Source organism: Hemitrygon akajei, chromosome 25 (assembly GCF_048418815.1).
Source record: "Hemitrygon akajei chromosome 25, sHemAka1.3, whole genome shotgun sequence".
Classification (NCBI taxonomy): Eukaryota; Metazoa; Chordata; class Chondrichthyes; order Myliobatiformes; family Dasyatidae; genus Hemitrygon; species Hemitrygon akajei.
The window spans coordinates 14,699,712-14,771,800 of NC_133148.1; the positions used below are offsets into that span (position 1 = coordinate 14,699,712).

The 72,089-nt window shown below is 42.5% G+C and overlaps 1 long non-coding RNA gene and 1 gene segment (V, D, J or C); both read left to right on the forward strand.

The window, feature by feature from the left end:
* Nucleotides 1–27,277: 27,277 nt before the first annotated feature.
* LOC140716189 (uncharacterized) lies at nt 27,278–37,305 on the forward strand. The gene is made up of 3 exons (XR_012096261.1): nt 27,278–27,359; nt 35,873–36,193; nt 37,220–37,305. It is a non-coding gene; the product is annotated as an uncharacterized lncRNA (long non-coding RNA).
* A 1,969-nt stretch (nt 37,306–39,274) lies between these two features.
* On the forward strand, nt 39,275–45,183 carry LOC140716190 (Ig heavy chain C region, secreted form-like). The segment is given in 3 exon segments: nt 39,275–39,530; nt 44,173–44,493; nt 44,668–45,183. Coding segments are annotated over 3 exon segments (939 nt in total).
* The last annotated feature ends 26,906 nt before the right edge of the window (nt 45,184–72,089 follow it).

The window sequence follows — 72,089 nt, forward strand, 5'->3', positions numbered from 1 at the left end:
GAAGAATGGCCAAAAATGGCAGATGGAATATAATGTAGGGAAGGGTATGGTAATGCACTTTGGTCAGAGGAATGAAGGCGGGGACTATTTTCCACTCGGAGAGAATTATCCCTCTCAACCCAATTCTCCTTCCTTCTCCGGGTAATCATTGACTCTATTACTAAATCAAGAACTTATCAACCTCCACTGGAGTATTTTGAGCAATTTTGCACCGTTATCTACGAAAAAATATGCTGACATTTGAGAGGATCCGGAAGTGGATCACGAGAATGATCCCGAAATTAAGTGGTTTCGTAGGATATGCATTTGATGGCTCTGTGTCTGAACTCGCTGGAGTTCACAATAATCAGGGGGGATCTCATTTAAGCATATTGAATATTGAATGACTGTAGATAGAGCGGAGGTGGGGAAAGTGTTTCCTATAGTGGATAAGTTCGAACAGAGGACAAAGCCTCAGAATACAAAGAACCCACGGAACTCATATCTGCATACCTCGTCTCTATTTTGCCCACTTGGTTCATTCATATCCCTAACAATAACTCTACCTTCCTACATCGGTAACACTTCACATGCTCTCCATCACTTCAGCAACTTTCGGTTTCGTAATCGCCTTATTTTCACTACGGACATCCAGTTCCTATCCATATCTATCCCTCATTGTGAAGACCTTATGAAGCTACAAGTGATTGCCTGCTACCCTGGCATTCTTGATACTAATTTGAATTCATTGCTCCCTCAATGATTGCAAGCTACCCAGGTCCCGAGAAAAGAAAACAGCCCCAAATCGTGGTTCACAGTTGGGGTGATGTTTTGGTATTGGCGTGCAGTGCCCTTTGCCCTCCAAACATAGCAAAGTGCATTTCTGCCAAAAAGATCAACTTTTGGCTCATCTGTCCAAAGGACATTGTCCCAGAAGCGATGTAGAACATCCAGGTGGTCATTTGCAAACTTCAGACATGCAGCAATGTGTTTTTTTTTTTGGATAGCAGCTGTTTCCGTCGTGATGTCCTTCCGTGGTTCAGTGTTTTCTTATAGTGGACACATGTACAAATACTTTAGCAAGTTCGAGAGATTTCTACAGGTCTTGAACTGTTATCATTGGGTTCCTTTTCACCTCCCTCAGCATTGCACGATGTGCTGTTGTTGTGAACTTTGCAGGATGCGCACTCCTAGCGAGAGTAGCAACAGTACTTCCTTCAGTATCTCTTTCTGTAGAATGATGAACACTCATGTCTTTAGAAATGCTTTAGTAGCCTTTTCCAGCTTCATACGTCTCCACAATTCTTCTTCTAAGGTCCTCTGAAAGTTGTTCTGATCGAGGCATCGTGCCTCTTTCTTGAGCGAGCAGGCTCTGTCAGTAACCCGACCCTATGTGTCATTTTTTATAGGGTAGGTCTTCTCTATAACCCACACCTCAAATCTCATCTCATTGATGGGAACACCTGACTCCAAATAACTTTTTATGTGAACCGCAGACAACCTCGTATATGACTATCTGTAGAAGCCTGGGAAAACCATGGCATTTTCGTTCAGATCCTCTGAAGACTGCTTAAATGCGGCCCAGTCCACTGACTTAAAGCAATCGCGTAGCTGGTCTTCTATCTCCCAGGACCAGTTCATTGTTGTCTGCATCGATGAAGCCTTGTGCTTTAGCCTCTGCTTGTATGCATATTGGAGGAGAACAGCCAGATGATCAGATTTCCCAAAATGCGGATTAGGGATGGAATGGTAGGCATTCCTAATCATAGTATGACAGTGGCCAAATGCGTTGAGACTCTTTGTATTACAGGTGATATGGTGATGATAAGTGGCCAGAGATTTCTCCAAACAAGGCTGAATGAAGTCCCCTACAATTATTCCATAATGTTGCAGTACACAGTTTTTTTTTTCTTTCTTCATTGTGGCACTCAATACCTCGAGTGCTGCTTAACAACTGCCTTTGTCAGAATGTGAACTGCAATCAGGCTCACGAAGGATAACTCTCTCAGTAAGTAGAACCTACGGCGCGTAATCATAGATTTTCCACGTCAGGCGAACGAGATGTTCCAGGTAAATCTGAGCATCACAAATAGCTTTTTCATGAAACACAGTGCTCCAGATTTTGCCCTTTCTGGCTTAGCATTTTGGTCCTTCTGGTGTATTGAAAAGCCCTCGGGCTAATCCACTACATTCAGCTTCCTGGAGTGAGCCATGTCCACTGCAGCGGACAATGCAATAATTCCTCCCTTCGCTGGTGATGTACCTTCGTGGAGCAGGAGCAGGCAGAAACAATAGGCCTACCCTGAGAGTCAGGTTTGTGGATCTTGGATAAGAAGTAGAAACGTGAATTGCGGGTTAAGTAAACAATGAGTTTGTTGACATTGGATTGGAAATCTTCAGAGTTGATGAGGTTGATTATAGTATTGGAGATAATGTCCTGATGGTCCTGAGTGAGGTCCTTTTCAAGGGGCAAGTAAGAGGAGGTGCTGAGAGTTGTCACCAGGCTTCACCAAGGTAGATCTCACTCTGCCACACAACAACAGCACCCGTTTATCTGCGGGTTTGATGGTAAGGTTTGGATTGCTGGGGAGAGAGTGGAAGACAGTGCCTTTAGAAGGTCTAAGGTCCGAAGAGGAGAATGTAGTGCTGAATCTGAGCCGAATGATGTCTCGTCAATAATGAAAACATTATTAGGTGGAAAACCAGAAGAGGGTGTCAGAGTAGAGGAGGACATCTAGAGACTGTTGAAGTGGTGATTATTGAGGGGTCGGGATTCCTTGCTAATGAACTGCAGAGCCCACACTGTTGAGTTTCTCTGCCTCATTTGCTAATCCTGAATTTCCCAGTGACCATCCATTTTCATTTTTTATCCACATTTCCGTTCTGACTTGTCAGTCCATGGACGCCTCTTCTTCATTGATGAGGACACTCTCAAATTGAAGGAGCAACACCTCATATTCCATCCAGGTAGCCTCCAACCTGATGGCATGAACATCGATTTCTCCAAACTCCGATACTTCTGCTCCCCTTCCCTCATCTTCAATTCATCTCTCTGGCTTCGTTCACCTGTCACTTCACACTGGTGTCCCTCCTCTTTCACGTTCTCCTTTGATATACCTTCGTATCCTACTATCCACCTTTTCCACCTATCACCTCGAAGCTTCTCAACTCATTGCCCCTCCTCTACCCACCTATCACCTTCTAGCTTGTTCGCCTTCTTATTCTGGCATCTTTCTCTTCCTTTCCAGTCCTCATGAAGGGTCTCGGGCCGAAAGGTCGGCTGTTCATTCGTTTCCATAGATGCTGCCTGATCTGCTGAGTTCCTCCAGAATTTTGTGTGTGTGTTGCTCGGGATCATACATTGAGTGATGGCAGAACTTAATTTGTTGCTATGAAGATCCCCAAAATACAATCGGACAACGGGTTTCATTTTGAAGGACAACCTGTAAAATGCTGGGCTGCCAGGAAAAGCATTTATTGTGCATATCAGGGACCATGTTAACCCTAAGCATCAGACTGAGTGAGAGGATGAATGAACTTTCGAAACAGCCAATTAATTTATGGATATCAAGCCACACCTTACAGTGGAGGCTGACTGCACTACTCCAAGCCTTGTATAGCCTGAATGAGAAGCCCTTTCCAAAGGATCATCGATTGTACGTTGGAACCGGTGGAAGAGGCGTGAACGATAGAAGGATTTCCCAGGGGAAGGCAAGTACGGGTGTACATTCCAAATGATCTCGAGAATAATGGGGAGGCTGCTTCAAACGGAGATGTGTTTGAAGTCAGATGTGTTTGAAGTTACTGTGTTTCAGTACAATGGACAGAACACCTCGTGTTAAAGTAGGGAAAAAATCGAATGAGAATGGTTTAAAACTAATAATAAACAAATGTATTGTTTACTTTAGGTAAAATTAGAATGCTAGATGAAATCCGATCAACAACATGGACCATGCTCCAGGGAGAATGCCATCCGATTGCGCGGAAAGACTCATAAAAGCAGTTTACAAAACAGTTTACAAAAAACAACTGTTTTTGTAAACAGTTTACAAAACAGTTTTCCTCGCTTCAGTGGATTCGACCTCGATGGACTAAGCACACTATGGAATAAAACGGCATGCTGTCAAAGCAAATGAATTATTGTGTGACCTCGATTTTGGGAATAAGTTATGGAATTGTGAGATCAATGGCCAGATATACCCTTAGCTTAGAATCCTTTTAAATCATTCCATAATTTTGATACTAGTCCTACTTGTAATGCAGTTTCATTTAGCATCCTGCCTGAAGGGAGATGTTAGCCGGTTGCAGCATCAGGTCCCAACTATGTAGTATGATTTACTACCTATATGGAACTTTAATTATAATAACCCTTTTGATATTAAGTTTGTACTTACTGTAGTTTATTTTTTGCAATATAGTATTTTGCTTTATGGTATAATATATCAATGAAGTGAAGTGTAAGAAAATAATAAAATGTGATTCGGCTTCGATAAATGCCAAGATCTGTAACACAAAATGCAAGTTTGCAGAACGAAATGGTGACAGATTTGAATGTGGTGACAGTCGGGGGAGAGAGAGAGCGAGAGAGAGCGAGAGAGAGAGAGAGAGAGAGAGAGAGAGAGAGAGAGAGAGAGCGAGAGAGAGAGAGATTATTCGTTATACAATTCGAATAAAGTAATTTCTTACAATCTTTAAAATGTTTTTTTTTTTGTTTTCTCATGCATCTTGCTGTTGAATCAGAAAGATAAAGGAGAGAATTTTAAATTATTTTCAGTCGGCGAGGCTCTAAGAAAATCCCTATCTTTAATGATGGTGTGACATAATATGATTGTACATGCTTGTGACACCGGTGAAATGGCATCTGATTGTCCAGCTTGAGACTTGTCAAGTTTTATGTTTGCCAGACCTCATCAAAACTGTATTCTAAACCTTTGCCAAATGATTTGTGAATAAAATTCTTAATTGCTCTTGATGAGTTTGGTGGCGGTGTGGTTATAAGTACCTGATTGTTCAGCGTCCACATATTTGCGGTGCTGTTTTCGTTTCTAATAAAAATTAATAACCCTTGAACCAAATGAAAGCAAAGCATAGATATCGTTCATGCACATCACTGTGGACTCTTATTCTTAGAGGTTGCAATTTATTGCATTCATTGAAACCTCGCTGTCACCTCTCCAGCTTGCTAGGCTCTGGCAGTTGAACCCCGGGTATAAAGAGTGGGGCCAGTACCGCGCACACTACACTCCACCTAAAAAAAACCATTGCGCAGACCGAAGGACACGCCCACGACAACGACCGTCATCCCCGAACAGCCGCTGCGGCTGGGTCTGCTTGTCCCGTATTGGCCTCGTTAGCAACCAGCGAGCCTGCAGCAGACGTGGGCAGCCCCCAACCTAAATCTTCGTTCGCGAAGCCAAGCCATGATGACCAGAAATCCGGAATGAGTTAAAATACTGTACGGCCAATCTGTCTTATTGCATCTGTTCCGGAAATCTACAGTGCCGTTTCAACCAGCACCCCCTCCCCTATTCTGTACTGGAGAAAATTTTATTTCAAACTGTGTATCAATTGAAAACAGTTGTTGAATTTCTTGTTACTTGCCAGAATATAAGAACACGCGGAGTAAATGCAATACTCCCATTGGTTTATTGTCAAATATTTAACATTATTGCCCGCTGGTCTTCAGCTCTTCAAAATTTCAAACATGATTCTTCATTTTTTTTTCAGTCAAATGACCAAATAACATCGAATACGCCCATGAAATATCTCTTAATCTCCATTATTCTTAGATGAAAAGTTCAGGAATCACTTGGTTCCACCTCTAACTATGAAAGATTCTGGTGATCAAGCAACAAAATGCAAAATCAAGTGCAGAACACCCAGTATCTCTGGAATGACTGAGCAGTCTTGCAGAGAACCACATTTTCACTACGTATGCTTATATTCTCATTTTGCGCTCAGTATCACCGAAGGTATTAATATCCTTTCAAATTTGTTCTAGTTTAATTTCTAAGATGAGGTCTAATCAATAAACAATAAAAAATGATCAAAATTCAGGATTCAAGATTCAAGATTGCTTAATGCAATTTCCAGTACACAAATGTATAGGAGAATGAAATAATTGTTACTCGGAATCCAATGCAGTAAAAAAACACCACAAGCAGAAATCGTAATAATATTAGTAATAATTATATATATATATATATAAAATTATTCTATCTCCTTTACAACAGCATTGGAGAGAGATAGAAACAGACAAGTTTGAAAAGCGTTTAATAGGAGTAAGGGGAATTTTGAAGCTCTCAGGCAGGAAATTGGAAGATTAAACTGGAAACATGTTCTCAGGGAAAAGTACGGAAGAAATATGGCAGATGTTCAAGGACTATTTGTGTGGAGTTCTGCATAGGTACGTTCCAATAAGGCAGGGAAATTATGGTAGGGTACAGGAACCGTGGTGTACAAAGGCTGTAATAAACCTAGTCAAGAAGAAAAGAAAACTTTGCAAAAGGTTCAGAGAGCTAGGTAATGTTAGAGATCTAGAAGATTCTAAAGAAGGAGGAAGGAGCTTAAGAAGGAAATTAGTAGAGCCAGAAGGGGTCATGAGTAGGCCTTGGCGGGCAGGATTACGGTAAACCCCAAGGCATTCTACAAGTGTGTAAAGAGCAAGAAGATAAGACGTGAAAGAATAGGACCTATCAACTGTGACAGTGGGAAAGTGTGTATGGAAACGGAAGAAATAGCAGAGGTATTTAATGAATACTTTACTTCAGTATTCACTATGAAAAAGGATCTTGGAGATTGTAGTGATGACGCAGCAGAATGAAAAGCTTGAGCATGTAGATATTAAGAAAGAGGATGTGCTGTAGTTTTTGGAAACATCAAGTTGGATAAGTTGCGGGACCGGATGAGATGTACACAGGCTACAGTGGGAGGCGAGGGAGGAGATTGTTGAGACTCTGGCGATGTTCTTTGCATCATCAATGGGGACGGGAGAGGTTCCGGGGGATTGGGGCTTTGCGGATGTTGTTCCTTTGTTCAAGAAAGGGAGTAGTGATAGCCCAGGAAATTATAGACCAGAAAGTCTTACCTCATTGTTTGACAAATTGATGGAGAAGGTACTGAGATGCAGGATTTATGAACATTTGAAGATATAATATGATACGGAATAGTCAGCATGAGTTTGTCAAGGGCCGATGGTGCCTTAAGAGCCTGATTGAATTTTTTGAGGATGTGACTAAACACATTGATGAAGGAAGAACAGTCGATGTAATGTATATGGATTTCAGTAAGGTATTTGATAAGGTGCCCCAGGGATCTGTTCTGGGACCCTTACTCTTCCTGATTTTTATAAATGACCTGGATGATGAAGTAAAGGGATGGGTTAGTAAGTTTGCTGATGACACAAAGGTTGGGGGTGTTGTGGACAGTGTGGAGTACGGTCAGAGGTTACAGCGGGACATTGATAGAATGCAAAACTGGGCTGAGAAGTGGCAGATGGAGTTCAACCCAGATAAGTGTGAAGTGGTTAATTTTGGTAGGTCAAATATGATGGCAGAATATAGTATTAATGGTAAGAGTCTAAGCAGTGTGGAGGATCAGAGGGATCTTGGGGTCCGAGTCCATGGGACACTCAAAGCAGCTGCGCATGTTGTCTCTGTGGTTAAGAAGGCGTACGGTGTATTGGCCTTCATCAATCGTCGAATTGAATTTAGGAGCCGAGAGGTAATGCTGCAGATATATAGGACTCTGGTCAGACCACACTTGTTGTACTGTGCCCAGTTCTGGTCGCCTCACTACAGGAAGGATGTGGACACCATAGAAAGAGTACAGGGGAGATTTACAAGGATGTTGCCTGGATTGGGGAGCATGCCTTATGAGAATAGGCTGAGTGAACTCGACCTTTTCTCTTTAGAGCGACGAAGGATGGGAGGTGACCTGATAGAGGCGTATAAGATGATGAGAGACATTGATCGTTTGGATAGTGGGATGCTTTTTCCCAGGGTTAAAATGGTTGCCACAAGAGGAGACAGGTTTAAGGTGCTGGGGAGTCGGTACAGAGGAGATGTCAGGGGTAAGTTTTTCTCAGAGAGTGGTGAGTGCGTGGTATGGGCTGCCGGCAACGGTGGTGGAGGTGGATACGATAAGGTCTTTGAAGAGGCTTTTGGATAAGTACATGGAGCTTAGAAAAATAAAGGGCTTTATGTAAGCTTAGTAATTTCTAACGTCGAGACATGTTCGGCACAATTTTGTGGGACGAAGGGCCTGTATTGTGCTGTAGGGTTTCTTAGTTTCTATGTTGCTATGAGCGTGTTTGGTTATGCCCGTATTTCAGGTTTTACCAGCTTGAGCTGAGAAAATATAAATAGTGATAACATATTAAATATAAGTATGGAAGGTAGCTTATATAACTGAATTGATTGTATCCATCATGTGATGCACAATATTGCCTGAGCGTAAGATGACTGACAGGATATTTTTTAAGTAGTTGTGGTTGGGGTGTGGAGGGGTGGTTTGTGGTTGCAGGTGTTGATCAGCCGTACTGCTTGTGTAAACTAATTGTTTTTGAGTCTAGCGGTCCTTGTGTGAATGCTACATATCGTCCTCCCTAATAGGAGAGGTACAGGCACTCCATGAACCGGGTGGGAAGGATTTTCATGATTTTACTGGCCCTTTTTTGACACCTCCCTGTATATATCTCTTTGATGGAGGGTGGGATGGAAACTGCACTCAGACGAAGAGAACGGCTCTGTAATGGGTAGTCAAAACTGCCCAACGCATCACGGGCAAAACTGCATAACTTAAATTCGATGCATAAATTAAGGAAGTCTATTTGTCTCTACTTTACAGGAACAAATACTGACAGATTAAAGCATTCTTGCTGTTCTGCACCTCTAAAAACTGTCCACTAGGCTACTGACTTTTGTCATTACATCTGTAGAGCTACAGCCTAATCTCACAAGATGATGTTGAAATCATTTGTTTATCTTGCCATTCTACTCACAAGGAGTTAATGACGATTTTGCCCTTGTTATCACTGCGTTGCACTTCTTGCTGTTTCCTGCTCCTATTCCGGTTTTCATAGCTCAGTCATATTCGGAATAGCAATGTTGGTTTCGTTGCGGATATGGAAATGCGTGCATGGCGTGGGTTTGCCCCTGATTTACATAATAGTATTTTTGCACCTGCAGAATCTTAGAATCTAGAATTTAGTCATACATAGTTCCCCAGTTAGTAAAAACACCGAAGAGATTTAGTACAATAATTCATTTACTTACACTGTGCTCGGTCTCTAAGTAGAAAGCAAGCATTGTTGGTATGTAATGCACGTAGGTCCCTATGATTTGAAATAAAGTTTGCAAAAATGTTCATCTTAGATAATATGCTGATAAATGTTAGGAAAATAGCGCGCAGCTGGCCGAGTGGTAGCTGGTGGCACGTAACTGCGCATTGGAGCCATGCAGCCACCTGTCCTGTCATGTTAATATCCAGAGCCTAATACTAAAAGCTCACTAGCTCTCTGGAGGTTATGATGAATGCCTTATTCCAAATTCTATTTGTTAATCATCTGTGACTGTCAGTGGCGTGTCTTATCCATGAAAGGGATTCATCCATTCTTAAAACATCAGTCAATGATCATCAAAGTCTATTTGTACCCATTTGCCAGGAAGAAATTTCAGATCTGGTTTGTTTGGTAAAGGTATATCCTAACTTCCCTCCAAGTTTACCTGACATGAACGTCAGATATATTATCATGAGAAATGTTTCTAACAGAAGGGCTTTCGGAAGGGTGGGAACACCCAAAATTTAGGCTGCAATCCTATGCTCTCAATTGTACCAAAGACCTACAAGTTCACTAACTTTAAACAAACTCATCTGGAATATGGAATAACTGTAAGAATCATGCCATTCTTTGTCAATGGCAAGATAACACACCTTGTTCTGGACCAATTGTTGAGGTTTTCTGAAATGGATGCCGAAATAACTTTCTGCGAAAATGCCAGTTCCTTGTTTTAGTTCCTTTATAATTTGGAAGCTCTATGCTATATATGGCCTCGGGGCAGACCCTGATTTATTTTTGCAATGAAAATAATCAGAATCAAAATGGCTGCATACCTGTCAATATTTAGCAGCTTGAAATTATACAGAGAGGACGAAAATTGAGGTTCTGAAAATATTTATTTTGTAATTTGCTGTAAATACTGATGATTTGTTTTGTACTTTTTGCATTTCAGAATTAAACTACCGTCTGTTCTGTAAAAATGGGTTATGTTTCTTCACGGAAAATAGTAAAAACGCATATGAGCTGCGACATTGGAAACAAGACGTATAATTTCTTAGATAATACCTATCTGTAAAAAATGACACCTCTGGAAGCTTTGCGTTCCTGGTTAGGGAGCTTTCAGGAAAGGTGAAGAGGGCAGTTAAGAAGAAAACGCAACACAAGTTACTGAAGGAACTCAGCAGTTCAGGTGGTATCTATGGCGGGTAGTGAACAGAAGATATTTCCTCCACCATTAATGCTGCTCTCACCCCTATGTACTCTATTTCCTGGACATCTGTGCTCACCCTATCTTACCGTCACCTTGACAGGATAATCATTGCAGTTTTCTTATCTGCCACCCCTGAGTCTCCGTATTGAGCACATCATTCTCTGCAACTCCAGCTATCTTCAACGGGACGCTACCACTAAACACATCTGGACCTCCCGCCGCCCTACTCCCACTTTCCATAAGGATCACTCCCTCCGTGATTTCTCTGTGCATTCATTCCTCCCCCCCCCACCCCCAATCTCCATCGTAGCAATTACGCTGCAAACGGCAGAAGTGAAATACCTGCCCATTGATCTCCTCCAGCACCTCCATTCAGGGCCATAAACATCCCTTCCAGTTGAGACAACACCTCACCTGCAAATCGGTGTTTAATCTGTCCGATACTCTGGACATGATCTATTCTACATTGGTGAGATCTGACGTATTGATGGACCGCTTTGTGAGCCCTTCAGCTACATCGCTAAAAGTGGAATTTCTGGGTGGCCAATCATTTCAGTTCTGATCCCCATTTCTGTTCCAACACGTTGATCCATGGCGTGCTCTTCTACCATGATGAGGCAATTCTCATGTTGTACGAAAAACAGGTACTCCATCAAGGTAGCCTCCAACCAAATGGCATGAACTTCGATGTTTGGAATTACTGGTAGTTCATTCCTATCCTCGTCCTTCTTCTTCAATTCCCCACTCTGGCCTCTTCCCGCTTTTCCTCAGCAACCTATTACCTCCCATGGTGACCAACCTCCTTCCATTTCTCCCGTAATCCACTCTTCTCTTCCATCAAAATTCTTCTCCAGCTCTTTCCCTTTTGCACGTATCACCTCCCAAATTCTCAGTTTCATCCCCCATCCTCACCCAGCTGCCTTCAATTTTTATTGTTCTCCTCCCCTCCCTCCTCCTTCATTTTCAGCATCTTCCCTCTTCCTTTCCTGTCCTGGTGAACGGTCTCAGCCTGAGATGTCAACTGTTTATTCATGGCCTAGATGCTGCCTGACTTATTGAGTTCCTCCAGTATTTTACGTGTGGTGCAGTCGAAACTTCAGAACCTTTATGAAGATTGAAAAGGAGAAGGACAGAAGCCGCATGAAACATTGTGGGGAGGGTAGAAGCACAAACAGGCGTGTGGTTGGTGAACCCAGGTGGGAGATGGAAGGGAAGTAACAGTGAGGAGGATGGGAGAGTGGCAATGATGTGTTAAGATGGGACAAGATAAGTGGAAGAGCCACAGGACTGAAGGGGAAGGTATATGGTAGCAAAGAACAATTCCTATCCACTGTTACACATACCTTTCGGCTACCAAGAAAGTTTCAAACTCCACATTCTGTATTTACTTGCCCTTCTTTTGATCAATCTGCTAATTTGCAGAACTAGCCATATGGCTTTGTACGTAGAAAGTTGTATATCACGAATTTGACTGAGCTTTTTGAGGAGGTGTCTAAGATGATTGAGAATAGATGATTTCTCCACGGAATTTAGCAATAATGTGAAAAGGTCCTGTCTGTCAGACTGCTCCGGAAGTTTGGTTTCAACATATAGGATCAAGTATGAACTGGAAAATGGATGTACCATTGATTTGGTGGGTAGAAGGCATGAAAAGATCGTGCAATGTTGCTATTCAGATTAGAGGTCTTTGACTAGTGTGCCATAGGAATTGAAAGTGGCTTCACTGTTTTGGTGATGATTTTCGTTTGTACTCAGCGTCTGAGGATTCTCGATTAAGTGCCCAACAGTAATCGGTCAGCTCTGACGGATCCCATTTGCCCTGATACCGTTTCTCTGGCCCGCAATGCCCCACAAAAAGTCTTTAATCATGCTTGCCACTAACAGCGTAAAAGAATACAGAAAAGAAGACTAACTGGGAATGTAGAAAAGGAATCTTTAGTGACATTTTGCACCTCATGGTTTCGTATGTTTTAAGCATGTCAGTCAGCACTGGTGCACCGTAGTTGCCAAGAAACTTTTCAGTAACACCCTTAGAGTGCCTTCCATGCGATTCTCTCTGGTCCAGCTAAAAGTTTGTTTCCGAATTGCCTGTCATTGATGGCCTGTTTGATTTATGGTCCAACAAAAAAAAGCTTCATTAATCTTCGCATCAGTTATTCTGGGAATCATCTGTATCAAATATCGAAATCCTTCAGGCAATATTTGTATCTGATGACAGCAGATTCTATCCTTGCAGTTTTAAGCCCCGTAATTCTGCTTTTGTATATGACAAACTCAAGTCTATGATTAGGACATTTAACTCAGATTGAGTTATCAAATGAGGCTCTCTCAACAGAGAAGGTTCAAAATCTGTATCAGTATCTTTTCCATACCCGGAGCGTGCACCGTGGCAACTTCGTTTGCCTTCTCTGGACTCCATGTCTCTGGTGGCTTCGGTACTGGAAGACATTCGTCATACGGCACATGGCTGAAGGGAGAATGAGGTATTCAAGTCAAGTCAACCTTTATTGTCTTTTCGACGATAACTGCTGGTACAGTGCGTAGTAAATATGAGACGACGTTTTTCAGGAACATGGTGTTACATGACACAGTACAAAAAACTAGACTGAACTACGTAAAAAAAAAACACAGAGAAAGCAACACTAGACTACAGACCTACACTGGACTGCATAAAGTGCACAAAACAGTGCAGGTATTACAATAAATAATAAACAGGACAGTAGGGCAAGGTGTCAGTCCAGGCTTCGGGTATTGAGGAGTCTGATAGCTTGGGGGAAGAAACTGTTACATAGTCTGGTCGTGAGAGCCCGAATGTTTCGAAGCCTTTTCTCAGACGGCAGGAGGGAGAAGGGATTGTATGAGGGGTGCATGGGGTCCTTCATAATGCTGTTTCCTTTGCGGATGCAGCGTGTAGTGTAAATGTCCGTAATGGCAGGAAGAGAGACCCCGATGATCTTCTCAGCTGACCTCACTATCCGCTGCAGGGAAATTCGATGGATTTCTTATTTTTAGCAGAGAAACCAGACACAATGGTTAGACAGAAGTAGTAGTCTGTCACATGATCTTTCTGTTCTCGCCATATCATCGGGAAAGCGAACGCCATTGACTTCCAAGTGCCTCTGAGGCAAGTTATAAAGTACAGCGGGTGTTGTGGAACAAATGTGAGGAGACAAGGCCTTCTCTTGATGACGAATTTTATTCCCAAAGTATAGCTTATATGTCTTATTAACAAGCGGAGTCCTGCTCCGACTTTGACATTTAAACGTGTACTTGCCACAAATGCAACAGAAAATATCACGGCTGTTGCAACATTTGCTAGACATCTTTCTATCACAAATACTCCTAAAAAAAAAACCCGGTTACTTCATTATAATGAGTACACACAATATGGTAAGCGCATAGAGCATGCGTATTAACGTGATCGCAAACCGATATACAAGTGAACGCAGTGCATAGAATAGTGCGTGCGTGATGCTTTTATCGCCTTTCCAAAACAAGTCCTTCCATGCAGCATCTGTCCTGCAGAGCTTCTGGTGCGCGTTGGGGACATTTCTTGGTGATTTGCATGATCAGCAGCGCAACATCCGTGAAATATGCCTAAGGGTATTCAGGAAGCAATATCCTTGATGTCGATTGTAATTTGGATGAGAATATCGGTGCCATGATTTGTAAACCTGTGGTTAACAGGAAAATTAGCACAAAATGGAAAATGAAGACATTTACCCAAGTTCGTTCTCTAGATTTCCTGGGAAACTGGGCATATCTCAAAATTAAATAAGTCGAATATATCTCAGACACGTGCGAAGTAATGCATTTCGAGGGTATAGTTGCCTGAATGTTGTGACGCAGGTAGACAGGGTGTTGAAAAAAGTGTAGGACTTGAATGCTTTGTTCGGTCAGAAGTCTAAGCACAGGTACTGGGTGCCATGTCAGAACTGCACAACTGCACAAATTAAATTTTCTCATTTTTGTGTTATCCAATTTTATCCTTAATAACTCCTTTGCTTTTTTTTACCTAACTGTGCTTTGCAAGATTCAGCATTTGGGCAATAACCAGAATCTGTTCCAAATTTTCCAGAACGTTTGATCTATAAATCGGAGCCCTTCATTTTATCTTACTCAGTACATATATGCCCTGACTTCTCATTACTCCTTCGTTGAATTTTTCCAGACTGCCGGACCACATCTTCAGGTCACTCCGATCAATTGCAACTGAGCTTTGTAAAACTATCACGGCTCTTTAAGACAGCAACACAAAACATTTTTTGCACACCAGGATGTAACTTAAGGCTCCGTTCGTTGGGTTTCAATTCCACTCTGTTTGAAATTCGAATCAGAATGTAAAACGGTTTTATTATCACTGACAAAGAATATGTCGTGAAATGTGTTTCTTCACAACAAAGGTACAGTGCAAGACATAACATTTACATAAGCTGCAATAAATAAACACATAGAATTGGAATCGGAAGATTGTATTTCTAGGTTCAAGGACCATTCAGAAATGTGATAGCTGAGGGTGGGTGTTCAGGCTCTTATACTTTCTCTTCGATGGCAATAATAAGAGGGCACATCTCGGATGCTGAGAGTACTTAATGATGGATGCCTTCTTCTTGAGAGACAGCCTTTTGAAATGTTCGTGTTGGTGGCATGGTTACGTCTGTGAAGCAGATGACTGAGTCTTCCTTCAACCCTTTGCAGCCTCATTTGATACTGCACTTTGGAACCTCTGCACAAGGCGATGTAACAACCAGTCCGAATACTCTCCACAGTACATCCGATGAATTTTGTGAGTGCATTTGGTGATATCACAAATCTCCGCAAATTCCTAATTCGTAATTTCATCAATGTGCTGGCCAATGTTCCTCGTAAGGTATGCGCATGTGCGCACCAATGCATCTTTTGCTATGAGCGCACAAAGGAATTTTAAAATGCGCACAAAAGGTTGTTACTCTTTATCTCTTTGGCATTTAAGTATATTTCATGAACGTTTCCTTTATCGGTTTCTGAATCAATGGTGTTGATAGCGTGGAGTACGTGATGATTTGTCTACAGATTTTAGAAACGGGTTATTTATACTGTTTTTACTGAAGAAATTATTCAGTGCGCACATGTGGTCACTGGGAAAACAATTGCACAGCACAAGATTTTTGAGAATCGTGGCCATTACAAATGAGGTATTGGGCCAAGATAGTTCTGCTGAAATGGCGACACCCAGGAACTTGAAGCTGCTTATCTGTTTCACCACTGATCCATCAATTGCCATAGGACCAGGGACTCATTTCAAAGACTTGACGATACAGCGGAGATGTTGATTGGCCTAGGACAGCATTTATAGCAGTTTTGTCATATAGAAATCAGAAAGGCTGAACAAATGCGATTACCTCCTTCATATACGTGATATATTGAATTGCAATCCATTATTGAACATCAGGTTCATTCACGAAGTTCACAGCGACAATCCAATGTTGTTTGGAAAGTCAAAAGCCATCTTAGCAGCCACTATTTCTCAGACTTTTGGATGAATCTATCAAACACGGAGACTTGCCATCATGTGCTCCAACAACTGGCTCAGTATTACTAACCTGCCGATTGTAATAGAACTGAATGACCTCCTTCTTTGCAATTTTTGTCTTCTGACTCGTTCTGGAATGTAACCTCTGACGAAATATGACACAAAATACCTTTTAAAATATCATCTGCCGTCTTGGTGTTTCCCATTCTTAATTCCAAAATAATTTAGAGAAACAGAGTTTTAATGTTTTGATCAGCGTGTACTTGAAGCGCACTCGCAATATTGGGAATCTGTGTATATTAATCGTACTGGTGATCGGTTATAAAATCATATCTGAAGAGTTTCTGAGGTCACTGTACAAATCATGTGTATTGTAAAGTTAAAGACTCAATTTAATCAGATGTTCACTTTCGTCCAACATCACCAAGTGAATGCCCAATGAATATGCTTATGGCTTTGATTTTTCAACGCAGTGCAGAGGCAACTCAACTCACTGAAACAGCTGTACAAAACTACTGCTGCCTCCACCCACCTATTCTATCTGTCAATAATTGTATTCAGTGTCCCATCCCATAGTTTTACTTCTTGAAATTAAGCGAACGCCTCCTTCTAAAAGCAGCACGGGGCAAACCCGACCCTAGATGTTGCGGTTTTCGGTGAACAACAGATGGACAATAATAGATGGCGAATTAAGATAAGGGCGCAACGGTCACTTACTCGTCGTTCAGCACGTTACGTTGTTTGATTGGGCTATTCTTCCACAACAGCTGATTTTAAGCACCAACTCCTTACATCCAGACAATGATAACATGGTACCGGGAATCAAGAATCACCCTAAGCTGCCAGTACGAATGCACATGCATAAAGTCATGGCAATACCGTCATATGTTCTCTTGTTAGACTGACAAAATTATGAATATCGATTTCAATTTGGTTTCAATTTTTTCTGCGACTTGGTTATTGCTCTGACATGGATAGCACGTTTCTTTCAAGTGATAATAAAGTATTTTTGTTGGAATACTCGGCCACAAATGGTGTCACTGAAAAGGCATGGCTCTATCATAGAAACATGGTGTCTGACCTTGGTTCCCTCGTCTATCCAATTTATTCATTCGATTGCCATTAACAGAAAATACCATTTCATAATGAAGTAAAGCCTGAGGATGCGAGCGACGTGTCCAAACCCACATCAGTCTCTATGTAAAGTAAATGGCCCGCACCTCTCTTTTTACATTTCCCTCTCACCATCAATGCAAGCCTTCTAGTATCACACATTTCAATCCTGTTGAAAATATTTCGGCTTCCTGCACTTTATATGCTTATAAACCTCTTCTGCACATATCAAATTGTAACTTTATTTCCTGAGGCTTGAACACATATCTCTGACTAGTAAAGGCAAACATGAGATTCGTTTTCTTTACCACCCTATCAAATTGTGCTGCAACTCTCAGTGAGCTGTGGACATGGACCTCCAAGATTGCTCTGTACCTGAAAGGCGCACAGACGCATGACATGATCGCTTGGGGGTCTCCCAATATCTCGGAAGACACGCCCCACTCCCTCGTTTGTTGAGCTGATCAGAGAATGAAGAGAGGAGGAGAATGCGACGGAGGCGCGTCAGATCTCCGTCAGCAAGGTAAATTCCTCGGTAGTAGCTTCCGTTGCTAGAGATCCCTGATAGCCCTTCCTCGTGGATGATAAGGGAACTGTAGCAGAGTTTAGAACTGAGATATCCATGTTGTTATCTGCGGGTGCGACAACCCCGCATGGCAAAGCCGACTGGGAGTCTAACCCCCTGAGGGCTGCTAGTGAACAGAGTCCCGCGAGAAGGGGAGCGACAGGTATTATCTGCGATAACGGTGGGGAAGAGAAACACTTCAGGCGGGAGTGTGAAGGCCGAGAAATCTTCCCAGAGTGAGCCCCCAGCTACCTAAGCGGAGAAAAACGTCGGAAACTTAGAACGCAGTGAGGAAACGGCCTGGCTTCTTGGCGGGGGAGGGGGCGGAATACGTTCCAATCAATATATCAACGAACACTCTAAAGCAAAATATCCTATTCCTGAAGGCTTAGTGGGGCCAAGCTCCAGTGTATCGCTACGGATCGAGGGTATTTATGCAGGAGCCATATTTGACACAGGCTCTCGAGTTACTCTGCTGTACCGTTTGTTTTACAACCAGTATTTGACGCATTTACCATTGACGCAATTCAGTGCGCTAGTGATCTGGAGGCTTAGTACGGATGACTACCCATATGATGGTCACTTGTCCTTGAATCTGGAGTTTTCGGAGGCAGATGTGGGAGTAGCTGAGGTCCTTGATACATTTGTGTTAGTTTGTCCGGACCCAGTAGAAAAGGCCGAAGCTTCAGTTCTTGTGGGGACGAATCCTCCTATTGTGAGGAGGCTAATGGGAGACTGCAAGGAGAAAGTTGGAGACAGTTGTCAGAGAACATTGTCCATTTACCTTATGTTCTGTGCTGCTTTTGAGGAAGTGTGTGGCCGCACTGGGCTGGATGATGAGCATAAAAGAGGGACTGTGTGGTACACCCAATCCAAACCAGTCGTGTTACGGCCTGGAGAAGCAGCTAAAGTGACGGGAAACCCCAAATTTCCCGGAATGCCTGATGTCAAGGACCTCTTGGTGGATGCTCCAGAAGACCACGAAGAGAAGTCGTCCTTACCTGCTGGGGTATTGATGAGATTCGAGCTGCAGAAGCCCTCGGTTGCACAAGTCAACAGGATGACTGTGATTGTTAGGAACACCTCAGAGAGGGAGGGCACCCTTAGCCGGCTTATGTCAATGGCGCACCTCTTTCCGGTGACGGTAATGTCTAGTGTTCTTGTGAGACAAGTCGGGAAGAAACTCTCTCCAAAATAGGGAAATTTGACTGCCGAGTCATTCAACTCTGGGGACTCCCCGGTACCTGGAAGTTGAAGGGATGATTGATAGAGAAGATGTTGAAGCTGGAAGATGTCTTTTCCACTGACGAGTTTGATGTGGGTTGTTCCAAGAGCATTCGCCACACCATTCGGGAGACAGAAAACACAGCGTTCAGAGACAGGTCGCGGCGACTGGCGCTTGCAGAGGTGTGGACCTTCGGCAGCATGTGTAGAAGCTGAAGGAAGCTGGGATCATCTCTGAGTCCAGAACCCCTTATGCGTCTCTAGTAACGGTGGCCAGGAAGAAGAATAGGAAGGTACGGATGTGTGTGGACTATCAAACTCCGAACAGGCGTACAGTTGCCGGCCTGTATACTGTTCCGAGAATGGTGGACGCGTTTGCATGCCTGGGTGGTGTGAAGTGATTCAGTGTGCTGGACGTGAGGAATAGATATTACCAGATTCCCATGAGTGATCCTGACAAAGAGAAGACGGCTACTGGGATTCTTCCAGTTTGAAAGGATAGCCCAGGGCATGGAGAAAGCTGTGCGGAATATGAACTTTCTTAAGGTGTTGCTGTACCTGGATGATCTCACCGTGTTCCGGTCCATCTTGAAGGAGTATGAGGCTAGCCTACTGAAAGGTGCTGGGCTGCCTGAAAGCTGCAGGTTAAAACTTTCCATGGACTAGTACCAGGGCGTCTGTCAATTATGTGGAGCACATAGTCTCATGTGATGGAGTAGCTACAGATCCGTCTAAGATAGAGGTGGTGACCACATGGCCAATGCCTCAGTCTGTGAGCGCCCTGTCCTCGTTCTTTCGATTCTGTGGGAACTATCAGAGGTTCGTGAAGGACAACTCTAAAGTGAGTTACCACTTATATCAGCTTCTGTGCTGTTCGCACCCTTGGAGAAGAAAGGGAGAAGGACGAAAACAGAAGTTGCTAAAGATTATTTTAGCCCCTCGGAGCTTTTAGGAGCGGCATGGGATCCGTATTGTGAAGAGGCCTCTCAGTTGCTAAAGGAGCTACTGACGAAAAAGCCTGTACTGGCTTTTGCAGATCCCCGATTGCCATATGTACTGCACACGGATGCCAGCAGACAGGGTTTAGGGGAGTTTTGTATCGGGACCATGGCACAGAGTTGACATCTGCTGGAGTCTGTCACCCTCTGAGCGAAGCTACCCAACACCCCCCCCCCCCCCACACACACACACACACACACACACACACACACACATACACACACACACACAAGTTGGAGTTCCTGGCATTGAAATGGGCTGTGGACGGACAACAACCCATTCACTTATATCCTGACCTCGGCGAAATTGGATGTCACAGGCACTGGTTGTCGGCATTGTCTGCTAATGAGCTCTGTCTGAAATACCGGCCGGCGAGTCGATACATTAATGGCAATGCGTAGATCCGACGTACACATGAAGGGCTGGGCAGGGAAGGAGATTGGGGAGGGTTCCTGTCCCTGGATTCAAAGCAATGTGCCAGTTTTCCATCACGGGGAAGGCAGAGGAAAGGCCGAGCGGACATGAAGACGTTAAGAGCGGCTTCGTGCTGGGCGACGAAATCAGGGCCGGAGCGATTCGTGGGGCAGCGTGCTCTTGGCCCAGAGCCTTTCAAGTCAGCGGTACCTGGGCCCCAGTGCGACGTAGAATTAAAAACGCCTGCACAGATCCGAGGCGAGAACGGATTTCGCTCTCTCCGCTATGTCCAGTCCTCTCTCCAGGGCGTCAGAGCATTTCGCTGTTCTGTCGTAGGGTCAATTTAAATCTTGGCCCAGACAGACTGACAAGATAGTGTATCAGTCGGGACAAGAGCCGATTTTGCTCGTTCTCCGTCATGGTCATCTCCATGGCGCTGAGGGTATGAAGACTGCTCCGGCTGCTGTGCTCCGTGCCCGCTAAAAAGATGAACTGATAAGAAAAGTTTTGGGTCTACTCCGGGGTTCGGATCTGAGGACTCATTTGTGGTTTAGAATGCTGTCGTGCGCTTCATTTGTTCGCATGCCGTGTATTTTTTTCGTGCTCTTGTGCACGGAGTATTGGTCTTTCGTTAATAAGAGAAAAACCCCAGATGCTGGAGTTCCAAGCAATACACAAAACATGTCTTCATGAAGGGTCTGGACCGGAAGCATCGACTGTTTCAATTTTTCCATTGATGCTACCTGGCCTGCCGTGTTCGCCAGCATTTTGTGTGCGTTGCTTGGTCTCTTTTTTAATGCTTATTCTTTCTTACTTTAAATTGTGTTCTTTCAGATTTCTTGCTTTGTGGCTACCGGGAAGCACGTAAATCTAAAGGATGTATAATTTCTATATTCAACAAATGTACTTGAATATGAATATATATCGTAGGGCTCCAGCGGGTGGGGCGATGTCGAACTGGGCCTGGTGGACAGCCCGCCCCAGCATTTCTAGTGGCCAGAGCAATTTATTGTTCTTGTTTTAAAATGCTTTCTTAGGATTATGATGGGAAGTTCAAGTTCATTTATCGTTACGTTTTAGCTTGGGTTATATAGTTATTCGTATGCTTGTTTGTGGGTCACATTGACTGTAACTAGGCTGTGTAATAATAACCTCCACCATCAGTATGCTACTGGGTCATACCGGCCAGTCTGTTTTTGCGTTTGTTGCAAGAAAGCCGGCTGATGAGTTAAAGGAGCAGTTCTCGTCTGTCACCGAATGCTCGCCACATTGGGGTCAAGAGTGGGATTAGGAATTGACGGCGAGATTGAAGATCTACGACATCGGATGAAGCACCTTAAAACACGGGGAATTAATCAAGGGACTGTGAAGTATGTCTACCTTCTACTCCGGGCTGAAATCCCGAGGATGGGACGCCGACCCGAAGGGACGATCTGGGAACTGGGCATTATGCTTTCCCTAGGAACCCCAACGGGGCGAGCGTACCCAGTGTCCTAAACCCGGGAGACATGGCAGAGCACACCACCCACCCACCCACCTTCCTCGTGGACCGCACGGGGGAACCCAAGATACCACAGCAGTGGGAAGACGGCAGTTACCACTGACGCCGCTGGAGGAAGAGGAGAATCACCAGTCCTCAGTTTTCACGTTACATGAAGCTTCCTTGAAGCTCCTCAGATAAAATGCTATCAGCCGCCTGGAACCTTGCCTGACGCGGCAAATTTGCCGCAAGGCACAATGTGGAGCCCCACCAAAATGGCGGTGGACCTTGTCCTGCAACTAGAAGGGGACACCCTGCGGGCCCTGCTGGACCTAACGCTGGCTGAGCAGCATGACTATAGCGCTATCCAAGCGACGCAGGAGCTACCTTTCGGGCGGAAGCCATTGGAGGAAACAGTGAGAGAAGAATTGGGCAGGGCGTTCGCAGCAGATCTCCGCCACTATGCTCGACATGTCTAACCCCAGTTCCCTTCCGCGGCCCAGGAAGAACTTGCCCTCCACGCCTTTGGAAAGGCGCTCACGCCGGCACGTCTTCGGCAGCATGTTCCCCTGACATCACCATCATCGCTGGCAGAGGCAGAAGGGCAAAGAAACTTCACTCCCCAAGGCATCCTAGCGTTACCCGGCACGCCGGGAGCCTGGGCTTGTGTCGCCGAGGTGGAGGAGAAAACCGCCGAAGAGGAGCCCGTATGAAAGTTCTGACCAGCACCGCGCAGGCCCCGTCGCGTGTCACGGAGAGGTCTTTGCTCACTGTATGGCGAGGCAAGTCATATGGCCTGAGATTGCTCCGCAGCAGCGCCACGCCATAGCCCAGCGCAGCCAGGCGGCGCTGCTCGAAACTTCCAGCAGAATCCTTCGGCTGTCGCCTCTCCGGGTGAAACGTCTAGGTGAAGAACAATTATTTTGCGTGGACTGCGTGGTAGATGGCATCAGAGGTCTTGCGTTAGTGGACACGGTGTCAATCCTCACCATTATCTATCCAGGTTTCCTCGCAAAACGGCCCATCCACCCTGCCTGTGTGGACAACCACACCGGTCCAGCGGGCTACGGTTACTGGCAACGGTGCGGCTCCGTGAGGGAAGAGGTGGCTTCTTATCGCAGTGGGGAAAACACAGCAGAATACGAGGTCCGTATGACTGACATCCGGGAGTCCTGCTTCATTGGCCTGGACCTGCTGTCCCGCTGGGGAGCGCGCGTAGATGTACAGTGGGGCAATACTCCGGCACCTAAGTCGTGGTTCTCCGGCAGGGCACCTTCAGAAAGCGGATCGGGCGGGGGCGGCAAAAAGCAGCACGGTCTCACCACGATCCGCCACAGTGCAGCACACCGTGAGGTGGCCCAAGGCAACACAGCGACACTAGGGGCAAGCGTTGAGGCGGCGCTTTAGGTGGCAGCTGGCAGCGATGTAGACCTCCCCACCATTGACCTGCAGCTTTACAGCGAGCAGGTGAGCGATCCTCTGCTGAACCGGGTAAGGGGATCGCTGAGCGTGGAACGATGGCCGGAGTGGACAGAGGTCTCCGCTCTATATCCGGAGATTAAAGCCCTATTCTCTCAGTGGGCACGCTGGAGAAGCGGAACGGGCTGCAGTTCTAGCGGTGGCCACGATGTTACGCTCCGTGCACGGGCTGTGGGGGGCAGGCCGTTTCGGGGTCGCAAAGACGTTTGGAAAGTTCCCCGAACACTTCTATTGGCCAGTGGACAGGCAGGACGTGGAATTTTTCGTGCACTGCAAAGATGCTTGCACGTCCCAGAACGAGCTGGAGTCAGTCTAGGGCGCCAATGCAGCAGTACCAGCTGGAGACCCCAGTTTGGGTCTACTACCCCAGCCGGAAGAAGGGACTATCCCCAAGTTTATAAGCCATTAGAAGGGACCGGGAGAGCTGCTCGACTGCATCTCCGATGTGGTATACCGTGTGCTGTTACTTGAGTGGCCGAATGCAGTCGTACTGAACCGTGACCGGCTGGGACTAGCTTAGGTCGTACAGTTATTTGCATGTGTGTTTGTGGGTCACAGTAACTGTAACCAGGGTATGTAATAAACACCTCCCCGTCTGCAGGTGACTGACTGTGTTTCTCCCAGGGTCATAGCGCCCGATCAGCTTTTGCGCTTGTCCCAATAAAATCGGCTGTTGGATTAAACGAGTTTAAGGAGCATTTTTTCGTCTGTCATTGTGGACCAAATGCTCGCCACTATATATATCATCACAATCGTTGGAGGTTCTGGTACGGAACAACATTAGTGACGTATACAGAACCATCAATCAAGCACTGCACTCTATCTTCTGTAGGCAACACAATCATGAATCCAAACGGCCAGGTCACCATGGATAGCATGCTTCTTAATCTTCTGTACGAGTCTCCCATGAGTGCATTGTCGCATATCTCCCGAAAACCCACGTAGACATATTCTAACTCTTTACCTTCATCAATCATCTCATCACCTTCTTGAAACCTTCAATACGGATACTAAGAGATGACCTGCCTCGCACAAAGTTATGCTGATGATCCCTAGTTCGGCTATGCTTTTCCAAATGCTCATAAATTCTATTTCTAAGTATCCACTACATTAATATACCCACCACTAACAATAAGATCCACCAATCTATTAATTCCAGAATAACGCCATTTCCATTCCTGAACGAAGAAACAACATTGTCCCCTACAACAGCTTCTTCCCTCAGGGTGTGAGAATAGGAATACCCTGCCAACACCTATGTATCTTCTCTAGGACAGCGGACTGCTTACTGTACTGTTTACTATTTACCTGTGCTGCGCATTACTACATACATTTTGAATTATAATTTGCTAACTTATTTATAGTATAATACTTTGCTTTTTTCTTTGTACTGTGTGTGATATATGTTGTGTGGTTGCACCGTCGTCCAGAGGAACGTTGTTTCGTTTGGTTGCATATATGTACACTCAAATGACAATAAACAAACTTCAACTTGAACTTGTACAAATATGTTGGTTATGGCACCAACAATCACCGTCCTCGCCTTTCTCTAGAATACTTCAATAGGCCCTGCAAACACTTCAAGATGAATGATTTTAAAGATATTCCTAATCTCAAAATGTCCTGGTAAATTAGCATGCTCCACTCTGGTCTCACTACCCATTAATTCTCTCTCCTTGGTAAAAACCGATGCAAAGTACACTTTAGGACTGAACGCTCAGAATCGCTCTCCAAAAGTATGCTTCGTATTTTATCCTTGAGTGGTTCTATACTCTGCCGCGTTATCTTAGTCTCTTGATGTATGTATCCGACTTGCCAAAATATGGTTCGTTCTCTCTCTCTCTCTCTCTCTCTCTCTCTCTCTCTCTCTCTCTCTCTCTCTCTCTCTCTCTCTCTCTCTCTCTCTCTCTCTCTCTCTCTCTCTCTCTCTCTCTCTCTCTCTCTCTCACTCTCACTCTCCAAATTTTCTTATTGAGTTCTTTTCTGGCTTATTTATATTTTTTCAGTATCACCGTTGGATTTTATATCCCTAAACCTTAAGCATGCTTTCTTTATCATCTTGACTAAATTTGCCACGTCTGCCGCCATTCACTCTTCCCTATAAGTTATGTATTCCATTCAAATTCATTGCCCATCTTCTTCTCCTTTTGACTTCATTGTGGAACGTGGTTCCTAGTTTCCCATGTAGTTCGAATTTGACAAATCCCTTCACAATGAACAACCTGATACGATCTTCGTCCCTAAATCCATCTCCTTTCTGTCTTCTGATCAGAAATGACCCGGATTACTACCGTCAATTAGGCAGATCTGAGTTTTTTCATCGTAATGCTTTTTGTCTAGTCGAGTTCCTCCAGTATCTTGTGTTTTGCTTTGCTACTATCCACGCACATTGCAAGCGAAGTCACGAATCTACAAATGAAAATAAACTTCGCCTCAGAATTTGTTACTATGGAACTATGGATAGCATCAGATTCATGTTGATTACCAATGGTGAATAGAGGAAGCAAGATAGGGAGACAGGGATATGCTCAGTTGGTCTGCATCAATAGGAATAATCTTTAGCTAATCGTGGTGATAAACTGAATTGTTCTCAGAGTATTTTCTGTGTCATAATGACCTTTAGACCTTTAACATATTTTTGCGGAGCTCTCTCCATATAACAGAGCAAAGAGAAATACGTTCAGTACGATGGAAGGAAGCAATGAAGATCTTTCTCTAAATTTCTATCTATACATTCACGTTAATGCGTCATATGTTTTACCGATGTAATTATCGGATATAATGCATATCATTATCCAAGCTATAATCGTAGTGATGTGCCTTCATTCTGCATTATGCAAATGAGGCCAGACTCGCGAGGCTTATAAAGTCTTTGCTTCTCCACAAGGTTGCACAGACAGCCTGCGCTGGTGTCTGGAACCTTCTCTGTTTAAAGAGGCTTTCAGGTCGTGAAGGAACAATGCATATTTTATGTGTTTCGATATTTTTAACCTGGTTGCCAAGTACGTGCAGTTCAATTTTAAAGAGAATAATGGTTACTATCTTGCCGTTCCGTCCACAAATTTCATTTTATGTTAAATTCTGTGCTGCTTCAGATATGCGATGATTAAATATGTTTTTCTCCCTTCAGATGCCTTCAGTCAATTTGTAGAACAGACACCAAGAGAAGCAACAAAACGACCAGGCGAAACTCTGACCATCAACTGTGTTTTAAGAGTTTCTAGCTATGGCCTGTACAGCACATCATGGTTCATCCAAAGACCGGGTCGATCGAGTTGGGATAAGCTATCTATTGGAGGACGATATGCGGAATCAGTCAACAAGCCAGCAAAGTCCTTTTCCCTGAAGATCAGAAACCTAATTGCTTACGACACAGCCACGTATTTTTGCAAAGCTGAAGACGACTGTCACAGTGATACAAAGCTCGGACTCCGCAATTCAAAAGCCACTAATGCACTAAAGTCAATGTTAACCCGATCCTGAACTGTACAATGCAGATATACAATGCATAAAACTGTACACTATTTTCGAAGGATTATTGGTTATAAAATAAGTTGTATAGAATAATGCGAAATTAAGCTAGATTGTAATTGCAACCGCCGTGACCTCGGTTTCTTGTATTAATTTAGAAGAACCTTTTAGTACTAGTATCAAAGACTGTGTGTGGGGGTGGGACACAGTGATGAATCTTCAGTCCCCTTCATGCAAAAATCACCTCGACAGTTATTAACGCAAAATTAATGCAAGATATTCCTTTAGGGACAAAAACAGCTTTCAGACAAACATTCTTTATCTCTGCCAGAGACTGGTACACAAAGCAAAGCCTTGCTCTATATATTTGTGTAATTGCAGTGCATATGTGATCATCATATTAATAACAAAGCTTTGATATTATCTACCTGACTGAGAGCTATTATCGACGGGATTTAAACAGGCCAGTGCAACCATTTCATTTATGTCCCCTACCATCGTATCATGGACGTATGGGATTCTCTGACGGATTTATATGCTATTTCCAACAAGGAGGTTATTGTGCTCATGTGAACTAATGTGCCAAGGCTGTTTACTATGACGGAACTGGCACCAAGCTGACTGTGAAACCGGGTAAGTGATTTTTTTTATTACATTTTGAGAAAGCACGTACTTTTCCCCGAAGTAAAGTATAATTATATTCTCGTTTAAATGATGCAAACCGAAAAGGGCAATATTATAATGTATTTTTGGAGTATAAGCATTTCATTAGAAACACGTTTATTGATTAAGACACCCCAGAAGAATTTAAGTACACGCTTTTATCCTCCCAAGATTGTACTTCCGCTCGTTTAAAAAGACGAAAATTAAACTTGGAATATTTTTACAAATCGAAGCGCACAAATTACCCTCGACTTGCTACACCCCAACCCCGTCCGATGGTTACTTTAAAGTATTACCTGCTGTATTGATATAAGTGCGAGGTCCTCATATCTTTGCATTTTTGAGTGTGGATTTACTCCCCAATGGTCACAGACCCAAGTAGGAAAGAACTTTGAAGATGAAATAGGTTTCAGTTCAGGTTAATAACTTGATATTTCGAGGGGCTGTTAAAACATATACTCGTTGCGAAAAAAACCTGTCATTTAGCTGGAATAGAAGAAAAAATGTCTTCTATTTAGAAACATATATCATGCTCTAACAAATCCATACATTTAGTGAGCGCCTAGACGACCAGGATTAAACATATTTTCTGTTGTCAGAATTGTTGGAATTATATAACTTTGGTTATATTTTAGTGTCAATCGTCAGAATATTCAGGGAGGGCAGAGGGAGGCAAAAGGTCTGTGCACAAGGCCAGAAGAGATACTGAATGAAGGTCAACATAATCAATGTATTCTTTGAAAGAAGAGCACAATAATATCACGTCTCTACCATCTCGCTGAATGCTTTAGTCAATTGGCAGGGCACTACATTTAATTAAAAGTTACACTCCAGATCTTAATGAGTGACATTCTAGATGTGTCAGTGTCGCTCAAGACACCAATTATAAGGGTTTACATTGTTAAACTGACCGTGCTATGGTACAAAATATAAAACTGTCGTCATTGAAGCAGTATGCTAAAATATGGGTTGCAACGGAAACTTTTCTGCGAAACGGGTTTTAATTTTCATCAATCAATTGAATGATAGCGTTTACAAGTAGTTCCTTCCTAAAACAAACTCAAATGAAAGCAGACCTCCGACAATATTATGGGATCCACAAATGTCAGCGAAGCAATTCGCAAAAATATCTATCATTCGTCCAATTTACTTGAACTTATTATTGTTTGTTTGCTTCATCTTTCTTAGTTTCAAACATGTTGTTAAGCTCCTTTGTCCGAGCTTAGACGTGTTTAAAAGTCCTCTGAATCTCGTTCTTAATGGATTTTTGTGGGAATCCAGTCCAATTCCACATGTATGTGTGTGTGTGTGTGTGTGTGTCTGTTTTTTTTTTGTTAAATAGGCAAGTAAACAACATCGTCTTTGTTTGTGCATAGCGCTGTGGAGTATTACTCCGTCTGCCCGGCCCATTTTCTCCCAAATTAATGCAGATCATCCCCTTGGGTTTTGATCCCATTGGGAAAGGAACTTTTCAGAAGTCAAGCACAGCCTATTTCATGCACTTAACTGAGAAATTGGGAAGGAATCAGCATTTGAGATGAGTATGAGAGGGTGAATGTATTAAATATTTAGAAACTACATCAACACCCTTTCTATTTTACTGTGTTATTTCCGATCGAAGGGAATCTGTTTTTCAGTCCAATAAAGTGTATTGGACTACTCTTTCACTTCACCGTCATCAGTTTTGTTATAAACTCTATATCTCCCCTCCTTCTGTAATATGTGATTACCTTTTGCTTTGCATGTCCGCAACGATCTCTGCATTAAGTATGCCAATTTCCTAATTCTACATTTGAATAATTTCAACATTTGCAATACATTGTAAAAGAAAAGAATTCTTTATCTAATCACTCTCCTAAAGGGGGAATCCCATATTTATTCTCCATTTTCCTCCCACATCCGAAAGACGTTCAATTGTTTAGCTAACTGGCAATTGAATATTGTCCACAGTGCATAGAACAATGATAGAATATGGAGGATTTGATGTGGTTGTGGGTAAAATACACCAAAATGGATTAATGTAGAATTATAGCAACTCACTTATGGAACCCTAGACTAATCATAGGACGATTTACTAACTTTTATGACTTTGGACTATAGAATTAAATGGCAGTTCCTTGGAAACCCACACGGTCATGGGGAGAACAAGCAAGCTCCTTAGAGACAGCAACAAAATTGAACATTGTACGCTGACTCTTCGAATTGTGATATAGTTGCGCTAATGGCTAAGCTACTGTGTGTCTTGTACTTCTCCATAACTCTTTCCAAATATTCATGTTGCCTTCGCCAAAATATCTTTCAGACTAATTATAAACATTCTGGACCCAAACACCTATCCTGTGATTCTAGTGAGCAGCATTGCCCTATTACAATGTCAGCCATATTCCAAAGATGTCTCCTTAGGATTAGTGGATTTGGGCATGCACTGGAAACGTAGCGACAATTGCGGGCTGCCCAGCACCTTCCTGACTCAATGGATTCGACGCAAACTGCTCATTTCACGAGTTTGCTTCCATTTCATTCCATAAGGCCATAAGACCATAAGAGATAAGAACAGAATTAGGCCATCTGACCCACCACATCTGCTCCGCCATTTCATCATGACTGATCCAATTTTCCTCTCCTATTCAATCTCTTGTCTTCTCCCCGTACCTCTTCGTGTCCTGACCAATCAAGAATCTATCAACCTCAGCTTTAAATATACATAAAGACCTGGTCTCCACAGCTTCATGCGGCAAGAATTCCATAGATTCACCACTCCCTAGCTAAAGAAATTCCTCCTCATTTCCGTTCTAAAAGGGCGCATGTCTATTCTGAGGTTGTGTCCTCTGGTCTTAGACTCTCCCACTATAGGAAACATGCACCCCACATCCATTCTATCAAGGCCGTTCACTATTCGATAGGTAAAAATGAGGTCACGCCTCGTTCTTCTGAATTCCAGCGAATACTGGCCCAGAGCCATTTAACACTCTTCATATGAGAAGCCAATCAATCCTAGAATAATTTTTGTGAACCTCCTATGAACCTTCTCCAGTTTTAACACATCCTTTTGAAGACAAGGGGCTCAAAATTGCTCACAGTACTCCATCTGAGGCCTCACCAGTGTTTTATGAAGTTTCTGCATTAGATCCTTGCTTTTATTTTCTAGTCCTCTTGAGCTGGATGCGAACATCGCATTTCCTTCCTCACCATAGATTCAACCTGCAAATTAATCTTTAGGGAATCCTGCACAGGCACTCCCAAGTCACTTAGCGCCACAGTTTTTTTTTTGTATTTTCTCCCCATTTACAAAATAGTTAACTCTTTCATTTCTTCGACCAAGGTGTATGACCATGCATTTCTCGACACTGTATTCCAACTGCCATTTCTTCGCCTGCCGATTCTCTGAATCTGTCTAGAGCCGCTCTGTGGCCCCTCTATTTCCTCACAACTACTTGCCGTTCTATCAATCTTCGTATCATCTGCAAACGTTTCAATAAAACTATCAATTACATTATTCAAATCATTGAAATATAACGTAAAACAGAACCGATCCCAACACTAGTGGAACACCAGTAGTGATCGGCGACCAGACAGAAAAGATTTGCTTTGCTTCCTGCCAAGCGGCCACTGCTTCCATGCTAGGATCTTCCTGTAATTCCATGGGCTTTTAGCATGTTCAGCAGCTTCATGAGTGGCACCTCGTCAAAGGCCTTCTGAAAATCCAAGTATACAACATCAATCAACCATCAAACTGGGTACAGCAAATTGTCTCTCGTAGTATAAAAATGGATCCTTAATTGGCAGGGTGAACTCGGAGAATTAAAGTGGTATTATGTTCAATGTAGAAACATAAGAGACATAGAAAATAGGTGCAGGAGTAGGCCATTCAGCCCTTCGAGCCTGCACCGCCATTTATTATGATGATGGCTGATCATCCAATTCAGAACCCTGTACCTGCCTTCTCTCCATCCCCCCTGATCCCTTTAGCCACAAGGGTCAATCTAACTCCCGCTTAAGTATAGCCAATGAACTGGACTCAACTGTTTCCTGTGGCAGAGAATTCCACAGATTCACCACTCTCTGTGTGAAGACGTTTCTCCTCTTCTCGGTCCTAAAAGGTTTCCCCTTTATCCTTAAACTATGATCCCTCATTCTGGACTTCCCCAACATCGGGAACAATCTTCCTGCATCTAGCCTGTCCAATTCCTTTAGCATTTTATACGTTTCAATAAGATCCCCCCTCAATCTTCTAAATTCCAGTGAGTATAAGCCCAGTCGAGCCAATCTTTCATCATATGAAAGTCCTGCCATCCCAGGAATCAATCTGGTGAACCTTTCTTGTACTCCCTGTATGGCAAGAATGTCTTTCCTCAGATTAGGCAACCAAAACTGCTCACAATACTCCAGGTGTGGTCTCACCAAGGCCTTGCACAACTGCAGTAGAAACTCCCTGTTCCTGTACTCGAATCCTCTTGCTATGAATGCCAACATACCATTCGCCTTTTTCACCGCCTGCTGTACCTGCATGCCCACATTCAATGACTGGTGTACAATGACACCCAGGTCTCGTTGCACCTCCCCTTTTCCTAATCGGCCACTATTCAGATAATAATCTGTTTTCCTGTTCTTGCTACCAAAGTGGATAACCTCACATTTATCCACATTATATTGCATCTGCCATAGATTTGCCCACTCCTAACCTATACAAGTCACCCTGCATCCTCTTAGCATCCTCCTCACAGCTAACACCTCCGCCCAGCTTCGTGTCATCCGCAAACTTGGAGATGTTGCACTTAATTCCTTCGTCTAAATCATTAATATATATTGTAAACAACTGGGGTCCCAGCACTGAGCCTTGCGGTACCCCACTACTCACTGCCTGCCATTCTGAAAAGGTCCCCTTTATTCGCACTCTTTGCCTCCTGTCTGCCCAACCAATTCTCTATCCACATCAATACCATACCCACAATACCGTGTGCTTTAAGTTTGCACACTAATCTCCTGTGTGGGACCTTGTCAAAAGCCTTTTGAAAATCCAAATATACCACATCCACTGGTTCTCCCCTATCCACTCTACAAGTTACCTCCTCAAAAACTTCTATAAGATTCTTCAGACATGATTTTCTTCTTAAATACATGCTGACTTTGTCCGATGATTTCACAGCTTTCCAAATGTGCTGTTATCACATCTTTGATAACTGACTCTAGCATTTTCCCCACCGCCGATGTCAAGCTAACCAGTCTATAATTCCCCCGTTTCTCTCTCCCTCCGTTTTTCAAAATGTGGGGTTACATTAGCCACCCTCAAATCCTCAGGAACTAATCCAGAATCTAAAGAGTTTTGAAAAATTATCACTAATGCAGCCATTATTTCTTGGGCTACTTCCTTAAACACTATGGGATGCAGAACATCTGGCCCTGGGGATTTAACTGCCTTTAATCCCTTCAATTTACCTAACTCCACTTCCCTACTAACATGTATTTCCCACAGTTCCTCCATCTCACTAGACCCTCGGTCCCCTACTTTTTCTGGAAGATTATTTATGTCTTCCTTAGTGAAGACAGAACCAAAGTAGTTATTCAATTGGTCTGCTATGTCCTTGTTCGCCATGATCAATTCACCTGTTTCTGACTATAAGGGACCTACATTTGTCGCAACCAATCTTTTTCTTTTCACATATCTATAAAAGGTTTTACAGTCAATTTTTGTGTTCCCTGCCAGCTTTCTCTCATAATCTTTCTTCCCTTTCCTAATTAATTCCTTTGTCCTCCTCTGCTGGACTCTGAATTTCTCCCAGTCCCCAGGTGTGCCGCTTTTTCTGGCTAATTTGTATGTTTCTTCTTTGGACTTGATACTATCCCTAATTTCCCTTGTCAGCCACGGGTGCACTACGTTCCCTAGTTTATTCTTTTGCCAAACTGGGATGGACAATTGTTGTAGTTCATCCATGTGATCTTTAAATGCTTGCCATTACATATCTACCGTCAACCCTTTAAGTATAATTTGCCAGTCTATCTTAGCTAATTCATGTCTCTAACTTCAAAGCGACCCTTCTTTAAGTTCAGAACCTTTGTTTCTGAATTAACTATGTCACTCTCCATCTTAATGAAGAATTCTACCATATTATCCATCTTACACAACAGGCCTCGCATGACAAGATTGCTAACTAACCCTTCCTCATTGCTCAATACCCAGTCTAGAATGGCCTGCTCTCTAGTTGGTTCCTCGACATGTTGGTTCAGAAAACCATCCCGCATACATTCCAATAAATCCTTTTCCTCAGCACCCTTACAAATTTGGTTCACCCAATCTATATGTAGATTGAAGTCACCCATTATAACTGCTGTTCCTTTATTGCACGCATTTCTAAGTTCTTGTTTAATTCCATCCCCAACCTTACTACTACTGTTAGGTAGCCTGTACACAACTCCCACCAGTGTTTTCTGCCACTTAATGTTATGCAGCTCTACCCATATCGATTCCACATACTCCAGCTAATGTCCTTCCTTTCTATTATGTTAATCTGCTCTCTAACTGGCAACGCTACCCCACTTTCTTTTCTTTCCTGTCTATCCCTCCTGAATATTGAATATCCCTGGATGTTGAGCTCCCATCATTGGTCACCCTGGAGCCGTGTCTCTGTGTTCCCAACTATTTCATATTCATTAATAACTATCTGCACAGTCAATTCATCCACCCTGTTACGAATGCTCCTCGCATTTACACACAAAGCCTCCAGGCTTGTTTTACGACATTCTTAGCCGTTATACAATTATGTTGAAAAGTCGCCCTTTTTGATTTTTCCCCTAGATTTGCCTGCCTGCCACTTTTACGTTTCACTTTACTACTGTTTGCTTCTACTCTCATTTTACACCCCTCTGTCTCTCTGCACTTGTTCCCTGCCACATTAGTTTAAATGCTCCAGAACAGCAGGACTTCCTTGACTTATTTCTATTTTCCTCTCCGTCGACCCTAACACCCTGGTTTCCTTCCCCTTGCCAAATCAGTTTAAACTCATGCTTAACTCATGTCATAAACTCATGCTATCTATTGCCTGCTCTATCAGTGTAGATACACTGTCAACTTGCCATTGTTGATTCCCACATTCAGTGCACCTCAGCAATCATCAACAGCAACTTGCAGTTTGAGAAAAATGGAAACGTGCTGAAGTTGAAAGATAGCTTTTGTCCCGTTCAGGTAAACCTAGTCTAAAATTGTGCAGACTATTAAATACTATATTCTGTAATATGGACAAACTGCTGACGTTTCAGATACGATTACCATTTAACAAGCCTACATATCATCATCATTAAGATCATCATCATCATCATCATCATCATCAAATTTCAAAGTATATATACGTCATCATACACAACCCTGAAATTATTTTTCTTGCGGGCATTCTCAGCAAACACCACGAAACACAATAGAATCAACGAAACCCGCACACATGTAGACGGACAACCAAATGGCAAAAGACAAACTGTGCAAATCAAACAGAAAAAAACAAGTAAAATAAATAAACAATAAATATCGTCAACATGAGATGAATATATATATTTTTTTAAACTGAGCCCATAGGTTATGGGAACAGTTCAACGTCTGGGGAAATGAAGTTCAGTGAAGGTATTCCTTCTGGTTCAAGAAGCTGATGTTGAAGGGGTTACAGTTGTTTCCGAACCAATTAGTTTGGGTACCTAGGCTTCTGTACCTCCTTCCCGATGGCGGCAGCGAGAAGAGAGCGTGGCCTGGAACCCAAGGGTCATTGAAGATAAATGCTGCATTCCTGCGACAGCGCGGCGTATAGATGGGGTTAATGGCAGGGAAGGTCGCATTCGTCATGAACTGTGCTGTATTCACGATCATTTTTTGCAGGATGTCCGTTCAAGGGCATTGATATTTCCATATCAGACCGTAATGCAACCAGTCAGTATACCCTCTACGGCACATCTACGTAAGTTTATCACGTTTTAGATGACATACCGGATATTTTTAAACTTTTAAGAGAGTAGTTGCGCTGCCGTGTTTTCTTTCTAATGGCACTTACCAGCTGGAGTCTGGATAGATCCTCTGAAATGATAACGCAGAGGAATGTGAAGTTGCTAACTCTCTCCACCTTTGACCCCTAGAAGATGACCAGCAGATAGATCCGCGGTTTTCTCCTCCTGTAGTCGATAATCAGCTCCTTGGTCTTGCTGACATTGAGTGAGAGATTTTATTCTGACAGCTAGATTTTAAATCTCTCTCCTCTAGTCAATTCGTATGGCCAACGGCAGCTTTGATACGACAAAGAATAATCAGGCGAAATTTCGAAGTACCATTCAAGGTATATAAAAATAAAATAACCGTAAGCTGTGATACCACTACGCTGAAGGAAATATTTCAGCTTCAGTCATCCCTTCGGCCAAAAGGTCTTAGAAATGCTAACGTAGCTCTTGACGTGTAGAGATTCATATGACGCATATATCATTTCAAAGACTTTTGTTTTTGTTAATTTTAGCAAAACAACCGACTCCGCCAAACATCATTCTTGCCTATTCTGCAACTGCCGAACAAAAATCACAGGGCTTTGTGGAATTGATTTGTCTCATGAGCGAATACCGACCTGGAAACATTGCAGTGACCTGGCAGAGAAACGGACAAGCCGTACGGTCCGGGTTTACCACCACTTCTTCCACTGAAAGTTCAGACGAAACGTTTACCTCAAAAAGTGTGCTCAAAGTGCCTCTAAACGAATGGGCCAGTGGTGCTGTGTACTCGTGTAGTGTATCCCACTCTGCAACCAGCAGCAACATCCGCAAAGAAATACGAGCTGAGTCAGGTAAGAATGAGTTCCCAATTCATAGGTGCAGTATTTCCACTTTCCTCCTCAATATTTCATTTGGTGGGCTGTTATGATCTACGGACAAGATTTAAAAATAACCAGACTACTAAAGATTGACATGCGTGTCAGTATCAAGTTTGGACAAGGGAAAGATAGGAGTGTGAATCGGAATGTTTAGGCAGCAAACATTAAATATCAGAGGTAAGAATTACAAGAAAATCTTGCGAAGTGTAGTCAGCAGACGTCATGGCGCATCAGTGAATATTGATTTCTGATCATGTTAATGCATCGAATAGAGTTTATATTTCTGAACTGATTCTAAGGAATCCGGACATCTTAAAAAATAAGCATAGGAAAGGGGCAGCAATATAAAATCCTCCGTGATCCCCTTTAACTTTCAATTTTAACAGCACGTTAATTTTTACTGATATGTTATATCTGTGGCTGGTATCAGCATGCAATAATGAAAATGTTGCAAAATAGATAAATGAAAGGAAGAAAGTAGTCGAGGCAACCACTTGACTTATCAAACAGTTAAACCTTGTGCTAAACTGGCCCATCATTCTTGCATAAATAGATTGAATACTGCATATTTATTTAGCCTTTCATTCCACCTAACATTCACTTCCACCTTCTATCTTCCTGTGTTCTGTCCTCCCTCAGTCAATCTCTCTGTCTCGCGGCAACCCATTGACTGCTCTGCCACAAGCCACTGCCCCTTCCCCACACCGGTGTTTTATCACTGTCGTCCTTTCCGGGGATGGCCGGCTGCATCTCTCTCTCTATCCTTCGCCACACTTATCTATGAATGACGATATGTTATTCATTTTCAACCATTTTCCTTTCTTTCAGTGTGGAGGAGTAGCGTGTGGTCATGATCTGACCCAAGGGTGCACGAAATGACGACTTAAGCATGATTAACAAATTCCACCTTAAGCTCTTAACGTGTAGAAGGTCATTACTATATTGAAATCCTTGCTAAACTTCAGATTCGTCATGAGTCCTTTCAATTATATCTTCTAGAATTCGCATTATTTCTCAGAGATCCTACCGTTGAAGAAATGTGGATAAACAAAACTGCCACACTGGTGTGTGAAGTGATCGCCACGATTCCAGCTGAGGTTTCCATCTCTTGGACAGTGGGTGGAAAGGAACGGGCTGATGGTGTTGAAACAGAACAAGCAGCAAAGATCGGGAGCCAGTACGTGACAGTCAGCCGTTTGACCAGCAGCGTGGCCGAGTGGGACAGCGGGGTAGAATACTCCTGCTCGGTGCAGGAAAATCAATCAGCTGCTCCGTTATCAAAACGGACACGAAACGCAAAAGGTGGGTGCAATACCAACAATCAAAATGTTGTTAAAAACAATAATCTGTTTTTAGATGCAGAAAGAGGAGCAGAAACTGCCAGGCCGCAGTATTCAGGGAAAACAGGCATGATGGTGAACGAGTTACCCTCTGCTAGAATCATAATGTATAATCTTATTCAGGGCAAGACAGGTTTTCTGACAAATGGTGCACCGATAGCGTTCCACCCAAGAGTTCGTCGAATGAAATGTTGAAAGCTTAGGGCCCGACAGCATTGGAACAGACCCTTCGGTCGACTGAATCCAAACCCGCTTCAACACTCATTCAACGATTTCCACTTGAATCTGTTTTATTGTTTCGTAGCTTCAACAATTCCTCGCAGATTCTACTCTGCTGAAGAGTAAGTTATGGTAAGTCGACCTGGCAAGCACCGGCATGTTGTTCGATATGGAAATCGGAGAACCTAAAACAAAACGCGCACAGCCACACGGCAACCGAATAAACTCCAGTAGAGCAGGTTATGACCGAAACCAGGTTTCTGGAGACTTGCAGCAGGCATTCTAATAATTGTATCCTTCTACTACTCCTCTGAGAAGTTGTAGTCATAAAATCATACTGCACAGAAATACAGTTGGCCCTCCGAACCCAATGTTCAAAGATGTTTCATATCTACCTCAATCCAATTTTCAGCAACAGAAAAAAGTCTTTGAATGTCTTTACTATTTTAGTGATCGTCTAAATGTTTGTCAAATGCAGTGAGCGTGTCCACTTCCAGCGTGATTAAAATATCAACAGTCTCGTTTGTACTACCTTTCCTTAAGGTACCCTCTAAAGCTCTTCCCACTTAATTTAAGCATATGCCATCTTTGGATTTCATAGTCTAGACATACGAATGCTGTTGTCTACTTATCCTACCCATGTTGCTGATAATTTTGCATGGTTTTGTTGGGTCACTACTCAGTTTCCTTCACTCCAGAAAAAACAAGCCCAGCGATTCTAATTGCTCCCCATAACTGACGTCCTCCAACCCAGTTAACATACTGTTGTATCTCTTATGCACTCTTTCCAGCGCAATGCCATTACCTTACAACGAGGCGACCAGATATTTCAAAATCTAGTGCACCAGTGTTTGGTAAATTTAAAACAGAGCGTCCCAAATTTCATATGCTAATCTTGACCTGTGAAAGCAAGTATGCCATGTTCCTTTGAAAACACACCATCTACCGGTGCTGCTACTTTCAGGGAACTATGGACTTAAACCCCAATATCTCTCTGTTCATAAACATTCCTTAATAATGAAATATTTTCTATTCATGGCGTACCCCTTCTTCAGTTCCCAAACTGCATCGACACGCATTTCTCAATCTGCATCTGCAAACTCTAACATTATATTTGATCTGTATTGCCACAGCTTTTGATACCCATCATCGCGTTTGAAAACACTACCAAGTTTAGTCTTATCCATTAACTCAGAAATTATATTTTCTATATGCACATACATATCGTTATATCACAAACAACATAGCTCTTGGGACCGTGGTACGCCGCTCGTGATACACTTCCGGGCAGAAAGTTATCACCACCATTATCCTTAACAGCTGATAACAAGTAGACCGCTCACCATGGATTCTTAAACAACTTGTCCAGTGCATAGTTAGGAACCTTGTCCAGCTTGTTTTGGAGATTAAGACTGATTGACCTTCTCTTGCAGCCAAACCAGTGAAACCAGGGGTACGCCTCTTGTCCCCGTCTCCAGAGGAGATTCAAACTGCGGGTATCGCTACGCTCACATGCATGATAACGGGATTCTACCCCGATGACATAACCGTTTTGTGGCAGAAGGACAGAGCCGCATTCTACTCGAACGCAACCAGCCTCCAAACTGCACTTCAACAGGACATGACCTTCAGCACGAGAAGCCTCCTTTACTTGACTGCAGACGATTGGAAGAAGGACGCAACATACACCTGTGTCGTCACGCACCCACCTTCACAATCTATTGTGAAAGCAAACATCAGCACCCGGAGAAGTAAGTACAATTTGTCAAAAGGCAAGTATCCATTCCATGCTTTACATCCCAGTCAAGAGATTAAAACTACACAAAGGTCGGCAAGGAGCAGATTGAAATGATCATTACTGTAGTACTTTATTAGTAATCAGACCTCTCCGTCGGTCCGATAAGGTAACATATGTGAGCGTCAACTAAAATTAGTGTTATATAATCGAATCTCTGTTGAACATGGGGAGACAAACTGAATTATAATGTTAATGTACCTCACCGATAGGACCTCAATAGGGTAAAGCTGGAAGAACGTGTGCAAATATGAATTGATGAATGGCAATATGAACGGAGCCATTCTTGGCGTTTGTAATTATACCCTAAGATCATACACCAATGGACCACGCTTGTAAACAGGTTTGTTTAAAGTCAAGTGCAATATGATCAATAGATATGAATTAGCATATTAATACCTCGCAGGTGATAGAGTGGTGCTTTACTGGTAAGTCTCCGACATGGCCGGCGTGAATAATTGGGTGAGAATCGTTCTCTGTAAGAAGTTGTAGATCATCCTGTAGAATACGTGGGTTTCCTCCTGGTACTCTGGTTTCCTTCCACAGTATAAAGACGTACCGTGTATTTGGTTTATTGGTCATTCGGAATTGTCCAGCGATTAGGCCAGGGTTATATCGGAGGTTTCTGGTGGTGCGGTCCAAATGGTCAGAAGGGCGTACGCTACGTATATCTTTAAATAAGTAAGTAAGTAAATAAATAACTGCATATTAAATAGATCGATAGATAGATAGATAAATGTGAGCCAAACTAACTGGTGTTAAGTAAGTATTGAAATCGTCCACACCACTAGAAGCCATCCGACCAGGACATGTGAAACAACGTCTGAGTTGAAACTGTTCTCACATCCCTTCTTTTTTGAACTTATGTTACATTGAAATATTGGCATGCAAACCATTCCTCCGTGGAACAGGAAAATAGATATGCCCCTCGGTGTGGAAAGTGATTCCTCATTTATGGCCTGTTTTTTTTTATCTCGCATGCTGTTGATGATGCTCGGCCCTGATCTCACAACAACGCACAATGATATCCACGGATGTCTACGGGGACTGTTCATTCCACGTTGTAGGGAGTTCAGACTATCGCCGCTTTAACGGAAAAGCTGGAATGTAGTTTACAGGAAAATGCAAAGTCAACATAGTTGCATCAATCGTTTGGACAATTAGATCCCATTATACAGCGAAGTGCAATACATTTACCTAGTGCTATAGCGCGGAGTAGGGTTAGGGTTAGGGTTAGGGTTAGGGTTAGGGTTAGGGTTAGGGTTAGGGTTTAGGGTTAGGGTTAGGGTTAGGGTTAGGGTTAGGGTTAGGGTTAGGGTTAGGGTTAGGGCCATTCCGGCCGTTCGAGGCACGCCGCCCCAGCAGTTGCACAACGTTGGTTAACCCTATCCTAATCACGGGACAATTTACGATGACTAATTAACCTAGCCTGTCGGTCTTTTGCCTGTGCGAGGAAAGTGGAGCATCCAAGAAGACTAATACATGCCACGGGGAAGACTTAAAGACTTCTTGTAGAATGACACGGGCATTGAACTCCGAAATCCAGAACGATCCGACTTGTAATAACGTCGCTCTACTTCTGCGCTACCTTGGCGTCGTGTTGTTGGTTGGAGTCATAAATTGCACCAAAGGAAACTATGAAAATCATTATACAGGCACAAGGACATCATTGTATTAGATTGTCAGAGCAGTTCTTAAATACCCTTCAGGAACTTCATGAATTTTAACTCCTTTCCATGATAAGGACAGATGGTTGCTTATGAATGTATGTTGCTCAAATCTAATCTCAACTCCTCATCAAATGAAGCTGTTAACTTATTATTGCGGGATGATCTATGTGGCAAGGGAAAGTGGAATTTCTACGATTATTAGTTCCAGAAAATATTGCAACAACCTGCTCTTGATATTCAATTCTTTGCGTAAAAGAGCACGCAGACCACGATGAACCCCAACACTTTTCAGATTTCACCAATCACCTTTCCAGGTCTTAGCTTCATCCCACCCCCTCCGGTCTTCTCCTATCATTTCGCATTTCCTCCTCCCCTCAACTCTTCCAATCTCTTACTATCTTTCCTTTCGGTTAGTCCTGAAGAAGGGTCTCGGCCCGAAACTTCGACAGCGCTTCCCCCTATAGATGCTGCCTGGCCTGCTGTGTTCCATCAGCATTTTGTGTGTATTGTTGTTTGAATTTCGGGCATTTGCAGATTTCCTCGTGTTTGCTCTTTAAATTCTACTGCGAAGCCTCTGCCAGTGATGTCTACACTGAAGAAGTTTAAATCCTCTCTTCAACAGGATTTCAGTGAAACCCTCTCTTGCTGCTCCCCATCTATAATTCCTTTGGCCATTCAACTTTTCCATCATATTTTGACCCAGATCCGCTATTACAGCCATATATCCTTCCTTGGAACGTGTCTCCGCCGCCAACTGACTCCAGTTGGCTTCAGGATCCGTTTTCGTGCTTCTCAATTTGGATCCTTTCCCTTCTCCAGCTCTGTATCACTTTCGCCAATCACCTTTCCAGCTCTTAGCTTCGTCCCACCTCCTCCGGTCTTCTCCTATTATTTCGCATTCCCCCCCCCCCCCCCCAGCCCGCTAATTTCAAATCTCTTACTATCTTTCCTTTCGGTCAGGCCTGACGAAGGGTCTCGGACCGTAACGTCGACAGCGCTTCTCCCTATAGGTGCTGCCTGGCCTGCTGTGTTCCACCAGCATTTTGTGTGTGTTTTTGTTTGAATTGCCAGCATCTGCAGATTTCCTCGTGTTTGCACTACCGTTCTACTCATTTCTCCTAAGTTGATATCCTCACGTTTTCCACCTTACAATCAATCAGCTAAGTATTAGCAATTTATTTTCTTGTCCACACCCCTCTAAATTTTCCCGGAATCCTTCTCACAGATCACGATGCCGCCCAGCTTGTATTCCCAGCAAACAGACATATTACAGCATATCCAACAGTTATATCATTGAAATAGACTAAGAGTAGCCGAGGCCCCAGTACCAATCGCTGCTTTTACGACCGTAAACTCTTATTTCAGTCGCTTCTGTTACATGATTGGTGTACGGTTTAACATGCACAAAATGGACTGCTCTTATTCACCTAATCTGCTCTAACAGTATTTCCCTAACACTAGATCTCGTGATATCGTAAATATTGCAGCTGTCGGCTCAAACATTGCAGTAGACTTTAGTAATTTTCAAGATCAATTATGTGGCAATTGTTCGCTGTGAACACGTGGTTCTATTATATCTTGTGGCATGTGGTAACCTACACAGACAGTGTGGCCACTTCGGTTTCACTTTACTGGCACGTTTTCCTATTTCTAGTGGACTCGTTCCAGCAAAAATATTATGGAAAGTATTGAGGAGATAGCAGTCAGTACTGGGTTCATAAATTGCAGGTGTACTGAACACACAACAGCGCTCTTATTAGGATTCATAGATATTTTATATTTTGTTTCCTTATTTTGAACAGCATTCTACTCTGTACATAATGGAGACAATGCTCTCAAACTTTGTACTTTTTACTGAGTATAGCTTTACACTTAATTATCCTATTCGGTCAATTTGTTTCAACATCACAATAGAAACTGAAAGGCAAACGTTTTTCTCATTTTATGTGAATCTCTTCCAATGCAGCCACGTTCAGGCCAACGAGCCACGTTTTCCCTCAGTATTCTATTGATCTGAGGGTGAATGTTCGCATTCCCGAATGCAGCTACGGTTAGATAGATAGATAGATAGATAGATAGATAGATAGATAGATAGATAGATACTTTATTCATCCCCATGGGGAAATTCAACATTTTTTCCAATGCCCCATACACTTGTTGTAGCAAAAACTCCTTACATACAATACTTAACTCAGTAATAATATGATATGCATCTAAATCACTAACTCAAAAAGCATTAATAATAGCTTTAAAAAAAAAAAGTTCTTAAGTCCTGGCAGTTGAATTGTAAAGCCTAATGGCATTGGGGAGTATTGACCTCTTCATCCTGTCTGAGGAGCATTGCATCGACAGTAACCTGTCGCTGAAACTGCTTCTCTGTCTCTGGATGGTGCTATGTAGAGGATGTTCAGGGTTTTCCATAATTGACCGTAGCCTACTCAGCGCCCTTCGCTCAGCTACCGATGTTAAACTCTCCAGTACTTTGCCCACGACAGAGCCCGCCTTCCTTATCAGCTTATTAAGACGTGAGGCGTCCTTCTTCTTAATGCTTCCTCCCCAACACGCCACCACAAAGAAGAGGGCGCTCTCAACAACTGACCTATAGAACATCATCAGCATCTCACTGCAGACATTGAATGACGCCAACCTTCTAAGGAAGTACAGTCGACTCTGTGCCTTCCTGCATTCATATCAATGTAATCTTTGCACTGTGGTATAAATAAACGGGAGGATTATTTAGGATATCACCTGAAGAAGATAGAGGAATCATTCTGATAAGGCAGGAGAAACGGTATTTGCGAAGCAGAAAATAAAACAGAGAAGTGCATAGTAAGTGGGATTATGAGCTACTGTGGCCTGGTTACAGTTGATATAATCCACATCTCAAGTATCATAAAATGAAAATAACCATTCCCACTTTTTTGCCAGAAGACTGCCATGAGGCTGATATTAATGTCATCATAAAAAAGCCTTCCTTTGAAGAGATTTGGACGCTTCGGAGAGCAACAATTGTGTGCGAAGTGGTTTACGCAGATTTAGAGAATGTCAAAGTCTCCTGGCGAGTAAATGGAAGTCGAAGAATGAACGGAGTAGAGACTCACGGTCCGGAGAGGAGGGGAAGTAAATCCGTCATCGTCACCAAACTGAAAGTCAGTGCAGAGGAGTGGAACAGTGGAACCGAATACCTCTGCTTCGTAGAAGACCATGATCTGCCAACACCACTGACAATCGCTACCAAAAAAAACAAGGGTAAGCGCAATTAAACCCCGTGTTGAGGCCACACAGTGCATTAAATAAACTGTTGGACAGTGACATTCATGAACCAGTCAATAGAATGGTAAATAAAATCTCTAATCTGGAGGATTACGGAGTAATCTGCAAGTCACAGACGAAACTAATTGAGCATATATTTTTCTATTCCAGTTACTGAAGTGCACCGTCCGAAAGTCTACCTCTTGCAACCATCAGCTGAGGAGATTCAAGCCGAGGAAGCAGCTACCCTAATTTGCCTCGCAACCGGTTTTTATCCGGAAGATATATATATCGGCTGGATGGCTAATGACACCCTTTTGCATTCGGGATACTCAATCCAGTTTAACAGCGATAAGGAAAACGGCTCTAACTCAGTCACCAGCAAACTGAGGATCAGCGCAGAAGACTGGGAGAAGGGAACCACCTATAGCTGTTTGGTTGGACATCCGTCGCTACCAACAAATTTAGTCAGAAGTATTAATAAATCCCACGGTAAACCTACTTTAGTTAACGTGTCACTTGTACTAACTGACAACTTTAAATCGTGCGTCTAATTTTGCTTGATTCAATGACTAATAGTTTGGAAGTATTTCTTGCTGACTGCGTAGCTGTTTGAGTTTTCGTTTTGCGGATTCGCAGAAGACCACGCATAGTATTCACTCTTCAGATTATCCCACAAGGGAAATATTCCAATAATGTCATCTGTTCGGTAATATTGTGATGAGCTCTCGATAATATTAGAATGATTTTAGCTTTACAGTGATTCTAAAAATATCGTACTTCGGAGATGTTAGTAAGTCACGGAATAGATAGCAGACAGTGATTTATTCTGTATGCCACATTACTCTGAAATAAATTCAGAATGAAAACCTCTTACCTTCCAGGTGTGTTCTCTTATCTTTGCAACTAAGAGTAATCCTTGACTCGGTTTTATATATTAGCTTCATTAATACATCTGGTATACTGCTATTTCCTTCTGACATGTTGCAAATATGACAAGGAGACGGGGCAGGCAACGATGTACGGGAAACTACTGAGGCTATTCAGATCCTAGCAGTTCGTAGAGATGAGATTCGTGATCTAGTTTGACGGATGGACTTGTTCGTGCATCTGTACCTCTCATCTGAACTTTGAAAGCAAAAGGACCACATACAACAGCTAGGAATATGGATGATCAAGTTTATTTTCATGTACATATGTCGTGAATTTTGCGGCATCAGCCCAATCCAATACAGCAAACTTATAAAAAATTACAACAATAATTGCTTTCTCTTACTGATGTTGAGAACAAGATTATTATTGTGGCACCACTTAACCAGCTGATTAATCTCACTCTTGTACGTCTCTTCAACACACTCTGAGATTCTGCCGAGAGCAGTTTCATCGGCAAATTTTTAAATCATATTTATGCCAAAATCTCATTCGAAAAGATCAACTGAGTTGCTGTTCTTTTAGATTTCACGTAAGTCTATCCAGAATTCGCCAAGAAGTTTCCTTCCGCAATATCTCTTCTTACTTTCGGATTATATCTCTACCGTTTCCGGGGGAATATTTGTGAATACAGTACATGATGATTGGTTGCTGATTTCAAGCGGAAACATACCTGATGCTAAGTAAATAGCATTGTCGTCCAAGCTCTATTTGACCTTTGACGCTGAGTATACTTCATCCAGTGCTCAAGAGAATGAAGAAGACCGAAGCCTTCGACATCAGCGAATACAAAAGTCATTCGCCTGCAACCATCCCTATTCCTTGTAATTGTTGAAACGGAAATAGATATCCATGCTCGCTATAACGTGCACTTATTCAACACCTGCTTTTACGTCTGTCTCAGCTTGAACTGCCACTACAAGCTTATCCTTGCATTAGTTCTGAGCATCCACAACTGTGGCAATTCCCTCCCGAGAGCCCTTTTATACAACAGAGAGTGTGTCATCGTGTTCCAGCAGACAGGGTATTTGGCTTATCTTCCCTATGCATATTGACACACACGGGTTAAAGATCTGCCAAAGTCTCTCTGTGAACATATTTGTCTTGAAATTCAGAGCTTCACAGCCTCCTCCTTGTCCTCTCAATCTTGTTGTGCCCGACCAAATATCTCAAGGTGAGCCACTTTTTGGGCAGTCACGTGAAAGTCCCAAACATTGCAAATAGTTCAAAAACTGTTTGCAACTTTTCTCATCTATTTCTATTGATATGCTACTTACATCTCGACATTTAGATCATGCATTTTAAAACCACAGGGTATTTGCTGTTAAATATTACCTGTGATGTTTTTCGGTGAATGGTACTGTGATATACTAAATAACTACAAATTAGTGAGTACTATCATCCATCTAACTGCTCCACTAATCCCTGCACTTTCCTTTGCTGCACGAGACAAATAGAACATCAACGGGCAATCGGATCTCTGACGACCTATCCTAATAGTCCTACTTCTGCCCTGTGCTGGTATCCTTTAACTCCTTGCAAGGAACCTTCAACTCCTTGCAATAATTCTGAAAAATACTGGTGAATACATTTAAAATAATGTGCAACAAATTTATTTCGAAAGCGCCAACGGTGCTAAAAATAAAGAAAGCACAGTCTGAAGCTGCAATGGACAATCGCATGTCTATAGTTAATAGATTTTCAAGGAGATGCAACTTGTAGTTATGTAAGTATCGGTGCGTCATCTGCCGTTGAAATCAATCCAATGTTACTGTATCGGTCCTTATGAATTCCAGATGAACCCTAATATGCTCCTGGAGATGCGATATCTCTCATCTCGCATCTAGAGTGGTGATATAAGTCAGTATCTTATTATCTTGGCTCGGCTGCAGGTACTGAGTTTTGAGGATTATATGGTCTTACTTGGTGAGGCCCATTTGATTCCCTTTAGCACTCCTTTCCTCAATTATTAACCCCTCAACTCACTGTATACAGAAGTGCAACTGACTGATGGCTATAATATTGCTAGCATTCTATACAATGTGATCTTACGAAGGAAAATGAATGAATGAATGAATGAATGGGCTATGTTCCAGCAAATATTGTTAAGTGTCAGGTGCTGAGTTTAGAGGGTAAGTGAAAAACATATTTAAAACAACAGCGTGTTAGAAGTCGTGGATATTCGAAAGAGAAGAAGGAAATTCATGCATGCAGATTACGGAAATATCACAGACTAAAGCAGTCACCAATATCGAAGTTTAAGTTTGCATTTAGAAGAATAAAACGCTCAAGTGGAAGTCAAGCAGCAACTACATAAAGCAAAGCTCGCCAGAAGAAAGGAATATCACAGTAATTATTGAATTATCTCTTTCCTTTACTCTATGGGGATGGGCTACCGAGACAACTGCTCGGAATAAGTTAGGGGTGGGAGGTCAATATTATCAAAAGCCTGTTGGAACAGTGCTCTTCCACATTTGATGTCACTTTCATGAATTTAACTGTAATTATGATAAATAGAACTCTACATCATCAAATGAATATAATCGACTTCCTATATGTGGGAGATGAATTCCACTTCCTCAACACCTAATGAATTCCAACTCCAATTCTACGCACTAGGCATTTACCAGAAGTTAAACTAGAGAAAGGGATTTCACCGTCTGGGATTGCATTATCCGAAATCTGGATCGAGTGGATACGTGGTCAGTAATTTAAAAAAAACACATCAAGTAAAGTTGACAAGGACCTTTAGTTATTCTTTAGTTAGGATATGATCTAACCAAATAAGTCATACACGCTGCGAATTAAGTTTGGAATCCAGTACCTATTAAATGCCATTGAACGAATGTTAAATTGAAACCTGAAGTTCAGAACGGTCTGATAAACAAGTGCTTCAAGGGAAGTGGGTCATCAGTGTATGTTGCTTTCCTAAGAAAACATATATTTCGATTTCAGATGTCGATGAAATTCCGGTAGACCTGGATCACTACTCAGGTGGTGAAGAAGAATTCGTAAACTTAGATGAAGATGTTTGTTCTCCTTCAACGCTTCTCGTCTTTATGATCCTCTTTATGATGAGTATGATGTACAGCGCATTTACAACGACTATTAAGGTAGTAACAACTTTCAATGGTCCAGTAGCCGAAGCAAACATATTAGAATGTTTGACGTATATTTCACATTTTATCGCCGTGCAAGTTGTGAATTGATTCTTCTAACATAAGCAATTCAGGTTTTCCCCAATGTATGGTTGGGTTTCGGTGAAGATTCCCTGATGTTTACATTCCATACCTAATAACGCGAATGAATGTGATGTCACTGCATAAAATAACTAAAATACCATGCACGAAGATGAAAATTTTATAGGGTTGTAAATCTCTGGAGTGGTGCAGCACAATGGTCACCTCTGAAACCATTGTTGACTGTGACATTTATTAATGACTGGAAATTGACGTAGAATATCTTATTAGTAAGTTTGCCCAAAATGTTTATCAACGGATGCAGTAGGATATCAGTAGCAGAGCTGAGTTGGCAGAAGCAAGTTAGTCCTGTGACAGATCAGGGGATGAATTTTGGAACGTGAAATACGCTGAGATTAGAGCATATGCGGGACAGGATAAGACACTACGAAATTTTGATGAGCAGAAACACACTGGTGTATAAGTCAATTGTTCCCTGTAGGCGGAATCAAAAGAGGATGTGGCAGTTTTCTTCACTGGACTAGTATAGATTAAAGAAGATCGGACGACGTGGTTCCGATTCACAAAAGATTCACTGGGCCGGGGTTGGAGTATTCTCAGCAGTAATGGTCACTATTATATGATAATCACTTGATCGCGCTGAACAGAATGTAAAAGACATTTGTCGATTTCTCTATTCCCTTGACTGGAGTTTGTCAGAAGAAATTTGATAGGTTTGGTTTGTTCTTCCTGGAGCGAAGGAGGCTGGCTTCAAAGATATATAATCAAATGAAATATGATAAGTATGTTTGGGGTAGTTATTTAGAATGTCATGTTCTGTTGTATGGAAGAGGACGGACATTTAACGTGGAAACGAAGAGAATTCCAGAGGAAGTGGTGGAGGACATTAAACAACAACGTGCAGTAAACATCTGGCCAATCACTTGAACAGACAAGGTGCCGCATGCTGTGCAACTACTGTGACAAATGTCGGATACGTCTAGGTGGTTCTTTTAGAACAAAGTGGACGGAAGGGCCCGTTTCTGTGCATTAGAACTCGACCTTTTATTTCATACCTTTCCTTCCTTCGTTTTCTGTTCGTATTGTCTGGACGTAAACACAATATTATTCAACACTGTCAGACAAAGTACACTTATGCCACCCTTTCTACTCTATCATCTTCTCTGGTGCCTGGACTGTCAAATTATCCAGCTTGATGTGACTCGCACTTTATTTACTTTGCATCAGAGCTGATAACTTCTATCAGTAATCCATCTGTGATTTCGTTCAAATTTTCTCTCACCATTAGTACAGCCTAGCCTGCTGGGGATGTTCTACGGCCGTGCCATTTGCAACAACCATGGCAAGTTGGCGCAATCGGCTGCAGGCTGTCACGTTAACCAATTCATCACCACCTAGAGAAATGGTTTTGGACTCAAAACGTTAGCTTCTTAGTGGTATGCGTCGCTGGACGTACCCTGCTCAGTGCGTCCAACATTTCGTCATTTTAAATCTATTAGTTATAATTTTACTCGAAACATTCTCTAAAATTTCATTTTTAATAATGATATATGTGCTATTAGATAGATAGATAGATAGATAGATAGATAGATAGATAGATAGATAGATAGATAGATAGATAGATAGATAGATAGATAGATAGATAGATAGATAGATAGATAGATACTTTATTCATCCCCATGGGGAAATTCAACATTTTTTCCAATGTCCCATACACTTATTGTAGCAAAAACTAATTACATACAATACTTAACTCAGTAAAAATATGATATGCATCTAAAATCACCCTCTCAAAAAGCATTAATAATAGCTTTTAAAAAGTTCTTAAGTAGTTTACTTAAATACATTGAGTCCTAACCCCGGCACTTTAACATATCTTACTCCTGGCGGATGAATTGTAAAGCCGAATGGCATTGGGGAGTATTGATCTCTTCATCCTGTCTGAGGAGCATTGCATCGATAGCAACCTGTCGCTGAAACTGCTTCTCTGTCTCTGGATGGTGCTATGTAGAGGATGTTCAGGGTTTTCCATAATTGACCGTAGCCTACTCAGCGCCCTTCGCTCTGCTACCGATGTTATACTCTCCAGTACTTTGCCCACGACAGAGCCCGCCTTTCTTACCAGCTTATTAAGACGTGAGGCGTCCCTCTCCTTAACGCTGCCTCCCCAACACGCCATCACAAAGAAGAGGGCGCTCTCCACAACTGACCTATAGAACATCTTCAGCATCTCACTACAAACATTGAATGACGCCAACCTTCTAAGGAAGTACAGGAATTAGGTTTCATTATTGTCTTTATTTACATTTTCCAATTCGCACCAAAATATAGATTTCCATCATCGTAGCAGCCAGTCACTTTGATTCTGTGGGTCTCATCACAGACCCCACAGCTCTTCCAATTGTACGCAAGGCAGCTGGAGTATACTTCAGGTTCACTGTGATGTTGGCATATTTTGGTATTTAGTTCTATTATTTCTAAAGAGAAGTTATTATCTAAACCTCGGAACCTGATTCATTAAATTTAAATCAGTCTTCCAGCTGCAACGCCCCGTAACACGTGGCCAAAACACACGACAATTTACAATGACCAATTCATCTACCAACGGAATTGCGTGTGGAGTGGATCAATCTGCCAATCGAACTGCACGTAGAAACCTGAGCACACGGAGAAAACCCATGCAGTCACTGAGGAGAATGTAAAAAAAATCCATACAGGACAGCGCCAGAAATTAAACCCGCGAGCTACTACTGTAAAGCATTTTTCTAACCAGTACGCCTTTATGAATTATATGTTGAAACATTCACCAGAAGGCTCAGAAACTGAATACAACCAAATATCTTAGAAGAGAAAAAAAAGGAGCAGACAAGATAGAAAAAGGGGTAGACTATTCAGACCCCCGAAATGTTATTCACTGAGATCACAGGTGAACTCGTGATCGGTTAGAAACATCGAAATATATAAAGCCTACAGCACAATACAGAACATGTTCTTACCTTAGAAATTACCTAGGATTACCCGTAGCCCTCTATTATCATGAGCTCCATGTACCTGACCTGGGGTCTCTTAAAAGAACCGATCGTATCCGTGTCCACCACCATCGGCGGCAGCCCATTCCATGTACTCACCATTCACTGCATAAAAAAAATATCCTTGACATCTCCTCTGTACCTTCTTCCATGCATCTTAAAACTGTGCCCTCACGTGCTAGCTATTTCAGCTCTGGGGAAAAGGCTCTGACTATCCACACGATCAATACTTCTCATCACTTTGCACACCTCTATAAGGTCACCTTTCATCCTCCGTCACTCCAAGGAAAAAGAGGCCGCGATCACTCAACCTATTCTCATACGGCATGCTCCCCAATCCAGGCAATATAGTTGTAAATCTCCTCTGCACCCTTTCTCTGGTTTCTATATCCTTCCTGTAGTGAGGCGACCAGAACAGAGCACAGTACTCCAAGTGTGGTCTGACCAGAGTTCTATATAACGGCAACATTACCTCTGGGCTCCTAAACTCAATCCTACGATTGATGAAAGCCAATATACCCTATGCTTTCTTAACGACAGAGTCAACCTGCGTAGTAGATTTTAGAGTCCTATGGACTTGGACCACAAGATCCCTCTGATCCTCCATACTGCCATGAGTCTTACCATTAATACTATATTCTGTCATCATATTTGATGTACAAAAATGAACCACCTCACACTTATCTGGTTGAACTCCATCTGCTACTTCTCACCCAAGTTTTCCATCGTATCAATGCCCTGCTGTAACTTCTGAAGCCCTCCACAATATCGGCAACACCCCCAACATTTGTGTCATCAACAAATTTACTAACCAGTACTTCATCCAGGTCATTTATAAAAATCACGAAGAGGACTGGTCCCAGAACAGATCCCTGAGGCTCACCACTGGTCACCAACCTCCATGCAGAATGTGACCCGTCTACAACAACTCTTTGCCTTCTGTGGGCAAGCCAGTTCTGGATCCACAAAGCAATGCCTCCTTGGATCCCATGCCCCCTTACTTTCTCAATAAGCCTTGAATGGGGAACCTAATCAAATGCCGTGCTGAAATCCATGTACACTATATCTACTGCTCTTCCTTCCTCAATGTGTTTAGTCACATCCTCAGAAAATTCAAACAGGCTCGTATGGCACGACCTGCCTTTCACAAAGCCAGGCTGACTATTCCTAATCATATCATACTTCTCCAGATGTTTATGAATCTTTCCTCTCAGGATCTTCTTCATCAACTTACCAACCACTGATGTAAGACACCCTGGGCTATAATTTCCTGGGCTATCTCTATTCCCTTTCTTGAATAATGGAATATCATCAGCAACCCTCCAATCCTCCGGAACCTCTCCCGTCCCAAATGACGATGCAAAGATCATCTCCAGAGTCTCAGCAATCTCCTCCATCTCCTCTCGCAGTAGCTCGGGGTACATATCGCCCGGTCCCGGTGACTTATCCAACTTGATGCTTTCCAAAAGCTCCAGTTGTCTTAATATCTACATGATCAAGCTTTTCAGTCCACTGTAAGTCATCCCTACAATTGCCAAGATCCTTTTCCATAGTGAATACCGAAACAAAGTACTCATTAAGTACCTCTGTTACCTCCTTCGGTTCCATACACACCTTTCCACTGTTAGACTTGATTGGTCCTATTCTCCCATGTCTTATCGTCTTACTCTTCACATATTTGTAGAATGCCTTGTGGTTTCCTTAATCCTGTCCGCTAAGGACTTCACATAGCTCATTCGGGCTCTCTTAATTTCTTTCTTAAACTCCTTCCTGCTAGCCTTATAATCTCCTCGATCTCTATCATTACCTAGCTTTTTGAACCTTTCGCAAGCTCTTCTTTTCTTCTTGACTAGATTTACAACAGCCTTTGTACAGCACGGCTCCTGCACCCTATCATCCTTTCTCTGTCTCACTGGAACGTACCGATCCAGAACTCAACGCATTTACACCCTGAACATTTCTTCCGTATATTTCCCTGAGAACATCTGTTCCCAAGCTATGCTTCCAAGTTCCTTCCTAATAACCTCATATTTCCCCTTACTCCAATTAAACGTTTTCCTAACTTGTCTGTTCTTATCCCTCTCCAATGCTATGGTAAAGGAGATAGAAATGTGATCACTATCTCCAAAACGCTCTCTCACTGAGAGATCTGACACCTGACCAGATTCATTGCCCAATACCAGATAAAGTACAGCCTCTCCTCTTGTAGGGTTATCTACTTATTGTGTCAAGAAACCTTCCTGAACACAGCTAGCAAACTCCACCCTATCGAAACCCCTCGCTCTAGGCACATGTCAATCGATATTTGGGAAATTAAATTCTCCTACAACGACAACCCTGTTATTATTACCCTCTCCCACTATCTGTCTCACTATCTGCTCCTCGATACCCCTGTTACTATTGGGTGCTCCATAAAAACACCCAGTAGAGATATTGACCCTTCCTGTTCCTAACTTCATCCCACAGAGTCTCCAAACCAGTCCATGTCTTCCTCCTTTTCTGCAGCCGTAACCCTATCTCTGATCAACAGTGTCACTCCTCCACCTCTTTTGCCTCCCTCCCTGTGTTTTTCCTGAAACATCTAAAGCCTGGCACTCGAAGCAACCATTCCAGCCGCTGAGTCATTCAAGTCTCTGTAATAGCCACAACATCACAGCTCCAAGTACTGATCCACGCTCTAAGCTCATCCGCTTTGTCTATAATTCTCCTGGCCTTAAAATAGACACGTCTCAAATTATCGGTCTGAGCGCGTCCCTTCTCTATCACCTGCCTATACTCCCTCTTGTACTGTCTCTAATCTCTCTCTGTGAGCCAACCGTCTCTTCCTCCGTCCCTTTAGTATGGTTCCAACCCCCTAGTAATCCTCTCCCGAATAGCCTTCGCCAGAATATTGGTCCCCTTGGGATTCAAGTGAAGCCCGTCCTTTTTGTACAGGTCAATCCTGGCCCAAAAGAGGTCCCAGTGATCGAGAAATCTGAATCCCTGCTCCCTGCTCCCTGCTCCAATCCCTCAGCCACGCATTTATCCTCCACCTCACTCGATTCCGATACTCAATGTCACGTGGCACAGGCAGTAATTCCGAGATTACTAGCTTTGTTGTCCTGCTTCTCAACTTCCTCCCTACCTCCCTGCAGTCTGCTTTCAGGACATGCTACCTTTTCCTGCCTATGTCGTTGGTACCAATATGTACCACGACCTCCGGCTGTTCTCCTCCCCGCTTCAGGATATCGAGGACGCGATCAGAAACGTCCCAGATCCTGGCACCTGGGAGGCAAACTGCCATCCGTGCTTCTCTCCCGCGTCCAAAGAATCGCCAGTCTAACCACCTAACTATAGAATCCCCTATCTCTGCTGCCGTCCTGTTCCTTTCCCTAACCTTCTGAGTCACAGGGCGAGAGGCTGTGCCAGAGGAGCAGCCTCTGCTCCTTTCCCCAAGTAGGCCGTGCCCCCAGCAGTACTCAAACAGGAACACTTATTGTCAAGCGGTACAGACTCAGGGGTGCTCTCTAGCATCTGACTCCTGCTCTTCCCTCTCCTGACTGTTTCCCACTTTTCTGTCTCCCGAGGCCCCAGTGTGACTATCTGCCTCTATCTCCTCTCTTTCACCTCCTCATTTTCCCTGATCAGACGAAGGTCATCGAGCTGCATCTCCAGATCCCTCACGCGGTCCATAAGGAGCTGCAACTCGACTCACCTGGCGTAGAGGTGGCCGTTCGGGAGGCTGGACGTCTTCCGGATTTCCCACATCTGACAGTGAGCACAGAACACCGGCCTCACACACAGTCTTCCTGTCTGTTTTCTACACAGGCAACGTACTCGCCTCGACCCGGCCAATCTAATCACTCGGCGCAACTATATCGATAAAGATGCAATATTTTATGTATTCTGTAAAACGGTCTTAAATATTCCTCCCTATCACCATCTTTACTTCATTGTTCTTTCTTCTGAAACTATATCTCTTAGCTGCAGATCATTCTGCACATGTTGGAAATCCAGTGCAACGCACAATAAATCCTCACCGAACTCAGCAGGCCAGGCAGAATTTATGGAGAGGAATGAAGAGTCGCCATTTTGGACGGCATCTATTAATTCCTCCCCACAGATACTGACCAGTCTGCTGAGTTCTGCCACCATGTTGTTTCTATTTCTCTTAGTTCTATGTCACATACGTGGAAACTTTCAAAGTATTTATGATTACTATTCACAATGCGATTTTTCTTTGTTTCAAAGCATCAACGCACGTGATTCTCAATTCTATTATGTATACTTGCATTTCTTTTCCAACTTCCGTTCCTGAGACAAGCTATTCATATAAACGAATAAACTACAAACCTTTACTGTAGTGCGTTCAATACAAATTTCTGACATTTAGTATGCAGACTAGAAATATCGGTAGAATTCCAAGAGTGCCCTTAGCCTGACGTTGTACTTTTCGACTTCCATTTATTGTGCAATAAAGCTGGACGAGCCATAAAACACCCTGATGATCTGCAACCTTGCTCGGCAGCATTCTCACTTTTACCTCCAGGGACTATGACCAACAACACAACAGTTCAGACCAGGGCAAAGAAGAATTTATTCTTGGTGTTTAACATGAATGGTGCTTCTTGTTGGCCGATATAATATGTAAAATTACGCACAGTGTATTTTAGAATATCCGCTCACTGCAACGGGATAAGAAAATACGTAAGGTCAGACTTCGTCCGAAAGTACACCACGCGACATGAGGTAACAGATCAAGTAGAAAGCTGCAAAATGCATCAACTCCTTCATATCTGACATATGCGGAATCAGATGTTGGTTGGAAATAAACCAGTCGACCAATCATTTCCCTGTATAATTACGACTTATAAGTACCTTTAATGGGGCATACAGAAATATAGGCTGGCGATGCAGCCTGGAGCTGATAACAAATCTAACAATTTATAAGGAAAATATAAGAAAATTTTATTTTGTTACTTTGCTCTTTCGACCATTCGGTCGCTTTGTCTGTTTGCCTCTCTCAGCTGCTCACTGGATTCTCTGTTCGTGTTCTGTCATTACAGGTGAAATAGAGAATACTGAAGCAGACGCAGCTCCAGCTTTTGTTTTAATGGACCCGAAGTTAAATGATGACGAATGTTGACCATCCTGATGAAGCATCTCAGCCTGTAGCGTCGAATTTTATCTGCTCTATAGATGCTGCCTGACCTGCTGAGTTCCTCCAGCTTTTGGGGTGTTGTTCTGGATTTCCACAATCTGCAGAATCTCTTGTGTAGATGATAATAGACCACTACTCTCTGTATCATTTGTGTTAATTGCGATACGGTGCTTGTGAAATTGCAACTTTGTTTCCCTTTCTTCCATCAATTTGATTCTGATTTCTGCTTTGTGAAGTATCTGTTTTAGTTAGAAATTCACAGAAAGATTGCCAAGCATATTCCTCTAAATATTGTAAAATAAACAGGGATTAAAATATTGTCGAACAGTGAGAGATTGGAGTCTACCACAAATGTGAAAAAAATTCAATACGCCTTGCAATCTGACATTCTTGTTTTTTGAACTTGAACGAAGCAATTAATTTAGTGTGACTTCATGAGGGGTGCCCTCTCCGAGTATTCTTATACACCGACAAAGCAATAAGTTGTTTAGAAATGAGTCTTCGTACCTTCCTCCATTGACCAAGCTCCAAAATATGGTTTGTTAGTCAAGGCTCCGCACTATGAAAGTGCAAACTATAGTCCTCTGTGTCCTGTATCTTAATCAGTTGCCTTGCTTTAAAAAGTCGGGGTGGAGAGCACATGATCATTATTAACAAGCCTTGTGGAACTATTATAACAGTAATAAAGCGAATAGGTTTTAATAGCGTCTGTTGTGTGTGTTTGTGTCCATAAAGATCACTGATATTTGGCGAGAAATAAGCAGAAAAATAATTCTGAATTCTTTTGTTCAATGAGTTTTCAAGCATTCAAGCGTGGAAATGTCATAAACGACCAGGAGTGAAAATAAAACCGCTTGACAACTTCAACGGAGACGAGAAAAGCTGCAAATAACCCATCAGCTCTGCTAACCGATGTACTCACTTTTTCTCTTCGAGATGAATGCACATTGCCATATGAGCATCCAAGTAGGGTCCCGTTTCTCAGCGATCATCCTTATCAGAAGTTTGCAAGTTCATCCAGGACTTAACTCCATAAAAAAAGATGATTTTCAACTATTGCGGTCAGTCGCAATTAGTCTATGTGAAAATAAGGATTTCTCGACAGTTTGCTGGTTACAGAATTGGGACAGCAGGATGAGATTCATTTGGGCAATATTAACACCCAGTATCACATGGGAAAAGGTAACAAGAGACAGTGTGGATAATTCACGTGCTGGAACTGAGGGTGAGTTTCATGGGGAGTGGGGTGTGATTCTGGAACACTAGAATTTATTTCCTCCAATGAGTGAATGACTCGGCAGTTATATCTAATTGGACGTCGTCGCTCTCGTTAGACAGATGAGTCCATGGCAATATAGCATGTTGTATGGTCGCAAAACATGGAAAAGAGAATAGAAAAGGATTTTGGGAGAAGGGCTGCACCAGGAAAAGGAAAAGGAGTGTAGATATTTCCACTCAATAAATGCTTCCTAGCTAGCTGAGTTCCTTCAGCGTTTAGTCCGTATTGTCAGTTTAAGGTTCGGGCATGTTGCTTTGAAAGTGGGTGAAGGAAAGAAAAATGAGTGAGCTTTGATAGAATGGATGGTTAATTTCAAAACCTATGTGCCACTAGACTAAGAGCCAGCAATATGAGTTAGAATTCAACCACGGCAACTCGAGAACTTGAGATCATCATCTCATTAAAAATAAATGGATTTATTTTAAAGTTAGCTTTGGCAGATCGCAAGGCATGAGCTAAAAAAAGGGAAGAAAATTAATTTTGCTCGCCCATGCTGTGTAGGAAATAATATCTCTTCTCCTTCCCCAGTTGGCTCGTGTCACGAACGGAACTTCTTGACCATAATCAGGAAACATTTAGGATCTTCGTCTTTAGAAAGATAATAATCCACCCTAATTGAATCCAAACATTTTTAAAAACTGGAATACCGTAAGAATTTGAATGTAATATCTCCAATTCTACCATATGGACCGGAGTATATTTCATTTCTGGTAGACCATGTTACTGCCATCCTGTGATTATTGTTGGTATACCAAGACAAGATTTAATTATTCATCATGTTAAAAATTTCTGTGTTCTGAATCTGTTTATACGCCTTATCTCATGAATATCAATACGTTCATCTACAAAACTAAAAGCTATTGGTCTCAGCCTACCCAAAATTTCCCAAAATAGGAAGTTTTACTCATATCTCACCATTTTATTCATATCCTTTTATAGAATCCAACAACGAGCCTTAGTTTTTGCATAAATTTTATTCACACTTCACACTTCAATGCAATCACTCTTATTCTTATAAAGTATAGAAAAGACAATGGACCTCTCCGTTTTGTACACATTTGGCCACCGATATCATTTCACCAATTCAACACTCAATGCCCAGAGAATATATTCTTATAAATAAAACCATAGCTCAGAAGAACCATAGTTCACAATAAAATCCCTTTCTGCCTCTTCCGGACGTAGTGCCATCTGGCCCGTTTTGTGCTGCAGACATACGCGTCTGTTACTTTGCGAAGAGTTACAAGCATCCGTGAAATTCAGCATTTGTGAATTCTTGCTGAATTACGTGCTTGCTGCATTAACTGTGGTCAGCAATAAAACTTTTCTACAGTTGGGTTCCATAGGATGCAACTGAACTCAAAAGCAAGAAACGCTGGAAATAATCAGCAGCTCGCTGCATCTGTAGGAAAGATTCAATGTTGACATTTGAATTTGATAACCTCGAATTAGAAGTGTGGAATAAATGAAACATTGTTTTAGAGAGAGAGAGAGAGAGAGAGAGTGTGTGTGTGTGTAGGAGACAGCGAAAGACGAACACATGTTCATCACTACCATTAAAAGCCGAGTCTGATCGACCATTTCATCATGTCTGGTACATTTCGCTCTGAACCCCATTGTCCTGCCTTCTCCCCGTTTCCATCACGCCTTCACTGATCAATTCGCGCGAGATGAGAGGCAGACGGTGTGTATGAGTGCGTATTTGTGTGAGAAACAGAGACAAACAGACTGAGAAAGAAGCAGTAAAAGAGAGATAGAGAGAGGGATGAGGGGGGAGAGAGAAAGAACAAAAAGAAAGAGAACAGTGAACTGTCATATTTCCCAATTCTTGTAATCTAGCATTCTAATTTTGAACTTGAACGAAACAATTAACTTAGTTTGACATCATGAGGGGCGCCCACTCCTAATATCCATATGCACCGACAAACAATAAGTTGTGTAGAAATCAGTCTTCGTATCTTCCTCCGTTGACCAAGCTCAAAAATAAGGTTTGATACTCAAGACTCGGCACTAAGAAAGTGCAACTGAATTAACTAAACTATAATTCTCTGTGTCCTGTATCCTAATCAGTTGCCTTGCCTTAAAAAGTCGGGGTGGAGAGCGCATGATCATTATTAGCAAGCCTTGTGGAACTATTATGAAGAAATTCTGCGAATAACCAATCTTAACCATTTGCATTTGGAGGAGTGACATTATACCATTTACGTGTTTCTCTCGGAGTAGAATTTTACAAAGGATAGATATTGATTACTATTATGTTTCTGCTTAGTGATTCTCTATCACGAGAGGAGGTATCCGGGAGACTGTGCCTCTGCAGTTCCTATCAGTGAGCATGGAAATTGAAAGAATCCTACCAAGCTGCTGGGCTGAAAACAAAGGCTGCAATCTTCCTTGTTGAAATGTCATCACAGATGGGAATCACCGAGTTCTGCTACTTCACTGAGGGCAGAAAGTTGCTTTACCGGAATTCGGAAGGTGCATGTCTGCTCACATTTGAAAAACAATGGAGCTGTAGATGTATGCATTACTCGGTTCTTGACTTACATTGGTAGCCAACTTTGATTTGCAAATTTAACGGAAGTGTGACAACATTGAGATTGTTCAATTGACCGTGAAAGGAGACATTGCGTGGGCGCTTGGAGTGTAACAATAAGATCACCCGATGGAGAACGCATATTCTCGCCACAGTAACGGGACTGAAATCCCATTTCCTTTATGTCAGGATCTAAGCCTTACATCCTTGGAGAAAGCTGGAAAACGCCAAAATCTGATGTTTCTGGCGATCAATTCAGAACGGGTTGAATCACTCAAAATCCTAATATCACAGGGAAATTACATAATATCCTTAAAAGATTTTATGCTTATCGCTGTGTTGGCCAATACTATGTGCTTCTTATTTGTGAGACATTTCAACATTATATGACTTTTTTGTCAGAATAACGTCAAAGAGAATGCAATACAATATAAAATGCGCATTGATTGCTTTATTGCCACTGGGATCTCTGATTTAAATTTCACATGCCTACGAGTTCTTTTTTAAATATTCTATTTTTTTACCATGATCTACTGACTATTGATAAAACTGAACCACAAAATCAATTAAACCTACGTGTTGAGTAAAGAAAATAAGGAAGATTTAACTCAGACAAGCAACGTACTTTGAGGCTGAGGATCAATCAGATAATCTTCTGGAAAATTTGCCGTGTTGCAAATCAAAAGGAAATGATTAAACTGGTGTAATTAATTTTAATTATAACTAGTACAAAGATATTTCAATTATTCTATGTTAGCATTAACATTAATAATATTAATTAATTGTTCACTTAACTTTCCAAACAAATGTTTTAAATCATTTCAAGAACAACTAAGTCAAATTTAAACATACTTAAAGTGTACGAGTAGCAGTTGGGAAATAAATAATGCAAGTATACATTGCTGAAGGCGATGTGCTTCGTAATATACTCGTACTATTTGATATCGGAAGACTTTCGTCAAAATAGTTTTCTTTCATTGAAACGATTATCAAATAGTATCGTATAATTCAAGTTACAAAATTTTAACATGAGCGAATAAACTGACATTTAAAATGTTCCTGTTGCGATTCACAGGTTTGCTCACACCAAGATGCACTAGAATTTAGCTCACGAAATCTTGATGACTTTGTACGGGGTAGATCGCGCCTCCTGAGCATTACTCGGTGTTTAGAGAATGTGACTAAACAAATTGATGAAGATAGGTAGCGTGGTGCACGTGTTTTTAGATTCGTGTTTGGCAAGGTTACCGATGACAGGCTTTTCCGCACAGACGTGAGGGGTGAGATCCATGGAAACTTGACTGCGTTGACTCAAATCGATTTTCCCATAGAAGACAGGATTGTTGTGACCGCCTATTTTTTTGTGATTTTTATCATTAATCAGGATGAGGAAGAGGAAGGGTGAGTTAGTAAATTTGCAGATGATTCTGATAAGGAACTGGAAGGCTTGGTGTGGTGAACTAGATATACCTGTCTGACTGCTCCTGTGGCTCCTCCCACAGACTCCTGTATAAAGGCGACTGTGGGCTGCTGCTCTCCCTCATTTTCCCCAGGATGTAGTGCTGTTTATTCTTCCAGTCAATAGAAGCCGATATCTCACTTCCTAAGTCTCAGCGTGAGTTATTGATGGTGCATCACTTGGGTAGTAAGTTTGCAGAAGGCACGAACACTGGTGGTTTGAATGATGTAAAACATTGTCGTAAGCTCCAAAGAGCTGGATGGGGAAATGGCCGCTTAACACAGCGTCGTGCTTAAAGCCAATAGGTATCAATAGCGTCTGTTGTGTGTGTCTGCGTCCATAAATATCACTGATATTTGGCGAGAAATAAGCAGAAAATGAATTATGATTTTTTTTTGCTCAATGAGGTTTCAAGCATTCAAGCGTGGAAATGTCAAAAACGACCAGGAGAAAATAAAAACACTTGACAACTTCAACAGAGACGAGAAAATCTGCAAATAACCCATCAGCTCTGCCAACCGATGTACTCACTTTTTCTCTTCCAGGTGAATGCACGTTGCCATATGAACATCCAAGTAGAGTCCCGTTTCTCTGCGATCATCCTTACCAAAAGGTTGTAAATTCATCCACGACTTAACTCCATAAAAAGATGTTTTTGAATTATTGAGATCAGTCTCGATTCGTCTATGTGAAAGTAAAGGGTTCTCAGAAAGTTGTTGGTTACAGAATGGGGACAGCAGGATGCGATACATTTGGGCAATATTAACACCCAGTATCACATGGGAAAAGGTAACAAGGAAAATACACATGCTGGAACTGAGAGTGAATTTAATGGGGGGGGGATTCTTGAATACTTGAATTTATTTCCTTCAATGAGTGAAAGTCGCGGCAATAACATCTAATTAGATGTCGTCGCCCTCGTTAGACAGATGAGTCCATGGTCTAGCATGCTGTATGGTCGCAAAGCATGGAAAAGAGAATAGAAATGGATTTAGGAAGACGGGCTGCACCAGGAAAAGGAAAAAGAAAAGCGTGTAGATATTTCCCTTCAACAGATGCTGCCGAGTTTGCTGAGTTCCTTCAGCGTTCAGTCGGTATTGCCGGTATAAAGTTCGGGCATGTTGCTGTAAAAGTGGGTGAAGGAAAGAAAAATGAGTGAGCTTTGATAGAACGGATGGTTAATTTCAAAACCTATATGCCATTAGACTTAGAGCCAGCAATATGAGTTAGAATCCAACCATGACAACTCGAGAATTTGAGATCATCATCTCATTAAAAATAAATGGCTTTAATTTAAAGTTAGCTTTGGCACATCGCAAGGCATGAGCTAAGAACACAGGAAGAAAATTAATTTTGCTCGCACATGCTCTGTAGGAAAGAATATCTCTTCTCCTTCCCCAGCTGGCTCCAGTGTCACGAACTGAACTTCTTGACCATAATCACGAAACATTTAGGATCCTCTTCTTTAGAAAGATAATAATCCATCGTAATTGAAACCAGACATTAAAAAAATAAATGCCATAAGAATTTGAATTTGAAATCTCCAGTTCTACCTTATGGACTGGAATATATTTCAGTTCAGGTAGACCCCATAACTGCCACCTTGTGATCATTTTTGGTATACCAAGACAAGATTTAAGCATTCATCATGTTCAAAATTTATGTGTTCTAAATCCATTTATCCGCCTTATCTCATGAATATCAACACGTCCATCTAAAAAAACTAAAAGCTATAGGCCTCAGCCTACACAAAATTTCACAGGTAACATTTACGCAATATTTGTTTGAACTTGTGAGGGGAAAAAATAGGATGTTTTACTCATATCTCATTCATTTTATTCATATCCTTTTATAGAATCCCACACCAGCCTTTGTTTTAGCATAAATTTTATTCACACTTCACACTTCAATGCAATCACTCTTATTCTAATGAAGAGCAGAGAAGACAATGAACCTCTCCGTTTCCTACATATTTGGGTACCGATATCATTTCACCAATTCAGCACCGAATGCCCAAGGAATATGTTGTCATAAATAAAAGCACAGCTCGGAAGAACCATGGTTCACAAAAAAACTTTGTGCCTCTTCCAGGCGCAGTATCATCTGACATGTTTTGTGTTACAGACATACGTGTCTGTTACTTTGCGAAGGGTTAAGTTTACCAGCATCCGTGAAATTCAGCATTTGTGAATGCTTGCTGTATTAACTGTGGTGAGCAATGAAACTTTCCTACAGTTGGGATTTGTAAGATACAACTGAACTCAAAAGCAGAAAAACGCTGGAAATAATCAGCAGCTCGCTGCATCTGTAGGAAAGATTCAATGTTAACACTTGAATTTGATAACCTCGAATTAGAAATGTGAACGCTAACAATGAAAGATTGTTTTGGAGTGTGTGTGTGTGTGTGTGTGTGTGTGTGTGTGTGTGTGTGTGTGTGTGTGTGTGTGTGTGTGTGTGTGTGTGTGTGTGTGTGTGTGTGTGTGTGTGTGTGTGTGTGTGAGAGAGAGAGAGAGAGCGAGAGAGATGAGAGAGGCAGATGATCTGTGTGACTGCGTATTTGTGTGAGAAACAGGGACAAACAGGCAGAAAGAAGCAGTGAAAGGGGGACAGACTGACAGAGAGAGGAATGGGGGGGGGATGTCAATTTACCAATTCTCGAATTTAAGCAGCAATCTTTATTTACATCCAACTCCTACAGGACACGGCATACTCACGAACATATTGTCAAATATCATTGGGATCTTACTTTTTTTTTCAATTGTTGCTTCCTATAGCAATGACTTCTTTTCTGAGCCCCGTCTTGGGTTTAATTTGCTGGTTCTCCCTCGCCTTGTGTGTATCTGGGCTTTCTTATTGGCACTTCGTGGACCGGGAGAATGAAGAGCGTGTCACTGTAAGGTTAGGTTGAGATAAAGCACACCCTGATTAACCCTTGCTAAACCCCCACAAACCCGAAGTCCTATGTCAGCAGGGGCAAAATTCAACAAAGGCAAGTGTTGGACCTGGTTAATGAAGGTGTGGGCCAGTTCAAAGTGGCAGGGTCGCGTGAAACTGAATCTCAAGTGACGAGGTCAAAAAGCACAAGAGGGCTGATTTGCCCATTGCCCGCATAATCTCAACCTAACCCAGCCAAACATATACATCCACCAGTCCAACACTCAAACCTAATCCTAAAGTCCAAAAGGGACACACATCCCCACAAACCCTAGGCACTCCCCGATTAACCCTGGCTTCAGCCCCACAAACCCTAAGCACACCCCGATTAACCCTTGCTAAATCCCCACAAACTGGATATCCTATGTCAAGCGGGGCAAGATTCAACAAAGGCAAGTGTTGGACCTGGTTAATGAAGGCGTGGGCCAGATCAAAGTGGCAGGGTCGTGTGAAACTGAATCTCAAGTGACGAGATCAAAAAGCACAAGAGGGCTGATTCGCTCACTGCCCGCATAATCTCAACCTAACCCAAACTGGTCAAACGCCCAAAGAAAAAGAGCAGAGAGGAGATGGATTGGAACACTGCAGACTTATTCTCCATATGGCCTAAACGAGGCCTAAAAAGCTAGGATGCCCTGAAACTAACATCTTCACAGCCCGCAAACAAGGACGCTCTTCTCGCCAGGGGTCTAAACCCACCCCACACCACCAGCTATACCCTTAGAAATAGCATTACCCTCAGAATTACATGCCTTTCATTATCTGGTCCATGGGAAATACACAAGCCAAGTCTGATCAGCTTTGGTTGGGCCACTTCGGGGAGGGTGTATTATGATTAAAGGCTCGAAACACCTGATGATCCGAGGGTGCATTACTGATGATGTGTCCCAGTGCACACCCGGTTCGTTGAACCAAATGGTGTCGGACCACGATAATGAAAGGCATGGACCAGATTAACCTGACTTCCCCATACAAGCCTAGCTGCCACAGCAGCTCATACTCATAACTCTGCAGCCTAACCTCTCCCAGTCAAACATATACATCCACCAGCCCTACACTCAAACCTAATCCTAAAGTCCAAAAGGGGCATACACCCCCACAAACCCTAGGCACTTCCCGATTAGCCCTGGCTTCAGCCCCACAAACCCTAAGCACACCCCTATTAACCCTTGCTAAACCCCCACAAACCCGATATATACATCCACCAGCCCAACACTCAAACGTAATCTTAAAGTCCAGAAGGGACACACACTCCCACAAATCCTAGGCACTTCCCAATTAACCCTGGCTTCAGCCCCACAAACCCTAAGCACACCCCGATCAACCCTTGCTAAACCCCCACAAACCGGAGGGGCAAGATTCAACAAAGGCAAGTGTTGGACCTGGTTAAGGAAGGCGTGGGCCAGTTCAAAGTGTCAGGATCGCGTGAAACTGAATCTCAAGTGATGAGATCAAAAAGCACAAGAGGGCTGATTCACCCGCTGCCCGCATAATCTCAACCTAACCTCTCCCAGCCAAACATATATATCTACCAGCCCTACACTCAAACCTAATCCTAAAGTCCAAAAGGGACAAATACCCCCACAAATCCTAGGCACTTCCCGATTAACCCTGGCTTCAGCCCCACAAACCCTAAGCACACCCCGATTAACCCTTGCTAAACCCCACAAACCGGATATCCTATGTCAAGAGGGGCAAGATTCAACAAAGGCAGGTGTTGGACCTGGTTAATGAAGGCGTGGGCCAGATCAAAGTGGCAGGGTCGCGTGAAACTGAATCTCAAGTGACGAGATCAAAAAGCACAAGAGGGCTGATTCGCCCACTGCCCGCATAATCTCACCGTAACCCTAACCCCAGAGAATGCATTCGCAACCTGTTCAAAATTCCATTTTAAGACAGGTTACCCAACCGCCCCATTGCATCTATCAATTCAGCGAGCCTTTATTTCCAAAGAAGCAATATATGACTGTAAACAGATTTCCAGGTGTTATCTCAACAACGTCCAATAAAACTGTAGCAAATCTCCTTTATTTTGTTTCAAATTTCTCGATAATAAACTGTAGCATTCTGTCAATTTCCTGGATAATTGGTGTACATCATGTCTTTTCTCAGCATCAGTCGCTAGTTGGCGAGGCGACATTGGGAGTCGACTGATAAGATACTAGAAAAACTCTCTCTAAAATAAAAGAAAATGTGACGCACAGCGTTGGTGGTACAAGAAACCACGTGGGGCTTCACGGAATAATTAGGACTTGATGATGCTTCTGTTTAAAAAACATCGAATGCATTTCAAACAACTGGTAGGGATTACTTGGAATTCTCCGTCCAAACGAGTCGTTGAGGTTCAGGTGATGGGAATATTCCAGACTAAATTGATAGTAATCACGAATATGCTCTAGAGGAAAAGAATCAGCTATGACCCTACTGAATGGTAGAGCGTGCTATTGCTTTAATTTCGTACATTGCCAAGAAAGGGCAAGTAACAAAGTAAGCTAAGTGAAATTGCATAGACTGGATGGACACAATGACACCTTGAAAGATATTAGCAGTAGAAACTTGATGGTAAAGATGCATCTAGCAGAGGAATGCTGGGCAGGAGATATCAGTTAAATAAAAAGTAAAAAGGAAGTGAGAGCTAATATTGGACCACTGGAAAATTGTGCTGGTAAGGTAGTAATGAAGTCAAAGAAATGGCAGATGAACTTAATGGGTACTTTGCATGTGTCTTCACTATGGACAACACTAGCAGTGTACCTGTAGTCCGTGAGTATCAGGGAGCAGGGGTGAGTGTAATTGCTATTACTAAGGAAAAAGTGCTGAGCAAGCTCAAAGGTTTTAAGGTGGATAAGTCACCTGGGCCAGATGGTCTTCAGAGAGGTTGCTGAAGAGATAACGGATGCATTAGTCACGATCTTTCAGGAATCACCAGATTCTGGCATGGTCCCAGAGGACTTGAAAGATGGCAAGTGTCACTCCTCTAAGAAGGTGGGGAGGGAGGGGCAAATGCAAGGAAATTACAGGCCAGTTAGCCTAACTTGAGTGGTTAGGAAAAGTTTGGAGTCTTTTGTTACGGATGAGGTTTTGCATTACTTGGAGACTAATGATTTTTAAAAAATTCAGAATCTTCATGGGTTACAGGAAGTCCCATTCTTAAACGAGAAATCTTTCCTGACAAATCTGTTAGAGTTCATCGAGGAAGTAACAAGCAGGGTGGACAAAGGAGAGGCAGGGGATGTCATTTATTTGATTTTCAGAACGCGTTTAATGATGTGCTGCACATGAGGCTGCTTAACAGGATAAAATACCATGGCATTACACGAAAGATACTGGCATGGTTAGCGGATACAGGCAGGAGGCAGCGAGTAGGAATAACAGAGGTCTTTTCTGGTTGGCTGCCAGTGACTAGTGGTGTTTCTCAGGGGTCAGTATTGGGACCACTGCTTTTCACATTGTTTGTCGATGACTTCGATGATGGAATTGATAGCTTTGTGGCAAAGTTTGCGGATGATACGTAAATAGGTGGGCGGGTAAGTAATGCTGAGAAAGCAATGCGATTGCAGCAAGACATAGACAAATTGAAGTATGGGCAAAAAGTGGCAGATGGGGTACAGTGTTCGGAAATTTATGATAGTGCAGTTTGGTAAAACGAACAATAATGCGAGAAGGTTCAAACATCACAGGTGCAAAAGGACTTAGGAGTCCTGGTGCAAAGCTTCCAGAGGATCAATTTTCAGGTTGAGCTTGGTGTAAAAAAGGCAAATGCAATGTTTTCGATCATTTCAAGGGGAATAGAATATAAAACAGGGAGAAAATGCTGAGCCTTTTTTAAGATACTAGGCAAAACGCACTTAGTCTATTATCAACAGATTTGGGCACCATATTTCAGAAAGTATGTGCTGTCATTAGGAGGAGTTCAGAGGAGTTTCACGGGATGAATCCAGGAATGAAGCAGTTAACAATGAGGTGCGTGTGGCAGCTTTGGGCCTGTACGCACTGGAATTTAGAAGAATGTGGGGCGATTTCATTGAAACCTACCGAATGCTGAAAGGACCAGATAGGGTGGATGTGGAGAGGATGTTTTCTCTGGTGGGGATATCCAGAACCAGAGAGCACAGCCTCAAAATTGAGGGACGACCCTTTAGAACAGAATTAAGAAGGAATTATTTTAGCCAGAGAGTAGCTAATCTGTAGAATGCTGTGTAACAGACTGCGGTGGAGACCAAGTCAGGGCATATATTTAACATAGAACATAGAATAGTACAGCACAGTAAAGGCCCTTCAGCCCACAATGTTGTGCCGACCCTTAAACCCTACCTCCCATATAACCCGCCCCCCGCCATAAATTCCTCCATTTAGCTGTCTAGTAGTCTCTTAAATTTCACTAGTGTATCTGCCTCCCCCACTGATTCAGGCAGTGCATTCCACGCACCAACCACTCTCTGAGTATCCTCCTTGAACGTCCAACCCTTTACCTTAAAGCCATGTCCTCTTGTATTGAGCAGTGGTGCCCTGGGGAACAGGCGCTGGCTGTCCACTCTACCTATTCCTTTTAATATCTTGTTTAAGGCGGAAGTTGATCTTTTCCCAATCAAAGTACATCAAAGGATATTGCAAGAAGGTAGGTGTGTGGGTTGCAGATGGATCTGGAATCAGCCCTGATGTAAGCCGGAGCAGATTCGACAGTCTGAATGGCCTAATTCTGCTTCTATGTCTAATGGTCTTATGTCTTATTGAAATTAGGGCATGCCAGATGAAGGTACAGTGGATTAGAGGGAGAGAAAAAAAAAAGCTGAAATTTGAGCTGGAATATTGGGACGGAACCTGAAATTGCTCAATTTCAAGCCTAAAGCTGAGCTGCCGATCTTCAAAACAGTGTGCAAGCGGAGCTCTGAATGTGACTTATATGGAATTATCCGTTAGGCGAGTGGAAGCTCGTGATCATTCCAGCAAACACCATCTGCTCTGCCAAACGATTACACAATTAGCATTTAGCTTGCAAATGCACAGGAGACTATACCATGAGCACCTATTACAATATGCTAAATTGGATACAAATGTGCTATTGTTCATTCACCTAAAACTCGACACAAGTAATACCTGTCTGCCAATACTTTATATGTCCAAACTTGACACTACCACGACCTCCACCTGTAACTTTGCGATGTATGTATTTATATATATCTTCCAACAAGTGTTTATTTATTTCTGAAAATGGATACCTCAATATGGTTTTGGTTCCATAGTTACTGAAATCAGGAGTTAAGGACTCAGGTTCACTTTTCTCTAACATATAATTATTTTTTTCCAGTACTTTTCAAAATTAAACTCCATGTGACAAAGCAAATCCACATTTTCTCTCGATCTCTTTATCTGCTGGGCTTAAGGTTTGGGTGGGACAAAGAATTGGAAGATATTATGCTCTGTACTGCACAATCTAATTGAAAGAAAAATACAAGGGCAAGGATACTTGTCTACTTATATTTTTTTTTAAACATTTTTGCGAGGCTTTCACATATGACAGATTGAATTATGTGAACAAAGAAAGAATGCTCAATTAATCAATATATTTACAATATTACTCTAATATTAGTGAAATATTAAATACACTACATTCATCCCTGCCTAGCTATAAACTCGAACATGATATAGAATGCATCTGAACTCAAATGTGTAACGTATTGCTCTCCAGTCACCTTACATATTATATTACATATATTAGCTTATATATAAAGAATCTCAGGTTCTGGGCTCCTTGTTTGAGGAGCCCTCAATTTATCTCAGCTGTTTGTCTTGCGTACTCCTTCTGAGATTGTGTTTGAGGAGATCCAAGTGTAAGAGCAAGGGACAACCAAGGAACAGTATAGAGTTGCGATATGCAAAGGGGAAATTGGCAAGCTGCTGATACAGTATACTGTGTTCTGCTGACACTGCTCGCAGGTCGTTCTTTAGTCTCTGGCTAAAGCTTTCTGCCAAGCAATTTGTGGATGGGCACAGATGTAATACCTGTATGTCTTATTCCAATCATTTTCTGGAACGGCTGAAAATGTTCTGCAACAAACTGTGCTTCATCGACAATGACAAAGGGCTCTAGAGCACCAGTTCTTGAGAAGAGTTCAACTTGTGAACAATTCGAGGTTGTAATGGAGGCTATTAGGAGAACTTTTGGGCACTTTGGAAGACCTCATATGAATCCTCTCCCAGGGCAATGCAGGCCATTACCAGGGATGGAGCTGAGCTACCCTGGGTATCTTTGGATGTGTTACATTCCGGATAGTGTGTGGCTAGCTGCTTGATCTACTCATCAATCACAGGCCACCAGATAAAAGCTTCAAGCCAACAATCCAATTTTGATTAATAGTATATAGTTCATCCAGCACAAAATGGGGGAATTGAAATTTCTGGGGCACATTTCAATCATTTTAAGTTTCCCTGAGACAATGTGAGGTCTTTTGTGGTTACCCTTTGGATCATCTCTGCCATAATGGAGAGACTTTCGATTTGTATCTGGGAGAAGATATCAAGGGGAGTGTCCTCCTTTGTAAAATTTTCAAATATTTCCTTTTCCAAGTGTAAACGGGACAATGCATTTCCCTGATAAGTTGTTCTCTTGAATTCGATCTTGTAATCATGTCCTCCAGGAAACAGACACCATCTCTGCATTCGTGCTGTTGCTTGTTGCTGTTAGTGGAACGCCCTTTTTTGTATTGAAAATGACACCAGTGATTGATCAGCAGCAATGCGAGTAAACACTCTCCCTTACGGCTACCATTTGAAAAGTTTTACACCTTAAACCAGACTCAAGGCTTCTCTGTTAGTCTGCTGCGGCAGAGAAGATAATGCAATAGCTATGGGGCGTTCACTTCCATCACTCGTAACCTATACCATAAGGTGAGGCATCATAAACAAACTTCACTGGACGATGTGGACCTTAATATGTGAGTACTGTTCTTAACGTCACCATTTAGCTTGGCCCCCTGGAAAGCCACCTCACATTGCTTTGTTCATTGCCACTCTTTGATCGGTAGTAATGAGTTCAACGGATGGAGCTCAGTAGCCATGTTTGGTAGTTAATTACAGTAATTAACAACC